The sequence below is a fragment of the Sturnus vulgaris genome, chromosome 2, assembly GCF_052056855.1.
Source record: "Sturnus vulgaris isolate bStuVul1 chromosome 2, bStuVul1.hap1, whole genome shotgun sequence".
Taxonomy (NCBI): Eukaryota; Metazoa; Chordata; class Aves; order Passeriformes; family Sturnidae; genus Sturnus; species Sturnus vulgaris.
Genome location: NC_142244.1, coordinates 44,412,382 through 44,483,970, shown reverse-complemented (window position 1 = coordinate 44,483,970; position 71,589 = coordinate 44,412,382). Strand labels below are relative to the sequence as shown.

At 40.1% G+C, this 71,589-nt stretch overlaps 3 protein-coding genes and 1 long non-coding RNA gene across 4 annotated transcripts; 2 read left to right on the top strand and 2 right to left on the bottom strand.

The window, feature by feature from the left end:
• Window positions 1-21,435: 21,435 nt before the first annotated feature.
• Window positions 21,436-25,823, top strand: MMP7 (matrix metallopeptidase 7). The gene is made up of 6 exons (XM_014886599.2): window positions 21,436-21,600; window positions 22,146-22,369; window positions 22,476-22,624; window positions 24,260-24,385; window positions 24,910-25,071; window positions 25,613-25,823. Exons 1-6 carry the CDS (start codon window positions 21,484-21,486, stop codon window positions 25,633-25,635), a joined length of 801 nt encoding a protein of 266 aa, XP_014742085.1. The 5' UTR covers window positions 21,436-21,483; the 3' UTR covers window positions 25,636-25,823.
• Window positions 25,824-32,401: 6,578 nt separating this feature from the next.
• Window positions 32,402-35,386, bottom strand: LOC148224754 (uncharacterized). The gene is made up of 2 exons (XR_015801948.1): window positions 35,238-35,386; window positions 32,402-34,705 (listed from the first exon to the last, which is right to left on the bottom strand). It is a non-coding gene; the product is annotated as an uncharacterized LOC148224754 (long non-coding RNA).
• Window positions 35,387-39,868: 4,482 nt separating this feature from the next.
• Window positions 39,869-56,192, top strand: TMEM123 (transmembrane protein 123). The gene is made up of 6 exons (XM_088159412.1): window positions 39,869-40,002; window positions 44,920-44,988; window positions 47,039-47,101; window positions 51,644-51,835; window positions 53,114-53,267; window positions 54,359-56,192. Exons 1-6 carry the CDS (start codon window positions 39,939-39,941, stop codon window positions 54,381-54,383), a joined length of 567 nt encoding a protein of 188 aa, XP_088015538.1. The 5' UTR covers window positions 39,869-39,938; the 3' UTR covers window positions 54,384-56,192.
• Window positions 56,193-60,353: 4,161 nt separating this feature from the next.
• Window positions 60,354-70,533, bottom strand: BIRC2 (baculoviral IAP repeat containing 2). Its single transcript, XM_014886595.2, has 9 exons — window positions 70,307-70,533; window positions 66,901-68,978; window positions 66,691-66,790; window positions 65,404-65,482; window positions 64,793-64,841; window positions 63,620-63,862; window positions 62,252-62,506; window positions 62,057-62,098; window positions 60,354-61,251 (listed from the first exon to the last, which is right to left on the bottom strand). Exons 2-9 carry the CDS (start codon window positions 67,769-67,771, stop codon window positions 61,058-61,060), a joined length of 1,833 nt encoding a protein of 610 aa, XP_014742081.2. The 5' UTR covers window positions 67,772-68,978; window positions 70,307-70,533; the 3' UTR covers window positions 60,354-61,057.
• Window positions 70,534-71,589: the final 1,056 nt, after the last annotated feature.

Here is a 71,589-nt window from a genome sequence, read left to right as displayed (position 1 = left end):
ACATTTGAGGAACCCATAAAGGCTGCCAAACCCAGCAAATCCCTCCTCATACACACCACTTTACACCTGCATTCTTAAGTAGGGGAGTGTTCCTTCTTAGACCTCAGTTCTGCAAACGCTGACACAGAGAGAAAATATGTTCCCTCAGAGCAATCCTGCTGTTTCCCCTGAAAACACTTTAGTGTAAAGCTAAGCAAGCACAAAGAAATGTGAAGAACACAGATCTTCTTTTAAACACTCTCTTAATTCTCCCTATGTTTATGGCACTGTAAATCTCATGGATAGCCTCTGAAGTTAAAATATAGAATAAAACAGGTGAAAGTGATCAAAAGAATAAAACCCATCATAAGAAAAAGACATAAAATGAACACAAGTGTCAAATTCAATAGATAGTTTCTTCTCAAGATCCTATGCACCACAGATCCTCTACACCTCCTCAGGGTGCAAACAAATCACAATTTAACATTAATTAGCATGACAGACACCCCCTACCCTTTCTGGCTGCTGTGTAAAGTCATCAGGAAATGTGTCATCAAGAAATCTTTTCGTTCTTAATAGATCTCATAATAAATCAAATCTATCTTGCATTGAAATCCAGGCCCCACAGAAAATCTCCAGCAAAACCGACAATGACTTTAAGATACAAGTCATGTATTTGAGTTGATGTGATTCAAGGTCTCCATGACAGCCAGCAACAGCCACTGAAAAGTAAAAGGCAAAGCAAGTAAACAATAGACTCTGCCCTGGCAAATAACTTTAGTGTTTGGCAAATATGTTCAAGATTTCATTTATTTTGCATCACTTAGAGATGATCAGTCCTCAGGTAAAGCTAACCTTAGTCCTGTTAGTAGTCTAGGAGAAAAGTGTTGTATTCTTCAGAAATGGATGTAGTAAATATTATACCATTCATTCTGTAAAGCAGGAAGAAAATAATTTCAATTCCAGCAGAAACAGGACATTCAGATTCATTTGTACCAGTAACAAAGAAGAAAAGGCAATCTCTAGCTGAACATGCTTAATAGGAGAAGTTATTTCCTTCTCCTGCTTTAACTTTCCCCTGAACACAGAATCCTACACCCAGGAGAAAGCTACAGGATGCCTCTTCAATGCTAAGTTCTGTGCATTTCTATCTGATGAAGGTTTTTAAGAAGTTTCTCTGATCTTCGTAAAGTTCTATGACTTTCATCAGCCACTGAAGGTTTTCAAATTTGTCTATGTCCAAAACAGACAAAAGGAAAAGGATGTAGTTTTATTTCTTCTTATCTGAGACTTTAAATAAACAGATATAATCTGTCTATTGTTTGAATCATAAACAACTGTCTGTTAAGAGTGACCTTCAGCATGCTATATTGAGAAACTTACAGAACATGTAGCATATTAAGGTATATTTTTTTTAAAAAAAGGATTCTGCCTCACCTTTTATAATCTTGATAGAAACTATCAAGAAATGGAAAAGTTTCCAAAATACCCTGTTAGAGGGGTAAAAAAAGTGACTGAAGCAAAATACATCATTTAAGTATTTTATGTGTGCTTTCATCCACTGGCAAAAAATCAAAACTGTAAAAATTCAAGTACTAGTTCAATTTAACATTTTGACTACTATTGTTAATTTTCATTTCCATGAAGAAATGTTTTAACTACAACAGGATATTGCATCTGAAGACGTGCCTTCTCATTTACTTCATTGCCTGTTAACAATGTCAATATTTAGGCTATCAGAACAGGCAGAAAAAGAGGATGAGGAACTCAAGGAGAACATATGTCTGTTTAAGGAGCCTGTGGCTTGTGTGGTAATTCCTAAAGAGCTTGTAGGAAGAGAAAGAGAGAAGGAATGGGTAGTAAGCTTTAAAAGAAGAAGAAAAAAAAGAAGAGATTGATGTGAGATGGAATAAGGAAGGTGAAATGACATCTGCCTGTAGCTTCTAGTGAAAGGGAATGGAATCAGAACCACCAGATGAATAGGTCTCAAGCTTCCCAAGCTAGAGACTTGGGAAAGAGTGGCTGGAAAATTTCCAGTGGAAAAGGACGTGGGGGTATTGGTTAACAGCAGCTGAACATGATGCAGGGTGTGCCCAGGTGGCCAAGAAGGCCAATGGCATCCTGGCCTGGCTCAGCAATGGTGTGGCCAGCAGGAGCAGGGCAGTGACCGTCCCCCTGTACTGGGCACTGCTGAGGCCACAGCTCCAATCCTGTGTTCAGTTCTGGGCCCCTCCCTGCAAGAAAGACATGGAGGGGCTGGAGCGTGTCCAGAGAAGGGAACGGAGCTGGGGAAGGGTCTGGAGCACAAGTGCTGTGAGGAGCAGCTGAGGGAGCTGGGGGTGTTTGGTCTGGAGAAAAGGAGGCTCAGGGGAGACCTCATCACTCTACAGCTGCCTGGTGGGCAGGTGGAGTTTGGTCTCTTCTCCCAGGGTACAAGCAATAGCATGTGAGGAAATGGCCTCAACTTGCACCAGGGGAGGTCTGGATATTGGGAAGATTATTTTTCACAGAAAGCATTGTGAATCATCAGTCTGCCCAGGGAAGTGGTGGAGTCACCAACCCTGGAGGTATTTTAAAGACATGGTCCTTGGGGTCATGGTTTAGTAGTGAACACAGCAGTGCTGAATTAATAGTTGTACTTTATGATCTTTTCCAACCTAAATGATCCTAAATAGGAAAGGAAGTCCCTTGAAAATAAGCAAATATTTTCTTTTATGAAAAAATAAGGTAGTTATTAAACACTGTTCTCTCAAAGTGTGGCTTCAGTAGGTAGAAGCTGATAGTAGAACCTGTCACAATCTTGGAAAAAGTTCTGAACTAAGGATTAGAAATAGATAATATAATACCCATTATGAAGGAAGGCAGGACCCATGATTTAATACTTTCTACAGTTTTTTTCAACTGACTGAAGCATTTTCTACTGCCTATTTTAGGACATGTGGTGCTTGTTTGTCATTCTTTTCAATAGAAAAAGCACACATGACCAGCTAATATTAGAGGGCTACCTTGCTCAGGAGCTTGTAGATACTGATGCAGCAATCAGACAGGAAGAAGCTCCCCAACCAGCTGATTCATATTTGTCTGCCCACTCATCCTCCAATGTATCCACAAAAGAAAAAAAAAAAACAAAACCCAACAACAACAACAAAACCAACAAAAAAAAACCCAAACAAAAACCAAAAACCCAAAAACCAAACCAAATCCAAACAAAAGCAAAATAAAACAAAACCAAACAACAACAAAACAAAAACCATACACAAACAAACACATGGAGGTAGGCAAATTTAACTGGCATAAAGCTGAATGCCTGGTGGAGAATGTAAAGAAGAATAAAAATGCATTTTGAAGAATAAATAGGGAGGGATACTACAATAAGCAGAGGGACCACTGGGAAAACTTAACCATTCTAGTCAATTCTGAATTTGTGTCTTGTAGGGATCTCAGACACTGCCCATGAACAACTGAATAAAAGTTCTAGGAGAAGAGAGTGAAGATGAGCAGCTAGGAATAGAGGTATAACACAAACCACACAGGACTGAGGGGTAACACTCTGTGGCTCATTTTATTGAATAGTATAAAGAGTGGGAAGAAAGACATTTCCATGTTGTTTTTTAAGTAGGTTCAACAAAACAGAGAACATGAAGATCAATGACCCTGTAGATCCCAGATGAAGTCATGGCAATTTGCCATTAATGACAAACTATGGGTTTAGAGAGAAAATGGTAATCTCCCGTTCATTGTTATAAATTTGTCAAAAGGCATAGGTTTTCATTAGTATTAGTATTTCTGATTAGTTACTTGATCCTTCCTTCCAGTAAATGCTCAAATACTAATTGCTGTCCATTGTGGAAAAGTTCACCCTACACAAACAAGGATGCACACCTGAGAAGTAAAATAATGTGCTTTTTAATGAGCTGTCCTGTGCATCAGAGAACACAAAAGTATCTCTATTCATGGCCTTTGAGTTCAGTAAAGTCCTTATCAGACACTCCACATAATTAAGCTTCTGCATCTTTGAACACAAAACTCACCATAAATGGATCTCTGTGTTGTGCAAATGTTTCAGCACCAGGAAAGAAGCCAGGAAGCAGAGCTCATGCACTGTGAGCGGCCGTGACAAATCATACTTGACAAACTCAGATTAGTCAAAGCAAACAGCTTTGAAGCAAACATAGTTTGCAACCTCATCTTCAACAAGCTGTGAAGAATGAATGTATTCATTAGCAATCTAGTGGTCAAGCCTAAGTACACTGCAGGCTTGTATAGAGATCATGTCCATAACAAGGTCATTTAGAACTCCCTAGCCTCATGTTTGTGTAACTCTTGTCAAATCTATAGTTGAGGAACTGGGCTGGAAAATTTGATTTGAGAATGTGAAGAGATTCACAGTGGGAAATGCAACCCAGAAATCTCCTCTTTCAACTACAGAAGGCTGGCATCCTCACTAGATGCTGGTTAACTTAAGAAGTCCTGGGACTTCTTAGGAGAGAACAGGGTTTTGCATGATTACATCCTAATTGGAGGAAGTGCTTGCTTCACTGTTTCATATAACACAGCTGCCCATCTATTGAATTTTCTGGACTGGATTTTAATGAATAACTCTTTGGCATGTGATTTTTTTTTTGTTTCCTTCTAGCTAAGCTTTTAGGAAGAGTAGCAGATGAAAGGATTGTTATTCTTCTTCCACTACATTTCAATTTAAACCCACTAAATTGATGTGTCCCGATTTCTGTAGATTACATTCTCCTGGCGACAACCCAGAAAGTATAAGATTGTTCTGAGTCTACTGAGTAGAAGAACATTCAAACAAAAACATTTGTTTGTCATTAAACACATTCAACCACAGTAAGCACACCCAGTACAAATGGTAAATGCAAATATTGCAAAAGAAATTGCTACTGAAGAGAAAGGGTGGCAGCGTATCCTATACACCGAACTGCAGAGACCACAAGTAAGGATCGACTGACCAAAAATCACCCTTTTGTGTGGTATTAGTCTTGCATTAACTATCCTTCCTATTGGCTTAAGACAATGCCAGAGGTACATCCTGTTAATGCACAGAGATGACCCTGTAATATCACAGGGCGTTAAGCATTCAAGCCATGTTTTGATGTAGCCTCTTGATATTTTGACATTCACCTTATCTCATTTCAAAGACAAAGAACTGGTTATACAAACCTAAATTTCCCAGTTAAAATACCAGTCAAAATGTCCCAATCAGACCCCTTTAGAAAAATTGTGTACCATCCATTTCAAAACATAAAGAACACATTTGAAGGTACATCTTTATCCCAAGACAAATATCCAAATGCCCAAGAACAAAATCCTACAAATATTTACAATCAGGGTAGCTGCATTAGTAATAAGATTACCAGATAGGGTGATCAGCACTAAGTGTTTGGAACAATATATCTCAGCTAAAGCCTCTCAGTAATGGAAATCTGCATTTGGACATCAGGTTAAAAATAAACTGGTTTGCCTCAATACTCAAAAAAACACTTCTGTAGGTCTCCTGGTGTTTTAGTTTTAGTCAAATGAAATATTTTGTTTGACCTGAAATATTTTATTTGCTTCTTTTAAAATTTCAGGTACTGTAGCTTTGAAATATCATCAGTAGCATAAAAACTATTTTATATCAAAGTTGCAAAATTACCAAATATTTGGGAAGGGTTGAAATTATTTAATGGATCGGGGCTGAGCTCACAAACTGTTCTATGCAACGTGAAAGTGCATTATTTTAGCAGATGACTCATTTCTCTGGAAAGAATTCAGTTCAGTCCATCCTGTTTCTACCATTATTGAAATGTATTGGCAAAATGCATCCCGCTCTATTTCTGCAGTGCAGGTACATTTACACAAGACGTATCCACACATCACCAGTTGTTAGTGGCAAGAGACAAAGCACAAGTTTGACTGGACAGAATCTTTGTTTGGAGTTTGTTATCACCAGTTATGTAGAAGTGATTTTTCTTCAGTCTTTGAGTATACTCACAACTACTTTCTTCCTAAAATATTTGATCCATCTATTGTCATACTTCCATCTCCATAATAGTCTTGGGCTCAGAAGTGGACTCCAGGTTATACAAATTATAAGTAGGCATAAATCACTTACAGGAAGATTGAATCATACCCATAGAGCCAGAGAAAGACAGCGGGGGAAACTGGTTGTGACAAGGAAGTTCTGTCAGAAGATAAAAAGCTAGTAGTTCAGTTTTCCTCATTTTGTTAAACTCTGGACTGTAGTTTTGATAAACTTTGCAACACAAACCTCAAGGAATAACTTAATATTACTTTTCCTCGGCAAAAGGAGGTGCAAACTCTTTCACAGCCTGGGAGGCACCAAAATAAAAAAGGTGGGATCTTTGGGTCTCACAAGTACTGTGTGAGGCTCTGAGGACTGCTGCAGACTTTGTGGGCCAGATCCTGGCTAAGCTGCAGGACTGCAAACAGTCCTAGTCAAGCCAGTGAGAAAGGGTGAAGAAAGAAGTTATTTGTTATCAGCAGGAGTTGATGATACCTATCATGCAACGCCTGTATTCCTTACTCAGACATGCCATCTCCTTCTAGATGGAAGGTGAATAGACCTACAGTAGATGAAAGGAGTTGAATTTGTTCCCAGGAATTGATTTGACTCCAAAGGGTTAATTCAGGTTGATTCACAAGACATTGGAGGCCCTCATAAGTCAAAGTCTGTGGTTGTGTCACAGAAATGAAAATGCAGAAATGTGCATCACCATCAGACTGTACTACCACAGTATTTCTGGTCATCCTCTTGGATAGCTTGATTTTGGAATAACCATTGATAAACACTATGTAATTTTATTTTCAAGAATAACCTTAGACACTATAGTATCCTCAGCTGCATTAAACGCAGAGTAGGACAAGGGACAGGATTCTTTCATTCCCCTCTGCTCTTGTAGAAAAGAGATGGAGACTGCAGACCTGGAGAGCTGCATCCAGGTCTGGGGCCTCTCAGTGTAAGAAGGATGTGAACCAGGTGGAGTGAGTCCATGAGACAGCCATGAAAATGATCAGAGGGCTGGAGCTGGCCTAAAATATCATCATTCTTAGGTTTTCTTTCAGAGGCTAGACATATTGCCTCTTGTTTTGACTATCTAGTTCCTGCCATGAACATCCTCTGAACCTGCTGTTCTCAAACAGCAATATCTGCACCAGGTTTATAGCTATTTCTTCAGGGAGAGCTAAGAGCTATGTTCAATGTGTCAGAAATATGATCAAATTAATGCAAACTTCCTTTCAGTTTCATATCCCTGGAAAGTTGGATGGTTAGAAAGCCACAAAAATAAACAGTCTCAAGGTAGAATTCCTAATGTGGAGACATAGAACCCTCTTCTTGGTTTCATGTGAATGTGATAGCTTGCTCTTTGTCATCCTTACACACTGGCTGCAGAACTAATACTGGCTGCATTGCTCTAGAGTTGTAGAATTGTAACACAGTAGAAAGGTGTCCTCTTTTGTTAATACCTGGAATTCTTTATTCTGATGAAAATTTAATTGAGTAAAAATTTTAGAAACAAAAAAATCTATTAAACAAATTGAATATGGTCTCTGTCTTCTGCACTGTCAGTGTGATTGCCAAAGTCATACTAACATAACCTCACATCTTTCAAAATTTCAAGGAAACATCAACTAATACCTGGTCAAAACATACTTGCACATTAAATAATAGAAGTGAGAAAGCAAAGAATAACCATGGCATGTGTCCAGCTGAGCACTGTGCAGTGTGTCTGTCAGCAGTTTCATGCTGTGATGTCATTGCTGTGCTGCTATACCCAGGGGAGCTCTCTGCTTGGACCTCTCCCATTGCCCAGCACATTTCTTTCTCCCTGAACTATTTTCTTGGGAATCAACCTGAGCATCACTTCCTGGACCTGCATTGCAAAAGCATATGTTCACACTTAATATTTGAATATGTGTTTTGACCCTCAAAAGTGCTGGCCAGAACAGAGATGGTGACAGTCTAACAACATCTCTGTTTACTTTGTCATTCTGAAAGCATAAGATAATGACATTATCCCAGTCATCCATAATGTGACTTAGACATTTTTCCAGAATTGTCTGAACAATAAAACACCACTGCATACAATTCGAAAGCAAGAACCCTTTTGCTCTGCTAGCTAGGGTAATGCCGTTATTATTGTCTAAAATAAATATTTGAAATAAGCCTGATTAAGAATTTTGCTTCGACAGAAAGGACAGTAGAGATGCTGAGCATTTTTAGGGGAAAAAAGCTGCCTGCTTTTTCTGAAAATCTTTTCCTGAAGCCATATAGTCAGTCAAAACTTCATTGCTCAGAGAAATTAGCTCATTAGGTCTAATTGCTGTTTTAGAACATTCCATTTTATGGTCACTACAGAACAGATGCAGGATTTCAAAGCATTGGCCAAAAGCCAATTTTTTAGATCCATTAACATTAGCATAACATTACAACCTAAACATTGTAACCTTTCCTTTATGACATGTGTAGACTTTGCCCAGTGTTCTATATCTTTGTCAATTTGATTTTAGCTTGTAATGCAGCATTATCTTCAAACTAATAAATGCATATTAAAAGAAAAGTAGAGAACACATTTTGTCATTCTCTTTAAACAATACCTAAAGGTAGATTACAGTAACTCTTCAGGATGTGATGTGCACCTGTGGCTTCCTTATGTTGGTGGACAATTTTCCCCACACAAAGGGAAATTCCAGTGCCAACACCTTTGGATGTACTTAGTGCTATTTTTATGAGGCTATAAACATCCTAGACGGGCTAATAAAATACTTGTATATCAGTATGGATATTTTTTCAATTTCCTTATATACAATGATACAGATGTATCAGGAAGAGGTGACAAATAGTCAAAAGGAACTCTAAGGAACTCAAGGGATGTGACACCTCTAAACTCCTTATGACTGCAAAGTGAGGACACCAATATCAAAAGAACAGTTTCTAAAGGTGTTTGATTTCTCTGTGTTGGAGGTTGGTTTTTGTTGTTTGGTTGTTTGGTTTTGTTTTGTTGGGGTTTTTCTTTTGTATGTCAGCTGTCAAAGAAAAGGTTTTCTTAGAGAAGTGATGAGAATCTTCCTGCTATGTTGATGCCTTAAGTTTTAGCTTTCATATTTTCCAGATCTGTACTGCATTAGTACAGAACTCTGAACTTCATATAAAGTGTTAGCAAGTTCTCCTCACAGTTTAGTTGGACAAAATAATCCTTTTCCAGCCCAAGAACCAAGGACACCATTGCAGCTTCAGGCCTAAAAAGTGTCAGCAACAGTGAACTGAAGAGAGCAATCTGGGAGGATGAGACTTCATAACCTGAAGCTGTGATTGAACAATTAACCCCAAAATGGAGCAAAACTTATAAAAGTGTGAAAGCTCATTACCGGTCATCTATCTTGGGTGGAGCCATGGCCAGGCTCTTGTGCTGCCCAAGGAGTATCCTTTGAAGGCCTTTTAAAAAATACCCACTTTGTTCCTTTTACTCTGTCCAGCATCTGGTCCAGGTAGCCTCTCCAGGCATCAATGTGACCTTGTCATGCAAGCACTGCTGAGGAAGGACAACTTGTTTTGGTCTTAGCACTTACAGGGGATCTGAAAGTTAACAGGGAAGAAAAAGACAAGGATTATTATTCTCTGGGTTCAAATTACACTTGTTTCTGGTTGAACTGAATACAAGAACTGACAGCTAAAATCCAATATGCATTTTGCTACAGCAACAAGGTAACTTTTTCTTTCCATTTGATGGATGTCCTGTTGTGCTAGCACATGTATGAAGATGTGAAGGAAACAGGAGATTATACGCACTAAGATGAAGAGGAGCTTTGGAAAACAGACTATGTCCTACAAGCTCAGTCATCTACATCCTACCAGTAAAATCTTTCTAATGATTCCCATGAGCTCTGGATCCTGTCCAGAATGATGAAGTAGCAAACCAGGAAGTTTAAAAATCCAAAGCCACTTGTTTTCAGCAGCTAACAAACCTGTCACTCAGCAGGTAGGTCCACACTGACCTTCAGTCAAAACTGGGGGTTTTCCACCACAGATCTTTTACTGCAATACATGCCAAAGGGTTGAAGAGCAACCAGTTCAAAAGAATCAGTGGGTTAAAAGAACATATGAATTTGACCAGTTCCTTGGTCATGGCTACAATACAGAAAATTTTCATCACAGGGGAAATTCTACTCTCTTCCCTCAAAACTCATGGTAGTATAATAGCACTTATTCTAATATACATATGGATGAATAATTTGCTGAGGCCTGGAGGTAATAATCATAGAAATATGTGAATGTCCTTAAAGAATATTAGTCTTTATTTAAGAAAAAAATAGTAAGAGTCCACTTGCCTAGTGAGAACACACGTGTCCTCTGGAAAATTAGCAAAAGTGTGCCTTTCACTGCATAACATTCTGGAACAAATCTAAGTATTTTGGTACATGTGTAACAGATTGAACAAAAATCCAGAATGAAGAATAATGAATAATTTATAGACATTTGTTTTTGCCCCAGCAAGAAAAAAATCCTGCTGTTATGGCTATTTGCACAGTGACCTAACTGAAAACCTTTAGATTAAGTTCACATTCCTCTTCACAGTATTATGTTTTTCTGTTTCTTCCACCTCCCCTTTAGGTGAGAATATTTCCTATATATTGCTGGGAAGGGGTAGTGCAATAAACTGTTGACAAGCTATGTGCCACCTCTACAAGCTAGATCCAAAACAACAAATCCCTATTCTGCATTTGGTCAAATTGTCTTAGGCTTACAAGAAGATGTGTGATCTCTGGCCTATTCTTTTTTATTTTGAAGGCAAATCATTGTTTTTTTAGCGGATTTTCATCCTTGCTTCAAAGTTTTTCACACCTCTGGGATCTCACTCTTCAGGTCATTTGTGAACCAACACACTCAGCGAGCCCCCAGCACTTCTTGGCTCTCTCTAACACTGCAGGAATGCTCCCAGTAATATGTGAATGAAGGATACAAATGGTTTGGAGATCCTTTGGATTATTTGCTAGTAAGTAATACCATGGGAATAGTTACAGACTGCTTATTTGAATCAGCTTTTTCCATGAGGTTTTGATCCAATTCTCTCAAGCAAAACTAGATATAGACATTTTCATTATTCTGACGAAATTCAGAAGATGCTTCAAAGATATTTAGTAAGTTTTCTCTGGGATTAGCAGAAAATTCGGGCTTTGAAAGAGGAGCTGGTTGGCAAATGTAATGTTGAGAGAAAAGTCTAAGTGTAGTACTTTTTTTAACATGTACACTTCACTTTGCAGAATACACCACTGGCTCCACCAGTCAGCTGTCAGTAGCCCCCATAAATTACTTCCATTGTGCTTGGTACAAAACCATGGTCGGTCTACGATGGCTGTAGAGTCTTCTGGGGCCACTAACATGCTGCAATCATTGCTACAGAACACAGGGAGGGAAAAGCAGATGCTCCACAGCCATTTACATTGACATCATGACAGCTTGTCATCCAGAAAATCAATGCTGGCCATGGTCCAACACACGTTATTTCCTTAACCTTAACAATGTTCATAGTCTTACATAATTGATAGGAACTATGAGCAAGTAAAAACCAGTTAAGGTTCGGTCAGTGTTTTTTCTAGATTTAATTTACCTTATTTCTCGAGTCTCAGGAACATATGTACAATTACAAAAAGGAGAAAGTCCTGCCTGGATGTTAGTGTCCAGAGGCATCAAATGGACATCAAAAGCATCAAATGCAGCTGTTGATATGAATATGGAGCACTCCTTTACCTGCACACAACTTCAAGTACTTGTGTACTTTGCACAGGTTCTTTCAGGATACTACTGCCTCTGGTACTGCAAGAAAATGAAGCATGCAAAGTACATTTGGTCAAGCAAGATAGTACCTGAGAAATCACTCATTTTTGTTTGCACCACAGATCTAAAATTCAAACACTGTAGTTCTGGTTATCTTGCTTCTGTTGGCCTTAAATCCAACTGGTCCTTAGGAACAAAGCTCCAGTTCTCCAGATGGAGTGGTAGACAGAGGAGTGGTGTCTTCTAACCCTTTTTTCTTAATAGTAGCCTCATCAAGCAATCTGCTGCAACCTCAACTATCTTGGTGTTACAGCATTTGCCCTACCTGCTAGGCTGAATCTATTCACAGCAGACACTTCCTTCTCCTTTGCCAGTATGACTCTGTAGCTGTGGGGTGATTATCACATCTTTCTTCAACCCTTTCTTCTCTAGATCTAGCAAGTCCATTGTCTTGATAATTTCCACGGAAGTTATGTTTAAAATAACATTCCTGTGGCTCAGCTCTCTGCCCCCTTCAGTTGGTTCCCACCTTTCTAGATATATGGTGCACAAACTCTCCTCAGAGATGTACCAGCACCTCTTGGGGCAGAACAATGATTTCATTTGTTTCACTTCCGGGATAATGTTTGCCTTTTTCAAAAGAGCAAAACACTTTTTACCCCCATTCAACTTGTGATCAACTATTAACCAGTTACTCATTATGCCTGGTGATGTGCAATATTTAACCATAATCACAGCACATGATTTTAATTCCTTTTGAAACTGTTTGGCTGAATCTTGGAGGTCAAATGATAGGTTTCCAACTTAAAATGTGTATCACTGTCTGATTTAAAGTGCAACAGCAAATTCTTTAAGTCTTCATTGTTCCTACCGATGATATTTGTACTTCACATGAAATGATTCATTTAAAAATTCATTATTCATTTAAAAATTCTCTACTTGATTTTAATTCAGAACTTGACAATTTATTATTGTCTTATTTTCTGTTATTATTTTCTGCTGGATTTCATACCAGCTATCTACTATTGTAGGATTCTCTTCTTTCAGTCCCACAGGGATAAATATATTCTATAATCATTAAAAGCTAATGTAGCTTCTGTTGGTCTTTCCATGCTATGTGAAAGAAATCCAGCTGTTGGGAAGATGCTGGGATCTGCAAAGTAGCTGATTAAAGTCCTAGTTCACACCAGACCACTTCTGTGTACAGTACATCAATGCAACTCTCGCCTATCTAGCCCAGCCAAGCTGTATGAATTGCTTGTCCATCCTCACCCACTCTGCAGCATAGTAAGCATGCTATAACCCTGCCTTGTTTGTAAGGTAAACATAATTTGAGAAGAAGTAATTATAAATATTCAGGCTGTTTTATTAAAAAACAAACAAACAAACCATAAAGAATCCTAGAAAAACGCATACGTTTTGCTCCTGCCTTACCACCAGGCCACAGCCGTGCTCCCTGTCAAACTAGACCAGATATGTGGTTTTGAGGTCTTTCAGATTCTGCTTCTACAAGTCCACATACTTTTCTAATTACTAAGTTATCATCTCAATGTATCAAATGTATTCATACATTTGAGAGTACCTTTGCATTTCTGAAACATGCATCTGATGTCTAGTCACTGGCCTTAGTCTAGAAGTTCTCCCATTCACAACAGTGAAATGAAAGCTGTATTTTATTCTCTTTGGTGATGTTCAAAAGATGTCAGTGGCAGGAGTGTACATTTGCCCAGCACAGATGAAATAAGTAAACCACTTCTCCCCTCACAAAGAAATTGCACTGCAAATGTCATTGTCTGATGGTGGCTAGAAAACTGCTGAAAAAGATACACACTCATGTTCAAGTGGGTTGCCTTCCCAGTTCACTGAGGAAGTGGGGATAGCTTCCTGATCTCTGCAAGGATGCTTTACATCCCATGATAGCTCAGCAAATTAAGCCTTCATACACTTCAACTGGTAAGTCAGTAAAGTTGCATGAGGTTGCATCCCTAAAGTGGAAGCTGGCAGAAATTGGTTTCAAGCAGATTCATCATTACAGAAATTTTCCTTTTCACAATTAACAAAATTTTTCCCACTAGGTATAGGCATGTGCAGGTCCTTTGTCTCCGCAATTTCTCCTATGTATCTCCAACCATAAAATCTCACTGTTCAAGTAGCATAACATCCCTTTAGCTGCTAAGTGCATTCATTTGCTGCTTGTTCACCACATGAAAAGTGTATTGCCATCCTGAGGTATATTCATGTCACACTTTCTTCCATTCATAGCATTAAAATCCACCATTTCACTTTCATTTCATTCACCCATTCACCCCTATGTATAGAGTCCTTAATGGCAGAACTTTTTTTTCTATATTTTTCTATTACACTTGGTTTGCAATTTAGGGTTGTGCCATTATAAAATTACATGGTGTGAACAGCCTGCTAGCATATATGCACTCTATAAAAATAAGTAAATAACCATATCTTCTAATTCCACATGTTTCTCCTCAGTTCAAGCTCCTATTACAGGACAAATTTGCAAAGAAATAAGGCACATATAAATTCATAAAAATATTATGTAGAAACAAAAGAATCATGGGAAATGTCTGACTGCAATAGAGCCAAATTCTGTAGAGGTAAAAAAGACATTATAAGCCGTATGTCAGGTCCAACAGAACAGGTCAGCTATACATCAGATCCAACAGACAAACCTGTCGGTCACTATAAAAGCAGTTGGTCAAACATTAAACCAAATTTGCATCCTAAAGACCTCTGGTACAAACGTGAACTTTGTTTTCATGCAACAGTGCCCACAGCTTTGGCTTGCTGGGCATTTCTAGAGTTGTTTTATGATCTGCTGCGGTTTTTGATTGAGCACAAATGGTTTAGGGGTTTTTTAAGCCTGGGGGCAGGTGTGGCAAACCATGGCAGAACTCTCCAGAGGCCCACTCCTGCTCTTGCAATTAATGTAACTGCCCTCATTGCTTTAGGTCAGAGGTCCTGAGTGAAATTAGAAGAGTAAGAAATTTTTATTTTTTCACAAGGAACAATAACAACAAGGCAAGGAATTAAGTCTCTTAATTCTACAAATACTGGTGTGACCAAGCACATGATGCAATTGATCTTTAAAGATCTGTCACTTTTGTCTATATTAAGTGGGGGAAAAGTCACCCTTGCTTGCCAAAAACATTCACATTTTTGAAGTTATTACATATTTCTTCTTGGGATTTGGGAAGGTGTCATAACCTACAGCACAACAGATACAACAGCCTATATAGTCTGGTGTCCTGCTCAGACCAGGACAGAGAGCACATTCCTAGGGCAACACTGCTGGTTTTGCTGTATACAAGAGATGAATTTCAACTAACTGTAAGCTAAAGGAAAACAGCTGTATTGAAACTGTGTAAAACATATTGGGCTTTCTTTTTCCCCTTCCTTGTCATAGTATAGCCATGGACCTGTTATTAGTGTGATGGAGTCAAACTCCTTCCACCTTCTGCAGAGCAGTAACTAACAACAGTCTCCGGAGCAAGGCAGACTTACAGCAGTCGGGGACAAATTAATTCTGCCTGCAAAGGTGCTGCTCATTTGTAGGAAAAAAGAAAAGAAAAAAACACCAAATAAACAAACACGCACTGCCCAAAAACATAGGCAAGTAGGCTAATTTTCTCCTTTCATAAAAATTCAAATTTGCATTATGTAAAAAATGCAAACTTGATTTACAGTAAACTTCTGGGACATAGAATGAGAAGTGGAGTGAATCTTCTTTAAAAGTGCAATCTCCTGTTGTTACACATTAATGTAATGGATAATTAAGGATTAACATATACAAAAGCTTATTGTTCCTGACCTGTGATCAGCCATAGTCACCTGGCAGTGAAAATTGCCTCTGGAGAAAATGTAACAATGTCAATTAGATTTTAAAGGGGCAGGGTGCTGGGTGTGCCTCCAGGAGTGTTCCACACCAGACCAGGTGTGTGTTTCCAGCCTTGTTGCACTTGAGTTCACACCAGGATCAGCTGGGCATGAGCCAACTCTGTCCCCATCAGATGGTGCTGAGCATTCCACTGAGGATGCTCAGCTTGCTGGACCAGACCTGAACTGGTCTGGGATGTTCCCCTCCCACACAGGCACCCAGGCCTCAGCATTCACTATTTCACCTTCTACAGCCCCTTAACTCCTTAGTACAGACAGACACATTGGTTTACTCAAGTGGGGTTTGGTTAAGCAACCACTTAGGCTAGCGAGCAGCTGCGGGAAAAAGTTTTCTAAAGTCAGCAAGGGTTCTTTGTGACTCACTCCTTACCATCCCAGTGCTAACAGCCCTTATTTGGTTGTGCATTTTCTAATGGTTGGATTGCATTTTAATGGTGCCAAAGTCAAAATCCACCACGTTGGAAAACTCAGCATAACTTGCTTTGTGGGACACAGGGGCTGCAACTCTGCCCAAGGAAGGAAATTTCTGGTGAAAGAGAACCTCAGTGGTATAACCAGATCTACCAACAAAGTGATGTTATTGTCTTTTTACTCAGTTACTGGAAACCAGACAGGGCAATAGAAAAAGACCCATCTCACACCTGGAGTACCTGTCTGAGCAGCAAACAGCTTCCAGACATGAATCAGTGCTGGGAATCAGGAATCTTATTTGAAGAGTGACAGTAACATGATGAAATCTGACAACTTCCAGGGAAATGGTGTACAAATTTTTTTACCTGTATTCACATACATCTGATTGTGGTCTTTTGCAATCCTCATGGCTGAATCTCAGCTCTAATACACACGAGATAAATCAAGCTTCTGCACTGATCTTACATTGACTGCATTCAAATTCCTTCTCACACCTTCTGTACTACAGCATAACACCATAGAGGTAAGCCTGTAATTCCTCTGGAATTGCTTTATTGCATGTCAATTTACAATGAAATCTTGTATCAATTCTTTGGTACTTCAGGGCCATTGAATTTTTGTATAGAAGTAGGATTTTTCAAATCAGGCTAAATGCAAAATTTCAGTTGATGTCATTTATACTTCCAGCTCTTTTTCTAAAGATTTATACAAGTTCAGAAAGCTCAGCACAGGCCAAGTCCTGCAGTGTCTATCCTGTCTTTCAAACTCTGCTCTCCATAATCACCAAAGCCCAAACTCACCATGCCATCCCAGCATGCACAGACCCTTGCAGATCATCAGGATGGGTCAGGAGGAGCTTCAGACATTGAATGCTCCTCAGTTTGGGTTACAGTCATTGTGGACAGATCAAGTCCAGCGTGCCTCCCATGCTGTCACAGCTTCTCTGCCTGTCCTTGCAGCACCACTAAATGCTCAGTCTGTTTTAGGTGGGACTCTGCAGCTCATTGACAGGGCTCTGCTGCAGGACTACAGGCAGTCTGAGGTTGCCTTAGTGCAAATGTTAAGTTAGAGGGCTCCTACATTAAGTAATATTGTTTTGCCAAGATAAGATGTATGCAGTGTTCTAGTTTACATCTTGTTCCAGTCATTTAAAGACAGTGTTGAGACAGATATACAAGTGGATGTGGACAGCCAACTACAAAAGGTGAATTCACAAATGAAAACTGACTATGGGACATTATGTAACTTTTCCTACCCAGCAAGGTTTCGAATCACATTGCAGTGAAATGCAGCTGACTGACCTCTGGCCCTCTTCCCTTCCCCATGCCGTGTGCATTGCTTCTGGAAGACAGAAAGACTGCATACAACTAAAGACTGTGACTTCTATTCAAATGGAGTAAATTCAATTATTATGTAGACATTTTTGAGAGATCCACATGTCCCTTAGCCGGAGGAAAAAGACTCTTTATCATTGACCAAAGGACGAGACAAATCAAAGAACTGAGGGTGTCTGAAGGTCACACAGGTAAGTAACATTTACAGGAAAGCCATTTCCCTTGTGATTTGTTGCTCAAGACTATTGTTGTAAAAAATTATCTCCATATTTGCAACTTTTCCCACCAGATGTCCCAATTAAACTGTTGTAAATACAAAGTAATTAGAGAAACAAAGCAAAGCAATTCTAGACACTGTGAGAAGATGGTAAATCCACAAGTTGAGATGTGTTACGTTTGATTGCTTAATTATTAGTGACATAGATGTGCTAGTTGTCATCACATTGTTTGTGCTGAATCTGAACATCTAATCCTGTCCTCGGGCCTTTCCTTCCCTAAAGCAGTGGGATCTTGCTGAGAAATGGCTCAATGCAGCTTGATCCAGCCAAACAGGAGAGAAGAACTGGCTTGTCTTTCTCCTGAGACAAGCTGACGCAATGCCGAGGGGCCCTGTCACGACCCTGGTGCCCAGGCAGGAATGACTGCAGGGTTTTACCATCACACAGCCTGCAAAAATGGCACATAGCCCTGTATCACAGCTGCCATGGTACTCCTTTGAAGAGAGCCCCATCAGGACTAAAATCTATGGAAATGGACTGCAGAAGCCAGGAAGGTCCTGAATCAGATTGTGCCTCGTAGGACTTCAGAAACTGCAATGCAAAAAACATTTCACTAGGCAAAGATATTTGTCGTGTTTGAATTTATTTTTAGTTAGTCAAATTGAATAACCAGATAACAGAACAGAACAAAACAAAACAAAAATCATGTGTCCTGCAGATCCTAAGAAAACAGGTCTGTCCTGTTTGATAGGACTTTAAATACAATATTGCATAATTCACAAGTAACCCAAACGAAATATTTCTCAGGAATTTTTGGCAATACTTTTTTACTTGGTATTCACCATAGTGGGTAGAAAACAGTCAACATCTAATCATCCATACAGCCACTTACCTGCTCCCTGCGCACAGTGGGAGAGATTAGGAAGTGCAGACAGTTTAACAAATGGAAGGATGGAGGAAACAAAAGGGTGGAGCTAGAGGGAAATGTTTCGCAGGCTCACCACCTGATGCAAACGGATGTCCAACCAGTCTCCTGGCAATAACCACCTTGGAAGACAACCCTCACTCCACCTCCTTCTTCTGCTAGCCCAGTTATACTGCTGAACATGACTTTATATCATATGGAATATTCCTTTGGAGAATTTGGGTGAATTGTCCTGGATGTGTCCCTTCCCAGCCACTTTTCCACTCAGTCTCTTCCATACAATGTGAGAGCTAAGCGTGAGCAGAGGAAGTCTTCACATTGTGGAAACACTCTTCACTAATACCCAGAGCATGGGGCTAGAGCACCATACATACTGCTATGAATAAATTTAATCTTTCCCAGATAGATCCATAAAACTCACAAAGATATTTGAGCAGTTCTTGACTTGTATGAACTCTGTTGTTTGCATTCAGATTGGGCAGAATTCAGCTGAGCCTTCTGCCCAAGTCAAATGACCAAGACAGTGATCATTCCCTACTGAATCATTCATTTCTACTTCACTTTTTCATCCTAGTCACACTCAAAAGAGACTGGTATTACTTTTTACTGAAGTATTTTTCTCTAGAACTCAAAAGGTCTGGTGTCTATCAACAAGTTCCACATAGGACATAGTTTCCAAAAGCATTATTGATCACAGTAGAGTTACTCTCCTTAAAAATGTCACAGTATAAACTTTTCCAAAGCAATGTTGTAGTTTTCTTAATGGAATTTACATCATGGAATACTTTTATCTTCACCATGTGGCTACAGCAACTTCAATTATTAAATATTAATTAAAATATAATTAAATCAATTATTTAATGTCTCTACAGTGTTACTTCTGATCTCCTCGATCTCTGTCTACACAAGTCATACTCTGTGACACAGACACAGGTTCTCTGCTGAATACAAGTCACATGACTATCATTTTTGTGCAGGAAATTATTTTTCCTAACCCATAATATTTTTTATTATTCAAGATCAAGACAAAGCAATAAAATCTGCAAAATTCACACAGTTAAATCTAAAGAAACAGAATCTGTTCCTTTTTGTTACTGATCTTATTAGAATTTTATTGATTCATGCTGATTTTGAGCCCAAAGAAATGAAAATTATTTTTATTGAATTTTTTTTTTTATTTACACTCAAGCCTAAAATTCTTCAAAATATTCTCACTTTTTCTGGGAAGGAAAAAAAAATAAGAAAGAAAGAAAGACCAGAGTTGGCACTCTTACAGCAGAAAATGAAATACAGCATAGAGCTTGTCCTTTTCCATCAGGCTCTTGTGTTTAAACTCTCCTTTTGAGTTTTGCTCACGTTTGCTCACATCCCGTTTAAAGACATATATAAGTTGCTCAACAATCCATCAGCTCTGAAGTCCTAAAGAGTCCTTTTGTGTCTATGAGGAAATAATTAGTCCCACTGGAGTCATGGAGTTCAAAGTGTTTTAGACATATCCTCATCTCCTGCAACCCGGACCTTGGTCCAGATCCAGCTTTACTACCACAGTCAGACATAAAACAGCTGTTGAGGAAAAAAGGTGAACTCATTTCTAGCAATAAAATGTTTGGATTTTTTTAAACCAAGCCTTAACATTTGGACATGGATTGATTTTCTGCAAGGTACAAAAACATACAGAAATGATGACATGTTGGTAACTAGGCTGTTTTCAATGGTAGGTGACAGCATCATTCCTTTAGCAACTCTTTCACACATTGCTGTGTACTGTAGTCTTCTCTGCATAATCCAGCTGTGTGAGGTATAGATCATCTTTCTCTGAAATGAAATTCGTTCTGATCACATCAGTCAGAAGTACATTGGATACAAGCTAATAACCAACAAACACTTCCATGCACGTTCAGCTACAGCCATAAGAACTCTACTAGCATGAGAAATATCAACCTTCTTTTCCTATTTATGCACATTTCCTTTCAGATTAGAGGTGATGTGGTCACAAAACTGCATATCCTGAAATAAAAATCATAAACCAGCCTCGTGTTTCCAGGCCTCAAAAATTATCCAGTGGAATTCAATGGAGTGAAGCTGGGACCAGTGTTGGTGTCAGGGGTCCAGGGAGGTGACAGCTGCCCTGCTCTGTCAGTGCTTCATGCAGCTCTCTCAGATTGCACTGGTACAGCAGGAGGTCTAAAATAGCTCCATATTTGCTAGGGAAAGCTCCTCTCTTTTCCTTGAGAGCTTTCACCTACTCTTGTAGGCTATATTCTATATCTAGTTCTCAAATATAAAGAGATTCTTCTGAAAGGCCACCCCATTTGATAGAAAAGGGACAAAGATACCTGATGTCCTCCTAGTTCTAGAGGGCACTTTTAAAGAGCTGTCTCCTGATCTCTGTAAAAGCTGCAGAAACCTCTGATAGGTGACTGAACTGGCAGTGCTGTTCATGCTCCCTATGCAATGCCAGTGATTTCAGTGAGACAGGGCTCCTCTCTTCCTCTACATCGACTGATACAGGCAGGCAGCCAAAGGGCCCTTGCAAAATGCCTTTGTGTATAAGGAACATGTGAAAAGAGCAGTGTGAAGTGATTACACAGTAACTGTACCGATAAAGTTACAGAAAGTGAACTTCCCTATGACCCTGTGGTTTCACTACTGGAATAATATGAAAAGAGTAAGACAAAGCTGGCTGCTACCTGTGATGTGACATCAACAGGGAAGTTACAGGAAAGATTTGTTTAACATGCTTTCATTTGCTTCTTAGAGCAGTGATGACATTACACTAACACCACCAAAAAGTGAGTCACATGTGTAATTGCTGCTTGGAGCTATCAGGATCTATATAAGGAGTTTAAGCTCTGGTCTTGGGAGACAGAAAGTCAAACCCTTTCTGCTGCAGCAAGGCTCCTCCTCAAGATGGGCACCGTGCACTACCTCCTGCTGTGTGCTGTCATCATCCTACCTGAGACTCCTGCTTTACCACTACAACTGAAAGCAGAGTCAGGGAGCAGCACGGACCTTGAGAAAGTAAAGGTATGTTACATGGAGGGAAACACAGCTACGTTATGAATAATCTGATTTTTGATTCAGTTTCTACATTGCTTTCCTACCTGTTTATATTATCCTTGTCTTACATTACAACAACAGTTTTTGCAGACATGATATACAGCAGTTTAAACTTGCTGACTAGCTTAAAATTCCTAAGAATAACTTTTAAAAGAGACCAAGTTCCAACTGGTAAATAAAAGGGAGCATGTAATTTTAAAATAAGTAAAAAAATTTTGTGTGTACTTTTTAGAAGGCTGTAGATTTGAAGATTTGTAGATTTTTTTTATGTTGGTAAATTGTGGTAACTAAAGGATTTCTTACTTAAAATGTTTCATTGCTGTTACAGTTCTTTTTATATATGCTGATCTATACTACTGAGAGCAGAATTTGGTAAATTGAAATGGAAAGACACAACTAAAACTAGACATGGATGATGCAGGATGATGAAACAATTCAATTCAATGTAAAATGGAATTACCAAAACATCACAGATATATGTATTAATTTTTATTTCCCCTCTCTTCTTCCAGGGCTATCTTGATAAATTCTTTCCAATTTTCACAAAAACACAAAACCTAAGCATAGAAGAAAGGATTAAAGAAATGCAGAAATTTTTCCACCTCACTGTAACTGGAAAATTAGACACAGAAACAGAAAAAATAATGAAACTGCCCAGGTGTGGTAGGCCCGATGTATCAAATTACCAAACATTGCCTGGAACTCCAAAATGGGGAAAGACAAATTTAACTTACAAGTAAGTGATGTTTCAGATTTTATGGGGAAGGAGATTGCTTTGTATTTAACTAGGTGGGTTTTCTTCACAGCCTAAATGATATTAACGTGCTCTTCTTTGCTGACAGGATTCTCAGTTACACAGCTGATCTACCCAGAAGGAAAGTAGATGATGCAATTAAAAGGGCCTTGATGGTATGGAGTGATGTGACTCCACTGCAGTTCCGAAGAGTCTACCTGAGGCGGGCAGACATTGAGATTAGATTTGCACGTCGTGGTGAGAATACCTGTCCTTTTTAAAATACAATGGTCCAGATTTTACTCAAAGCATGCATTTTTGTAGCCATAGCTTTAAGGAAGAAGAAGGAATTTGGAATTTAATCAAAGTCTGCATAAATTTTGTCCCCTTTATATCATGTCACCAAATTTGTATGTTATGATTCAGTTTTACTTGTATAAAACCGATAGAAAAATCCTTTCAGAGTTACAGCTGTGAAATGAAGGGAGAATTCAGCTCCAGAATGAGAAACTTAAATTTAGATGTTCAAGGCTCTTTTTGCCTTGATAAAAAGTGCAAACTACTGCGAAGAGCTCTGTAGAGCAAATCAGCAGGTTCTAAAGATCCAGCCTCCACAGGCTGGTTAAGGCAGGTTTACATAGGCCTAGATCTAGCCTGGTTCCCAGAATAAACACCATTTGGCAGCTGGGGAGCTTTATGTTTGGCCATATAAAGTGTCTTCTGGTTGATTTGCTTCCAGAAGGAATTGTATGTTGCACCCCAAGATTGCACCAAGGTGCAGCCAAAGCGTGGTAAGTGGGGCTGAGCAGAAGTCGCTTTGGAAGTTCGTTTGTGATCTGGAATAAACTATGGATGTAGCCCTACCTTGAACTTGTGCCTGGCATATAAACTGACTCAGTGTAGACAAACTAAATGCCTGCTTTAAGGTTAGCTGACTTGTTCTCTAGATCCATTGACAATATTTACCAGAGCTCCATAGATGTAAATGAAGATCAGACACCTGGCTTGCAAGCAGATAGCTGCATATGAACCCCAAAATGTCCAAAGCCTGTGTGTCACTGATGGGAAGAACATTATGGCGCCAAAAAGAGGTGACCTAATGTCCCAGTCAAAGTGAGAAATGATCTTGCAAGATGGAATGGACTTTAATCTCATGTCACACACTAGGATTAGGTGTCTTCTGCCTGTGTTAGTCGTGTCCTAGGGGCCATCCACATGGTCTGGGGGAAAGAACACAGGATGGCATCTGATTTCCCAACTACTCCTCCTCAATAAAATCAGAGACTCACAATGAGGGTGAGGGAAATTTTCAAAGTTGGTACAACTCCAATCCATCTCTTGCACTCAAGGTAGAAAACAATAATATTCCACCTGCACTATGACAGCAGTAGATAATAGCTCATGCCTCAAGGCTGGGAATAAATGAACTTATCTCTTCAGAAATATGGTTATCTATCCCAAATCACCATTTCACACTAAAATCAATGCAAGTGAAAATGTCTGCAACTAAGATTGCCCAGCACTTTTCAACATCAAAAACAGTCAGTTGTTAACAACAATGTTGTCAAGCAGTAAGTATTTATTCTGAAATAATCCCTTAGTGCTGCCTCAGAACCGCACTTCTGACAAAATCTCAGGAAAACAATATTCAGCTCTTTCTGAAACATGCATCAGACTGAACTATCAAATACAAGATTTTAACTTAAGTCATGACTTTGGAGAGTGTTTCCCTAAGCCTCACTTCTCATTTTCACAACCTTGCTACCATTGTAAGATTTTTTTTAAGGATTGGCAACCAGCAAAACTAGCACAAACCAACAGCATGCTTCAATTTGCTCAATTTAAATATGACAACTGATCTTATCCAACGATACTGATTTATTTTAAATGCAGAGCATGGTGATGGATATCCTTTTGACGGAAGTGGTGGCACACTGGCCCATGCTTTTGAACCGGGAGAAGGGATTGGTGGAGATGCTCATTTTGATGATGATGAAAAATGGTCAGAGATCAATCAAGGTAAAGCTCACATGTGTATGTGAAAGGGAAAGGCAAATATTGTCCATATTGGAAGAACACAGCCACAGGAAGTGCTTTCAATTACTCTTCATTCTTCAGTACTACTTCAGTAGTAACATTTCTATTCTTTTCAACTACCTTTTTAAGTGCTCATGCTTCGTTACCATGAACAGCTATGTAATGCCTGTTCTGTCTATATTTTAAAGGACTTTTTGCAGGATGAACAAGGACTATAAGGTCCTGTTTTCTACATAAATTGTGAAAAGGTAAATTAATTTGCTTCTAGGAATGAGGCTGATCAAAAGCAGAGTCCAAAAGAGACTCAGGGTCTCTAGATGTATATCAGTAGTCTTTTCATAAAATATTACAGTTATATAAGAAAGTTCAACAATAATGGATCAAAAGCCCGAAGTTTCATTCCAAGGTGAATTGAAACATACAAATTCTCCTGGTATTTCAATTAATTGTATTTCAAAAAGAAATGCCATACCCTTAACATACATTTATGTGCTTCTATGTTGCAGATATCAATTTGTTCCTCGTTGCTGCTCATGAATTTGGCCATTCTTTGGGACTTGATCATTCAAATGTCACTGGAGCTCTGATGTACCCTATCTACTCATATCAGAACCCAGAAACCTTTAGACTTCCAGAGGATGACAGGAGAGGAATTCAGAAGTTATACGGTAAACTCATGATGAAATTTGATTTTCAAGACAAAACCTACTAGGATTCAGGTTTCACTCTCCCTGATTGCCCTGATTGCAAGGACCTCATCATACTACCAAAAAGAAAGAAAGTGAACAAACTTGGGAAAAACAAACTCCTGCATACTCTGTCCACTCACTATAGTCCCTCTGTTCCCACTGCAACCAAGAGGTGACCAAGCAGCAGTGCATGGCCTGGTGCTCTGTCCTCCCACACACTTGCATTCTGCCAAGAAAATCCTGTGGCCCTTGCTCTGCAGATGGGCTATTTCAGTGAGGGGTGCTACTGGCAGGAAAGGAGAGGTACTGTGCCACTCACCAGGTTCAGTAAAGGCAGAAACTCCTCAGTAACAAGGGAATATAACTAGAATTGACCCCACTGGACAAAATTTGTCAGGTTTGCTTTTCTTTAGGCACTGCCTCACTCAAGGCATGCTAGAAGAACACTAGGAATAAAACATAGTTGTCTGCATTGTCAATTTTCAGTAGGGTGTCTATGTTTTATGCTTCTTTTCCACAGGGAAAAAGCCATCAAGCTCTTGAAGAAAGTGCTTAATGAAGATCAGAGAATTCACATCTCATTGTTTTGGTGTTCTAAAGCAATTTTAATCCTCTGGCTAATCAAGATAGTAAACTCCTGAGCTGCACTTTCTCTCCCTGAATTTTTATATTGATTCATTTGCACCTTACACAATTTCACCTAACAATAATAAAAGAATATTTTAAAAGTATACTCTGTTTCCTAAGGTTTTCTTTTTCCTTCGGGCATTTCACGGAGGGATTAAGTTACTCTTGCACGTATGCAGACAAGTATCTTTGTGAATAGGTTTATAGGCACCTAAAGAGCCCGTGTGCATTTACTGATGTAAGAACAAATCCTGTTCCTGGCTTGCTTTCAATTCCCATGCATGTCCTGCCACTTCACAGTATTGACTCCTCAGAATCAGTGTGCTTCCCATATGGCTCACACATACAGGAGGTTTTCACAGTGCTTCTTTCAGTATGGGCTGTGATGTTTCCCCAAAGGGAAAAGCTTTACATCATCATGTCCTCCCTGGCCTTCCAGAGAAGCAAGTTTGAGAAGTAGTGGAATTCCCATTGTGCTCTGTGATATTCAAACTCTCTTGGGTATTCTTAAATTTAAAAACAAAAACAAAACCAAAAATGAAACAGAAAAACACTACAGGGATTCTCCCAGGGATATTCAAAATCTTCAAAATTACCACGGTAGAAGGTGCATTTATTAATAGTTTCCGACAGATGGCTCCCTGCGCACAGAGATGCGGAGCACAAGCCCCAGCTCACTGTCACGGCCAGCATCTTTACCGGCTCCTAAACCCGTGTTACCCAGTACAAGGAACGACCTTAACCCAGCCCCTAGAGGTAACACAGCACAGCAGGGAACGTGCTGCTTACACAATGCCGCTCGGAGAACAACCAACAACTCTGAGAGCAAATAAATCAACATTGTGATCAGTGACTATTAAACTAATATAGTGGATACTTACATCAAATTTGGTTTAACGTGCTCTAGTCAGATCTGTTGTTATCTCAACCCTTCCTGCCTCGTGTTTGGTACCAAAAAGGAATGACACTGTTTAACCCGACAGGTAACCAAACACTACACTCACTCTGCCCCCCCACAGTGGGATATGTGAGAGAAATGCAAAAAAAAAAAAAAGGTAAAATACATGGGTAGAGACAAAGACAGTTCAATAAGACAGAAAAGGAAGGAGAAATAACAATAAATAACAAATATGTGAAGAAGAAAGTAGAACAAAGTAGAATAAAAGAAGAGGAAGGAGAAGGAGAAGGAGAAGGAGAAGGAGAAGGAGAAGGAGAAGGAGAAGGAGAAGGAGAAGGAGAAGGAGAAGGAGAAGGAGAAGGAGAAGGAGAAGGAGAAGGAGAAGGAGAAGGAGAAGGAGAAGGAGAAGGAGAAGGAGAAGGAGAAGGAGAAGGAGAAGAAGATACAAAACAAATGATGCACAATGCAACTGCTCACTACCCACAGACCAATGCCCAGGCAGCAGCCAAGCAGAAGCCTCTGGCCAGCTTTCCCTCCAGTTTATGTACCAAATATGACACCTTGTGGTATGGAATATCCCTCTGGTCAGTTTGGATCCCAGCTGTGTCCCCTTCCAACTTCTTACAGCCCCCAGCCTTCTCACTGGTTGGGTGGTGTGAGAGGCTGGAAATTACATTTACTTAATATAAAAGCTGCTGAGCAGCAACCAAATCAGTTACCAGGCACACAAAGCTCAAAGATGAAGTAGCTGCTGCTAAGTGGATGTTATTTTGAGGGCATAGGTGTCTTGAGGTGTGAGAAAAAACTTGAAGCCCCAGGATGGAGGGTCAGATCCAATCTGTATTAAAGGCTATGAAAAAAGACTCTATGGTCTATGTGGATGCTCAATCTACTTGGGGGGGTCCTGGAAAGATGCAATGTTGACAGAAAGTATCCCCTGTTACCTTGGCCAAAGTCTCCACGGGGAACAAAGCACAAAACAGAGAGAGACACACTATGCTCTTTATCAAGCTCAAGTCACTTGCTAATGCTTCATAAAGAGAAAGCAGCCATAGAAGACAGGCTTTATCAGAGGAAAGATCATGCAGAAAAAAACACTCCTAAGGCCACACAGAACAATTCATGTATAGTGCTGGAGCAGTTACTGTGATAAATGAAGCCAGAACAAATACTTGACTTAAAGTAGCAGATTTGTTTTCTAGTGTACAATTAATGTCCTTATGAACTGAGACAAATGGGATAAAATCCATATATGTATTCCTAGGAATACTGTCCTGACAATGGGACACATCTGGGAGACAGATTTCTGCAGCCACATGAGGTGACTGACCTGCAGGGGCCAGCACAGGAGGCAGTGAGACACCCTTGTGTCTTGAAGGATAGATCTCAAGAGAGGCAGCAGTGCCAAGTTAGCATCTCCACAGCAAGTGAAATAAAATAGAAGCCGGGAATTTTGTCCTCAGAGACAGCAAAGGTACCATTGATGAAGCTGCCAGCAGCATTTTACTTCTTGTTGAGTTCCTATTGCTTTTCCATTTCCATACGGGACCTCTCGTTTGGGGAAACCTGCTGCCATTGGCACACCTGACCCTGCCTAGCAGGTGTGAACCGTGCAGTATTTGCCTCCATCTAGCGGCACAGCTCGGCAAACTGCACTGTTTTTGCACCCTGTTGTAAAGTGCGTCCTGTCTGCAAACACACAGCTGGGCAGGTACTACCATACATACCATCCTTGGGGAAAGTCAGGGACAACAGCAAATTTAGCAAACGGGCTGCTGCCTCTTCCCTCTTCACTTTATCCCGCTGCATTCTGTGTCAGTTTTTACATGCTCTCTAATACACATTATGTTACTCAAATAACATCTTGTCCCTCTTTTTCCACACCGAAGAAGAAATGGGTAATCACAGCACATTTTGGGCCGTTGGGGACTTGCATTTTTACCTGCTTTTACTGCTGTTCTTTTAAATAAAAGTGTATTTAAATGTATCTTTGCTGTTATGGATAGTACAACAAGCAGTAAATGAATTCTCAAACGTGTTAACATTTCTGTTGGGTCCTTTGACCATGCACATGTAAAGGATAAGCTCTACTCCTGTACTATCTAGAAAAGCTATAATGTGGACTTACCCAGTCATTTAGGTGCCCTGAGCTCACTCCATCAACACAGAGTGATATTCTCAGAGGCCAAAATCAATACCTGCTATACCTGGTATTAACAAGGGAATAAGATCTCTGAAAAATAAAATTAATTATTTTAGCCGCCTTAGCAATGTATATTAAAGGTGTTGCACATAAAAAGCTCACAGATGTGAGATGGGAAAGACCTAATGAGCTGCAAAAGTGTAAGTATGCCCTGTCCCAGTAATGTCCTCTTGATTTTTTCTTCACAGTGTTAACTGCAAATGTAATCTCAAATCTTTGATCTTCAAATTTAAAGCATTTGAATATGTCTTTTTCTTCTTTGTTTTTATAAAATTATATCTTCAACAAAACCTGCCTCAAACAGGATGTTCTTAATGCCATCATTACGGTATTTTCAGTTTCAGCAATGCCACTATGAAGTAGCTCCATTGACATCAATGGAATTATTTTGGGTTTATCTATTAGAGTAAAAATGTTGGCAAAGGACTAGAGAAAATCTTATCTGTTTTGACTATTTTTACAGCAGGAACCACCACAAGCCAGAGAGCTACAGATAATCACTGTTTGTTGGAGAAGGCTGAGGAAAATTATTAAGGAGTGAAAATTTTTACTGTTTTCTGTCAGCCCTAAAAATAAAGTTAACAGGCAATAAAATAAGAATCATAGAGAGAGTCATCAGGCTGCTCAAGTATATAGAAAAATATGGAATTCTATCTACATCAGGAAGACAGAAAACATTAGAGGTCTTCTACTTGTCCACATGAAAGATCTGACAGAGCTGCTGTACTGTGTGCAGTTAGAGTCAGCATTTCTTGCATCTGAAAAAGCAGCACACTCCCTACTAAACATTGTGGAAGATTTTAAAGGAAGAAGAATGTACATTTCTACATAGCAAGCAATTCAGTTGTGGAATTCATTAACACAGGGTATTCAATGGCTGTGGTGACTCAAATTCATAAATGGAATTTGGAAGGTTTCTATATATTTATGTAGCCTAACAGCTACTAAGCATGAGGGTATGGTGGCAAGTGGTGGCTCACTGTTCTGCAGAATACCAAAGGAAGGATCCATCTAAATTTACAAACTTTTGCTAAAATTGCAAGACTTACTATAGGGAAAAGGAAGCACCTTGTCTACAAAGGCTGGTTAAGGATTGCATCTAACATTTCAGTGACTGCTTCACATTAGTAGATCACATGGATCTGCTTCTCTACCAAGATTTCAAGTTCTTTCCAGAATCACTGTCCCACCACCAAGACACACCACCCTGTTCTAAAGGCCATAATGAGGCTGAAAGGGATCTGTGGTACTACTGTAGGCTTTATCTAGATGAGTTATTGCCTCAAAGCAGAGATATCTAGGAGCAGAGTAAGGTGGTGCCAAAAAAACCAGTTTGCATTCAATACCAGTTGACAGTTCAGGCATGAGTTACAGAATACAGTATGAGGAAACATACTTACAGGAATGCCAAGAGCATGGGAATGCCATTCCATTAACTGCTGGTGGTGCAAAAATTCTGAAGGTAAAATTGAATCTTTAATGTTAAATATCTTTTCAATTACAGGACAGTGTCATGGTTGTGCTCCTGTTTGCATAACACTTTTGACAATTACTTCACTCCAAGTTCAACCAGTACTCTGAAACGAATGGTTCCCCAATACAAAAATAATTTATCCATTACAAAAATGAGAGTTGTAAAAGATCAAAAACAATGTTCTTTTCATTAGTGATTGGACACAGGATCAGGAACAGCCTAAGTCAGTACTGTCTCATCATTCCTTGAAGTCACTCTCATAATCATAGCATGTATGCCTAGCAGAGCCTTTATTTCTCATGATGGTTACAACAACAACTCACAGCAGTTAAGGATAAAAGGGAAAAATATTGCAAAATACGCTAAGAGACTTCCTAGTGTTACTTTAATGCTTCCAATGCTGCTCTCTTATTGAATATTTGGGGGAATATGCACTATGAACTGACATTGATTTGAAGTAGAAAAGTATATGATAATGGTGCTGTTGTTGGTAATTTGGCTTAGCAGAGACTTTTTTGCCTCAAAATTATTTTAATATTGTCTAAAGGTTCCAAATATGGATGGAAAGAGCAGCAGAAGAGGTGGGAAAGAATTATAATGAGTTGAAGCATTATTTTAACTTTTTCTCTCTGGCAATGTTTTTTTCTTTATTCCTACCTTCATTGCCAGAAATAGGAATGAGGATTGATTCTTTGCCTAAAAAGATTTAAGCTTTTACCTCCTGCGAGTGAAAATTTAGGTAATAATTTGAGCAGAAGTCAAAATGCTGGCACTACTCTAGTATAAGCACAATATTCTTTTAAGTGTGCCCTAACTTTGCAAATAAAACTAAACCACTAAGAGTTCTCCTTGAGATCATTTTCCAAACTTTTAGGTAATCATCCAGTCCTGATGCAAAAAGATACAATTTTAATTTAGGAATTAGTAGAATACTCTATGGTAATAAGAAATATGATCAAGGAAGAAATCAATTCTCTTATGCTTGCTATGGCTATGAAGCAGAATGTTTGTATCACATCCCTATTCAGGCTACTTCCATAGTTTCAATAGCTCAGAGTTCATACACATTGCAAATTATCATCAAGAGGATGGAGAATTAATTAATGGTCAGCACTATCCACTGAGCTGTTTGTTCCCACAATACAGTGTCTACAGTACAGAAATGTGGATATGGGATGTTCTGTACACACTCCCTGTATGTAAAGTGAGGAATGAGGCCACTTATTTGGTAGTGTCTGCCAGGTATGCACATCTAAGGTGCTTGACAGGTCAGCTCAATCATTTTCCCATGTTCTCTCATACAACCTTTAGAAAAGTCCATGCAAATTCGACCCTCCATAACACTGCCCATCTTCATATTCTGGTTTAACACTGGGTTTCAACAAAAAGGTGCTTAGGAATCCAGCATATCTATCACTTAAAGCACTAATCCTAACCTTTGCACACTGACACCTGAAATTTTTATTACCCTGCTATCTCTTAGCTCTAATTTCTGTTGTAAAGCTTTCATTGGTTAGCTGTGCTTTCATCATATTTATATGGTACCTAAAATGATTGGCCCTCAGTTCTGTTTGCTTGGCCTCCTTGTTATTACAGAAGAGGAAGCAGTAAAAAAATATTCACCTCTTTCCCACAAATTAATTACATGCTAGAAGTAGTACCTCGGCACTAGTTTATTTAACAATCTAAAGAATCATCTAGAAAGAACTTCAGTGTAAATACACACACACACCTGGAAATGCCTGATCAGACCAAACACATTGTTTTTAAAAAGATCCTGTGCCCAGAATATTTTTGTTAACCTGACATTCCTCCAGGCACCTGTAGCTTCTGCACGTCACATGTAAAATATTGCCACTATATCTATCTGAGTAAAATATTTTGTAGTGCAATCTACTCATCCATTCTGAGAATACCATAGTTTTTTCACATCTTCAATCCTATTTATCATTCATGAGATCAAAGTTTTCTTTTACAAGCAAACAATGCAAAGAACCTGCATAAAAGTAAAGAGAAGTTTTATAAATCAAGCCTTCAGTGCCTAAATGCATTTTTTTTTATTTCAAGCAGTAATTTAAAGAGTTGAAGATGAAACATCATCTGATAATTTGTGCTATCAGAGAGTTATAAACTCTGAAAATTATATTATTCCCTGTTGGCACTTCATTTCTAGGCTATGTATATAAAGCACAGTAAAAAGTACAATTTTTGTAATGACTCCAAATTTAATTTCAGGTATCAGATGATATAAACTGTGCATTCACAAGCTGATGTGCATCATTCACAGCCACAGATGCTTTGAAGTGCACCTGCTTGTGCCTAGGTCACAATCCCTTCCATAATCACTGCCATAGACTCTTCAGGATATGTTCTGCTGGAGGCTTGGCCATGGCCACAGGTGTTTTAGGGTGTCCTGATCTTGAATGGATTCACCCACAGGTCCCCGTCCCTTCAATTCGAGTTCCCACTGGAGTTAGAGCCTGTCCAGCACAGCAATACAGAATTACTGATGCCCAGGCCATCTGCCAGCCCAGACACATTTCCCTTGCTGTTATCAAACCATTCTCAGGCACAGCAACCAGATGATAAGCAGCACAACACTACAGCAAGCAGCAGAAGTAAAACGCAGCCATCAATGAGCACTGGGCTCTAATATAGAGTCAGGCAAGCAAGCACAGTGGCCTGTCAATGAATAACTAAATAGCAAGAACAGCTACGAATTCAATCTCGCACATACCAATTAAATCTGTTGTTATCTCAAACCCCCATGGGAGGGGGAGCCCCCCATTAAATGCCAAAAAGGACTGTTGTCATTAAACCTCAGAGGATTCCCAGGAATTTGTGTCAGCAAATGACTTAAATGAAAAATTGAGATTAAGAGAAAATAGATTTACAGGCAGAGTGAGAAGTTCAGATATTTGGAAAAGCTGTCTCAAAGTACCAAGAGTTACTGATGGAAAACAGTTTCTTCTCATACTGTTTTTTTCCTTCTTGAGTCCTGCAGCACATTTTTTAAGTTCAAGACCAAAGCCGGATATTTCACTCTCACTAGCTCAGGAGAATGTGCTTTCCAGCTACTTTGTGTCATTGTTACAGTATTGGCCCATGTGTGCCAATATCGTGGTGCTCACAATGAGCAGTGTATCACAACCCCAAACGAGTTTGAAGCTCACAAACTGTTAATTCCCTTAAAGGTGACCCAATTTGTCAAACAAAATGATGGCCTGACCAAACTAATTCCAGTATAAATATTTTGTCTTACTATTATAGTAGATTGGAGCAGAAGCACAAGCAGAAGCAGAATCCTCTGGAATCTAAAAAATTTACAAAATGAAGACTCACATTCCAGCATATTGCAGCAGTGACCTAGTTCACATGCATTTTCATAACAGCAACAGACATATCTGCAGTCTTTGCTTAAAAGACATCAGTCATAATTACTATCAGGAAAAGGGATCAGTTAAAGTGGATGAAAGCTTTTAAAGACCAGCAACAGTGAAAGCATGGAACTCTATGACAGACATAATTTACAGATTTTTCAGTTGCTAAATCACAAACAGTATTTCTTGAGTTCAGAAAGCCTTTGGTCTGTGTTTTATACATCAGGACTGATACATTTTCTTGACTGTTTTTCTTCATAGAAATAAGAACAAGAACATATATGAAACCTACTAGAAATTCCATCTAATTCAGAATACTCAAGAATTCTAAAATTAAAAAATTAGGAAAGAGAGAAATAAAACTTGGCAGCCCTGTAGTTGAAGTAGACTCCTCAATGCTGCCTTCCTTACAATGCACTGTCACAGAGTGCAAGGCTCTTAATACAGTCTAAAGTTAAGAATTCTTTGCAGCTGATCTAGAAAGCTTGGCTATTTAAAAATAAAAGCAATTACATCTTTTACTAATCAGCAAACACTTTTACAGGAAGCAAAAGGACTGCAAAGCAAGCTTATTAGGTAAGACTGTGAACAATGTATTGGTCATACAAAAAATTATATAAGGATTCTTTTCAAATAGAAAAAGAGAAGTCTGAATATTAGAGAGAGATGGTAGTGACGATCAGATAGAATAAGCCAGGCTTGGCAGAGAAAACCTCATCTTAGGAATTTTTGAGTGCTTTAACTGTGGAGTTTTAATGTAGCTGTTTTTTTAAAAGAAATTTTGTAATTTTCTGGGCCGTCTATCAGCCCTGGCTCCCCCAGTGCTGAGGTGGCTGTGCCACGGTGGGCAGAATGGTGGTGGTGGCTGTGACAAGGGCCACAAGCCATGTCTTTGGGTCAGTGGGAGGAGGCAGGAGGCAGAGTTGAACCTGTGGCACATGAGCTCCATGCAGACCTCATTACAGGGAATTTCATTTCAAGTCCACAGCTGGGATGTTTTCTTCTCTGTCTCTGTAAATTTTCACCTAAGCCTGTTAAAGGAAAACATTTCACTGTTTCACATTTTTTTTCTCATAGAAAAACACCCACTGGGCATGGAATTAATTGCAATATAAACATATAGTGCATAAAATCCAGGACAGACTTTATTAAACAGTTATATAGTTTTCCTCCAATATTTCATTTTATAGATTATAACCCTCTTCTAATTCTCAGAAACTCATAAATATAAGTCAATAACAACAAGACAATACTGGTATCTTGTAAAAATATATTGGTAACTTCCCAAAGTCATGGTACAATCTAAGTTTTGACATAGCATGTAAGACAATATTTTATGATTAACGTGTTTCTGCAGTAGATTATGTCATGAGAGCTAGCACAGCACTCTTTTAATTCCTGCTTAGTTGAATCTTATTTGCCCTCTTTCTATGATTATTTTAATTTTTATTTGAATAAAAAGAATAACAGAAATATTTGAATAAAAGAGATTGCTAATCAGATAATACCATACAACTAACGCACAGGAAGAGAATACTGTCTACAGGAGACTCACAGACTTACATTGGGAATGTAACCATCTGTTGTTTTCTTTCTTTGTCCTCTGCTACGATTTTTCAAGGCACACCTCTCCCAGAAATGTCAATGAATAGAAAAGAAGTGCATAAAAGTTCTTCAAAGTCAAGTGTGACACCATCATGTCACTCAAAATGCTGAGAAAAGAGATAAAACATAGAAGGACTGTTACCAAAAGATCTGTCAGATAAAGTCATGCCATCAATCATGTTTCCAAGCCACACTCTAAAATAGCTTTTTACCTTTTTAGTTGCAAGGGCATGCCAACCTGTGAGATGACACAGCTCCTACTAAGCTTAACAATTGCACCAGACCTAATCAGACTAGGTTCAGGATTTTTGTCATTAGGATCAGTGCAAATAGAAGCCAGAAGCAGGAAGCAGGAAGCAGGAAAACTTCATCATATTCATCCATCCCAAAGCAGAGCACTTACCTGGCCACCATATCAGTATACTGCACCTATTTGTATTATTCAGCTCCTCTGGACTCTGACAAGATCAGCAAAAGCTAATCTTGTCCCACTTCTTTTTAAATAACATCATCATTTAATATTACTTTGTTATTAGCTATTACAACAATAACCAATAAGTTTTCTTATTATATCTACTGTTTTCTCGACCTTTGTGTTTGCTCAAGAAATAAAAAGTAGACATCCTTCCCGGTATCAACACAATATTCAGCTGGGGAGAAAAGGGCAAGTATTATTTTCCAGAATATACTAGAAACAGAAATATAAAAGAAGCACAATTTTTATTTAATTATCTTCTTCAGACTCTTCTAGTCCCTATTTGAAACCATTTTCTGTCGAATTTTTGATTTTTTTTTCTCAGTAAATGGCCTTGATGTCATTAATTTTCTAGTAGGTTTGCAATGAGGTCAGCTTAGTGTCTCTGGAATATTTTTTTTCACAAAAATTGACACAGCAATATGTTCATAACAAGCATGGATGAATGAGAAATGGAAACAAGGAGAGCACTAGGATCCTCCTCCTTCCCAAGCACAAGAGAAAAAGAAACCAAAAATTGTAAAAAGTCAGTGAGCATAAGCCAGCCTCAGGTCCAGTAAAAATAAAAGAGAGTTAAATACTCCTTGCAACAGCAGCAGTCATGCATGACCTGCAAAGACCAGAATTAGGGCTCAGGCTCTTCTGAGCTGATGAAATTGTAATAATGCAAAGGCAAACCAACAGATTGGTAAGAAAGTCAGGATAGTTTTAACAATGCACACTGTAAGGTGCTGATGCTTCATGTGGGCACTGATTCTTAAAAATATATGGTTAATCCTGGTTATGTCAATATAATTTAGAACTTAATTCCTTACGTAACAAAAAAAATTGCATGAAGAAACCCAGATTTGCTAATGGTCCAGATTAAGGAGATTGACACTTTGGTCAAACTGTGTTCTTATCTCTCCTTCTACAAAGCTCTTTTGCCTTGCCAAGAAGCAAGGATTAAGGCTGTCCTTGCTAGTATTTCAGCAAAACACATTGCATGTTCCTGTCTTTTCCTGATTGAAATACTTCGCTGTAAGAAAGCAGTGTTCTAACTCAGACATCTAAGAATATAAAAATTATATGGGATGTGAAACAAGGTGTCATCTATTATGTTTGGAATAAAAACTAATCTAAAAGTGGGCTCTGTACAGAGCAGACATCAAGCTAAGTACAGGCTGGGAGTGACTTCTCTGGTTGTAACCTAAATTAATATTCCTTGAGAGAGTAAGACAGCTCATCAAGTATGTCAGCTAGGAGAGATGACAGGTTATAGAAATCAACTTCCATGGCACAACAGTGGGTTACTAGCTGATGAGATGTACAGAAAACTACAGCACTCTTAAAACTTTTACTATTCAAATACTGAGTCCACAGTTTTGAACACTGACTGGAATCAGTACTTAGGGTTTTCAGGTTTGCCTTTGTAGGTTTTTCCTGAGGACCAGGTTTCACATGTGAATAAAAACAGTTTTCTTTCTTCAAGCTGGGTGTTTCTGGTTTTTCATTGATCATCCTTGTGAGTCAACTCTATGCTGGACTTGTTTTGTTTCACCTTCACCATCTCCCCAAAGCCATTTTAACATCTCATGGATAAAATGGATCTGAGATGTTTATGTTTAGGATTTTGACAATTCTGTTGTGAGCTTTAATTTGTAATCCTTGTGTGAATGTCCTAGCAGTTACACATCTACCTCAACAACATAAGAACAACTCTTACCAATCAAGGACAATCCTCTAAGAGGTCAGATTGTACCTCTGAAAGAACTGCCTTCAGGCAGTTCCTGTCAGGGTTCTGAGTGCTCTGGCAAGCCTAAACTGGTAATAACATGCCCTGGCCAACCTCACCTGTGACTTCCATGCACATGTCTATGCTCAGTCACCCAGCAGCTCTACTTCAGCTCTTGCCTGAGCCTTCAGTCCCTGCCTAAGCTGCAGCACAGCTGTGCCTGTCCCCAGCTGCCCTGATTTGGACTCGTTTTGCTAAAAGGACTCCAGACTGACAAGGTTAGTAGCCTTATATCATGTCCTCTGGAATGATATTAGACTAATAACATAGCCTTGTTTCTAAGCCCTCCCTTGCTGTTCCTTCCCAACTGGGCTCCCAGGATCAGGCTTATCACCTTGACTGGGGCTGCTGGTGGATCCTGTCACTATCATCATCCTGCCCTGCTCAAGTCCTGTGGAACTGCACCAGGTGAGCTCCTGTGGTTATCCCCAGCACCCATTCTCACTGTTCCCTGCCACTGGATATCATACAAAATTGAGGGAGGAAAGAGTCCCCTCACAAATCTTATCTTTATGTGGGAATCTATATGGGAAATCATTATTTACACCATGTACCAAAAGTGCATGATTATGCTTACTAAGTTTTTTCAGAATGTTTCCTTCTCAGAGTAGGAACAACTTGCAGCTACCCCCAACACTTTACCAGAAAGCCACCTCCCACAGAACAACAAACACCAAAATGAAAAAAAACCAAAAGCAATCAACACAAGAACTTCCAGCACCTCTGCCTTTACACAGCAAAGAGCCTGTGCAATGGTGCAATGTGCCTCAGTGCCTGCTAATTTCTAGGTTAGCTGCACACCTATCTCCCCCAACCCCATGACTGCTCTTTGCTCCATCTATCTTAACTACTCTACTACTCTTTTCCTGCAGGTACACAAGTTAAGCAATGTTAATTAGGATGTTCTCAAATAGATTGTTTCCAGTCTGATTAAGCCTGCTGTTCACTGGAGTTGTGCAAGAGCTGAAAGACTTAGATATGTAAAAGATATGGATATATCTTATATAGAGAGATATAACCCCTAAGTTTATGTTAGTTTAATAAAATACCTTTTTTTTTTCTCACTATGAGTTTTGCCTCTGTAACCAGAGGCCTTTGTACTTAGTAACATATGATTACTAGTATTTCTAAGCTTTTCTGGAATTAGGCTAGCTGAAGATACTAGTCCCACAGTCATCTTAAAGAAAAACTTTGGAGGATCATCTCAGAAAATTCACAGTATAAAGGTGCACACTGATACTTGGGAAACTTCGTCATGAAAATCACACAGGGAGCCCTGCAGAACAAAGGTGTAAGAGAATGCTGTAAGTATAATGCATGCAGCTGTTTTCACTGAATGCAGACTGAGGGCCCTAATTAGGTTAGAATTAAAAAAGCATAAAATATTTATTCACCATTTAAATTCACCACTCGCTTGTTGAGACTTAGAGAGTAAATGCTTGTCTACCTGTAGGGAAGTTAGCTAGGTATCACACAGTACCCGAGCACAGCTTCACAACCTGCCTATGAGCTCGCAGCTGAGGCACTTTACCCTCTCTGGCTCAGATATGTGGCTTAACATGGGAACACCACTGTGCTACAGTGAACATAAATGTAGTAGTACATGCAAAATATTCTACCGTGGCTTTGCTACTGATCCTTAATTATCCACATTAAAAATAGTCCTTTCCTCTGATAAATATGTTTCAAGTTGTTTTCACTCTTAAGAACATATTAACAAATTCCCTTTGAAAAATAAATTCCCAACATCACTTTTATGTTAGAATTATTCAGAAAAATATTGAAAGAACTGAACACGGTTATTCCCCTTCACTTTTCCCTATCTCCTTTGTAGTCAGTTTCACAATTTCCAAAGTATCTCGGGAAATTTCAGGATGACTCCACGGCATTAGCGCTGGTGATTCAAGAGCTTCCACCAACCCGCGGCTGTGTGACAGCCAGCAGCACGCACACGGACTGAGCAGCGGCACCTCGGGGAGGCGTACGCCGTGAACCCAGGTGTTGCTTAGGTGGATATGATTAGCAAGGAGGATAAATCCACCAAGTTGAGGCTCTGCTGGCAGATGTTGAATGGTGTTTGGAAAACAGATACCCTGACATCGCCAGCCGTGAGCGCTGTTCGCAGGCGGCGCTCCAGGAGCTCGGCCCTGTTTCCACAGGTGCTCACAGACCGCCACTCGGGTGTCACCTCTGTAGCACCTGGTGAAGCACACACATCTCTCTGCTTGCTGGTCTCCCTTTACGGGCACCGCAGCCGGCCAGAAAATGCATGGAGAAGGGAGAGAGAGAGGAGCCCACCTCGCCGCGCCCATCCCCGGCCGGCCCCCGCTCCGCGGCCCCGCCCCGGCCCGCCCCTGGCCCGGCAGCGCGCAGACAGCGCCCGCTGAGGTCCGGCGGCCCCTCTGCGGCCATGCGGCTTCTCGGCGGCAGCTCCTACGCTCTGTGGGTGCTGCTGCTGCTCGCCCGCGGCTCCTGTAAGTAGCACCCATGGGGATACGGGACGGGCCGGGCCGGCGGAGGCGCTAGCCCTGCGCCCCTCGCAGCCGCTCTGCCTGGCGGCTGCTGCTACCGCTCCGCTGGGCCGACCCGGGCCTCGTCCCGCCGCTGGTGGCCGGAGCACGGCCGGGCTGCGCCCTGGCTGCCCCCGAGTGCCCCGGGCCGCGGCAGTGGGACGGGACGGCGGTGGCTGGCACTCTGCTCCCAAGCGGGAGCCGAGGTCGCACGGCTGGCGTGCCCGAGAGCTGTGACAGAAACGGGGAGGAGGCGTTAATGTTCGGGATGTTTGTTCAATAGAAACAATTACAGGAGAACCCCCCGAGGAGCGTTTGGGTTGGGGGTGCGCACGCCCGCAGGGATGCGCGGGCGCGGCTCGGCCGCGGCTCCGCCCCCGGGAGAGAGAGCAGACCAGGAGCGTCCCGGGACCGCAGCCAGGGCCCCCCGTGAGCGGGGACACGGCCGGAGCGTCCCGGGACCGCAGCCAGGGCCCCCCCGTGAGCGGGGACACGGCCGGAGCGTCCCGGGACCGCAGCCAGGGCCGCCCCCTCAGGCGCCCGGCGCGGGGAGCCCGGGGCGCCGCGCTGCCCCCGGGAGGGGCCGGTCCCTGCCCCCTCGGAAGCTGTTCTTGGGGCGAGGGGCTCACGGAGGCGGTGAGGATGGGACAGCCGCTGTGCTTTGTGGCGTTTCTGTCCGGCACTCTCAGCAGTTGTGCCCCTTTGTAGTGGCCGGTTCTCGCAAATGCACGGCCCTGTACCCGGGCTCAGAACACCACAGTCAGGGGATCAGCATTGACAGGGACTGAAATAGGCCGAGAAACGTACAGGTGTGAGCTGCCGGAGTTGCCTTCTTAGAAGACTGAAGTGTCTCATACGGTGCCACGTGATTTTCCAAAGTAAAGAGCCAAAAGATGATGGGTACTGGAATTAACTTGCTGTAAATTCTGCTGAGAAATCTCAGTCCGGCAGTGTTAATATGCTGTTGTTTAATCTGGGGAAGTTGTAATATAAATTGATTTTAAAAAACAGAATGAGGAATGTAAACAGCTTTGTAATTGCCCTTCCAAAGAGAAGGGCAAGTTCTTTTTTAACAGAGTTTACAGGTAACCTTTTTATTGCTTTGCTAAGATCTTATGGCCTTCATTTAACAACAGTAGCCTGTCATTTCATGTGATATAAGATCTGTCTTCTGTCATGCTGCTTTCTGAGTGCATGTGGTGATTTAACTCAGGGTACAGTCACTCCTGTCTCCTGGGGCAGGGGTGATCTCACGTAACCCCTGAAACTCAAATGTAGTCCTTCCTCTGTATGTGAATTGGTTGTCTGGAGCTCAGTTATGGTATGTTGAAGGAAGTTGTGTCCTTTTAAGGCTCAGTTTAATGTATCTCTTGAAATAGATTTTTTTTTTCCCCCTCTGTCCACTTAGAAACTTCCAGAAAGTTCTGCTGAGATTTGTGTTATTTCAGCGGAAGTTTGTGATTATCTAATCAACACTACAGGAGGAAGTGTGAACCCCATCAAATACTCTGATATGCAAAAAGTGAAAGTGGCAGTAGATGTGTCCTCACTCTGGTTAATATTTTTGTGCAGACTGGTTATTTGAATATAATGCTGCTCTTTTACTCTGCTGGACAGTTTATTTCTGTGTGTCAGTCAAGTCAGTGGAAAAAACATCACCAAAATGATACGGTTTAGAAAAAATCCTTCCCACTATTACGTAAAATCCATCTGGCTTCCTGCTACCTGAGTAAGGAGAATCCCCTCTCCCTGTCAGGAAGAGGCCCCCACCCCCTTCCTGTTGTGTTCAGAAAAGATAGCTAGCGACATCTTCCAAGAGCTTACTTGTATGCAAAACTACTCACAGTAAAAAAATCAGCAGCAGCAGCAGCCTCCAGGCCTGAAAAACAGGCATGATCTTTTGATTTTGTGTGTCATCTTCTCTTAGAAGTGTTATATTAATATTGCTCTAACATCTCTGCTTCAACCATTCCAGCACCTCAACTCTTCCTCGTGTAGATTTCTTAGAGATTGCTGAGCAAGTGGGTGATCTTTCTGATGGACTGCACATTGTCAGTGCTTCTGTACTTGTGGGGTTTTAAACCAACAACAGCAGAATGACTTGGGCATATAACTCCCCTCTGTGCCTGATACACATTAACCTTGAAAAGAAAAAACTCCCAGAGAGAATTTTATATAGACTTTTCACATGTCCCCAAAATGAATATGTAAAAATGAGAGTTTATACACCAACATTTTCTGCAGCATAACGTTTAGCTATGCTAGACATAAAGTGTGTGAGTCCTTAGAAATGAGTTTATCTTTTATGTGAAGATTGGAGTAAGCAAAATGACCTTTGTTACATGCAGGTAGTTGAATGACTATTGCCATTCATTTGTGTAGGTTTCTTCTACGGTGGTTCGGTTCAACTATAGAGAGTAGTAATTTGGTATGGGTCTAAGCTGGAGACCACAGATTCCAATCATGAATGTTATCCACTGTGTTTATTTTTGCAGGACCTGGCAAAATCAAGTCCGTTTAACATCCTGTCCTTTTCATTTTTAGCAAGAATCAGAGCTATCACTATCGCTCACCCTGTATATATTTGTTTAACACACAAGCACAAATCTTCAGTCTCTGCCGCTTCAGAAAGCCCAAGTTCAGCTAGAATAACTGGACTGATTTTGCCCTTTTGAAAGTTTGCATATCCAGATTGTTTCCAAATCATTACTTTTGACGCACTAGAGCAATAAAACCACAAGAGGCCCTGAAAGCACTCAAAATGCCAGACTCTGACAGGGGCTTTCACAGGAAGCACCCTTGCCTACAGATACAGCCCAGCCAGCCACAGTTTGTGGTTTTTTAGCTGCATCTGTGCCTAACCTTAAACAGAGCAAAACAGAGTTGTCAGACAAAAATCATGTTGATTGTGCATCTCTGTCCTTTTCCAGTATGTGGTGCTCTGGTCCAGTTTTAAGTTGGGTATATCCTTGTGTTGGTTCAGTTTAATTGTGAAAAATGAAAACAAGAGATCCTTTCTTGCCATCCCCTCTCTTCTGGGTCATAGAGAGAGTAAACCTCAGTGCAGGGTTTCTCTGCTTAAGATTCATAGGCCCAATGTTGCAGCTGATGATGTGGCCCCAAGAACTATGCTTCTGCTGCTGCACAGGATGCTGCAGCTGGCTGCCAGCTCTCTTCCCCCTTCCTTCCTGTACTAACTCCTGTGTGTCTACACCTGGGTCAGTGTGGATTTCTAACCCTTGCACTTCTGCTTCCTGGAGAAGGCCAAAACCACTCCCTGTTTTGCTTTGGGACAGTTGAACTGTGAAGCCTGTGGTCTGGGGTGAAAAGTTCTACTTGTCAGAGCTATCACTGCATAAAAGCTGTGGTGCTTTTTGCTTTGCTTAACCCAGGAGTCCTTTCTGACTCTATTTGAAGTCTCCTGCTTGCCACTGCAGTGATACACACAAATTCAAAGACACAGTCTCAGGATAAAGAACACTTTGGGAATAGTATCATTTTAAGACATTCTTTTATCTCCCTTGTCCCATTCACTGCCGTGTGTTCCAGTGTGGCATATGCTTATGCAAAACTCCATTTAATGAGTACTTGTGTTCTGGAGCCAATGCATGTTATTCCAACTAAGAAACTTACCAGTGTTTGGGTTTGATTAAGAAGGAAAAAAAATTAAGTATCTTTTAAGCTGGATAAGGTCTTTGACATCTTTCAAGGTGTGCAGTCCAAGCTGATCTCAACTAAGCTAATAAAGTCCTACCTTTACTTCCACCTCTATTTCCTGCCCCTCTCTTTCAGCTAATTATATACGGAGCCCTTTCTGCTGGTTTAAAAATTTCTCTGCAGAAAAAGGCATTGTGTGTTGTTGAAGAGGGACATAATGTCAGTTTTGTGGATTAGTGATTGTTGTTTAATGTGGGGTAACTTCTGTGACATAGAACAGTTTTTGCAGGATCGGGTCCTCTCTAGGGAAGCTTAGTTTAGCAGTGTCCCATCCTTTGTTTGTTTTCTATAAGCTCCCTAACAGTGTAACATACCTTGCAGTGCTGCCCTCAGTCTTGATATTGCAGGGATGAGGTACAAAGAGTTACTGTGCCATTTGCGTTTGCCAGCTTCACCATTTTGAGATCTTGACTAAGGTTTTGTAAGCACAGAGAAAATGCCCTATTTCTGTGATACTCACTTCAGGTTATTTGCTTGTCTTTTACACGATATTAGGTGATCAGAAGTAAACTGCTTGGCAAAGGCAGAATCCACAACTGATCTTCTTGTATGTGTGTGAATGTCAGCCTATTGATTTTCTGTGGTTTATCTGTAAATTTTACCACTTCTTGTGATCCTTCTCAGTCCCATTGGCCATCTGCCAAATGCTCAGTGGATGCATTAACGTTCCCTTAGTCCCAAACTGAATAATGTAACTTCTTAGTGGAATTTTGTTATCATGTTGTCCGTGCAGGGGCAGAGCAAGCGCCTATCTGCCTGAAAAGGCCTGGCAAACTTCACAGGAAAAGATTTAAGTGAGAAGTTCATTCTCTTCTGCTATAGGTGACACAGGTCAGGTGTTATTACTGAAGGAAAGTGCCTGATTTTTTGCCTCTTTTGGTCTCACTTCATCTCAAGAAAGATGAAAACTTGGGATGAGAATGATGGAGAAGATAAAACAGAGGATGGGAGGAGTTCATTTGGTGATTGGGTAGTATAAATGGTGTCACTTTTAATGGACTCATAGCAGGCTGTTGTGCTATTATGCTTTTATATCATCATTATGACTGACTCCTGTCCATAGTAAATTAGTCATTTATATGCCCAAGGCAAGTGGCAGATGCTCTACCTTATTTTCTTCTTCCACCTAAAACTATCTTATTATTCCTGTGTTTTTTAATGTAGGTAATGAAGACGTGAACAGCACTAAAGACCTGAACAGCACTACTCCGATTCCAGGCAATGGGTTGCCAGGTAATACTTTTGGCATTTCTGTTGCTGTTCCTCAGTAGCATTGAGAAAAGCAATATGTACTACTGTGTGCCTTAAACTGTCTTGTAATAATTTGTCCTTTATTTTATTTTATTCAATTGTAAACATCTTTAGGGTAGAAGGGAGGTACTCTGATTGTCACATCTATTCTGGGACAACTAAAGGTATTTAAGGGGAATGGTAAAACACAATTCAGTTCTCATATCCTTGGGTACCCCAGAGCAATAGAGAGAGTAGAAATAAAATGGGAAAATACTGTGTATAGAACTAGAAACACCTGGCAACATCACTTTACAATTAAAAGGAGAACCAAGAAGTCTGCTAGATTAGTGATCGTCAGATAAAGGCAAGGCACTTGAGTCATTTTTGCCCTGTACTACTTCAGTCATCTCATTTGCTGTTGGCCAAGAGCAAATCTGCTTATTAACTCACTGTCTTGTGTTAATTGCAGTACTGACTCACACCCAAATTCCAGGCAGTAGATGTGGCTTCTTTTTACCTGTATGAACGTGCAGTCCACACCCAGAGCTGTCCCAGGGTTGCAGAAGTAAGCACTTAAAACCTGGGGAAAACTCAGACATGTGTTCTGGTTACAGTATTGGGCCTGTGTGGAAAAGATTTAACCCCAAGCATATCCATGGCTTCTGGTGGGATAAAAGTCAACATGTGCAAGAAAGAATGTGTTTGTAATTGTACAGTCATAGACCCTTTCTCAAAGGCATCAAAAATCTGCAGCTTAATGTCCCAGTTATGTCAGTATAAGGGCTGAGTGTGCAGTACAATGTGGAGGGCTACTTGGCTGTAATTATACCAAATTAAAAGGAAGGTAATTCCCTCTGTAATTCCCACCCCTCCCTTACCATTTTTGGTATGAAGATGTAAATTTGGTGCATTTGTTCTTGCCCTGACCTTGCTCATAAACATGTATGCAATTGCAAAGAGTTCTAGATTAGACTTTTCCAGTGGTAAGAACAGCAGATCCATTCAAAGGAAATAGGTATAGGCCTGCTTCTGGATTGCAGTAGCTCTTTTGTTCTCCTCTTAATCTCTGAGGTTATATATTTTGTTTTTCAGCCATAATGAAAAGCAGCAGAGTTGCTGCAAGACACATAACCCTGCCAGTGTGGGAGGGTGTTGTACAAGATGACTTACTTCAGAGAAAAGAATGGTCATAGAATGGGCATTCACAACAGTGCAGAATGAAGGGAGGAAGATATGGACAGTGACACTCCCAGGAGCAGCCCAGCAGATCTTTGCCAGGAGGAAGGGATACTTAATCTATGAGAAATATAGAAGAGGCATGCAGCAATGAGGACAGAAGTGAGTGGGAGAGTTCCTGAGAAACCTGGAAGGAGGGACAGGAAAGAGAGAACTGGAAAAGGAGAAGTGAAACAAAGGAGAGAAAGGCAAAACCACTAAGACTGGGTTGTATTTTATGTCTGGAAACAAGTACATTTTTAGGACCCTTTTTGTGTAGAGGACGTAAGTATGCAGTAAGATGTTTCTCAGAGTATCTGTCTGCCCGTACTTGACTACAGTATATTCCCAGTATTATCTCAGTTTGCAAAAGAGATGCAACAAAATGAAAGAAAATATCAAGGGACAGAAAATGGAACTGAAATAGAGGAATAAAAATACAGAACTGTCATCCCATTGTCCCCACCCACCACCACAGTGCATAAGTAGGTTAAGAAAGTGACAGTATGGCAGTTTTACAAGAAATGGAATAAAACATGGCATGGAAGTGGAAGACAACAAACAGAAGATAGGTAAAGAATCAGATGCAGACCATTTGGGCTCTGCTGTGCATACAGTGGTAACTATGTTCTCGCTGCACTGAGATCTGGAAGCATTTTGCAGAGGGATGAAAACCATCTGCTTTGGGATGAGCTACTCTCTGCTGTTTTCCCAGCTGTAGTCTCCAGGCACAGACACCCTGAGGACAGTATTGTGTTGTGGGTACCTTAATTAGAGTATGTTAAAATTAAAATGAATAATACTGATTTTCTTGTTTCTTCTTTTTTCCTTGAAGACAATAGCAGTTTGCCCACTGTCACTGCATCATCCATACAATCTACAGCAACATCTACAAGAGGTATGTACCTGTTCACTCCTATGAACCCAGAAGTTAGTTCCAAACCTAACCCTATTCTAAAGAACAGGCCATCAAAAGTGGGTATTTGAGACAGGTGTTACCGTTTTAAGTCTGGGAAGCAACATGTAAAGCAACTCTGAAAAGAAGCTGTATTATTTTTCAAATACTTCTTCATCAGTAATTACATTTGTGATGCCATTTAAACACAGGAATCAAAATCAAGGAAGAATTGCGAGAAGTAGGTTTTTTTAATGTTTACTCTTCATCTTTAAGCAAACTTCTTCCATTTTCATGAAGTAAAGATGAATTGTTATGCAAACAGTTCATATCTTTAATGTTATTTCATGATAAACAGATTTAGGGTAAAATGTAATCCTGGGAGCTTGAGTTTCAAGAGTAGATTCCATTTCCTTTTACATAAGACTCACAGAATCACAAGATCATCAAGGTTGGAGGAGAAGTTCAAGATCATCTGTCCAGCCACCATAATCACCCCTAAACCATAATCCCCATGTGCCACATCCAGGCTTTTCTTGGACACTTCCAGAGATGGTGACTCCACCACCTCCCTGGGCAGCTTATTCCAATGCCTAACCACTCTTTCAGTGAATTTTTTTTTTCTAATATCCACTGGCACAACTTGAGGCCATTTCCTCTTGTCCTTTCATTTGAACATGGCAGAAGAGACCGACCTTCCCCTCACTACAACCTCATGGTGCCTAATACCATAGAAAATAATCCTTAGAGAGCTCCTAGCACAAAATAGTACCTTTTATGCCAGTATCAGTCAAGTGGAACAATTTGTCATGAGCTTATTTTCATTGTTCTAGTACTGCCATATTTCCTTCACAAACTGGCAAAACAACTGTAAGTAAGTTAAAAAGGGAGTTAAAACATTCATCTTCTGGAGGAGCTTGTACAGGCAGATTTCACTGCATTAGTTAAGGACCAGCTAAGAGTTAATGTCATGCAGTTGTTCAAGCTGTGATGCACGGATAGAATATTGAATCTGAGAGAAGCTAGTTGTAGAAACCAGGCTCCTCTTTGTGCTAAGAACCACGTTAAAGCAGAGAAGAAATGTTGTATCTACTTAAGATGTTTGTGTATTTGTGGAGTTTTAGGCTGATCATACAGTCTCAGCTATGTCATTTCATTTCCTGTACAACTCTTACATTCTGTCTCTGTAATTTCCAGATAAACACTGAGATACCACACTCAGAATTTGCTTGTTTTTTTCATTTAAGTATAAAATGGTCACTGGAAGAAAAAAAACCCACCTTTGCAAAGACCTTCTTTTGATAGCAAGCAAGTGGTGCAGTGTTTCATTCCATTGCCTGCAGTGTAGCAGTTCAAGCATGTCTAATTTGGAAAGTCCAGAAAGTTCTGTAATCTCCTTGTGGCCTTATATCCCCCAAGTGTGTGAAGCCAGTGTTTCACCCAACCTGTGCAAATTCTGATTTCTGCTCCAGCCTTTTCAGGTTTCTTGTAGAGATCTGAGTTTTACTAGTTTTGGATAATAACAGTAAAAAGAGGCCTGAGCCCTTTACTGTTAGGCATAGGATAAAACTAACAGATTGCTGTGCCTTGCTATGCAAGGTTTGGCAATTCCCATTCCCATTAGAAATATTATAGATTTTAATATAGTGTTCGTGGTTTTTGATTATCTGTCTCAACTTCTTCAGAATAAAGACTAGTGGGTATATGTACTTACTTAATTTTGCTTAAAATCTCTGCCTTTTTTTGGGGGTGGGGAGAGTGGGAGGAAGGAAGCTCTTTGTGAAGGAAGCAAAGGTCTATTTCATTCAGTCATTTTCCGTGCAAGAGAAAGTATTTATTTTGGGAAGGGCATTCCATAATAATCTTGCATGTTAGCACACTGCTTATGCAATTTGAGTTTTGTGCTCATTCTTGTTGAGTTAGAACACTAAAGGAGGAGTAGTAGCATGTGCTGCTAAGGATTCTTATCTATATGCTGTATGTATTTTTTTAAATTGATGATTATAGCATAGCTTTTTAATGTTTAAACACAGGTAGCAAACTATTAGTTTTAAAAACTTTGCTTCTAAAAGAGCAAACTCTTTTAAAAACAGAGCATCATAAACCTGAACTATATTACTGGCATGCATCCTTTTTAAATAAATAATAAAAATTAGCTCAGGCAGTCAGGGTTTATATAGTGTTCAATGAAGCCCAGCTGGTCTTTCGGCGGGGGAAAGTAATTAGGGAAATAAAAGATAAAAGGACAGATGTTGCTAGCAAATATTCTTTCATCTTCACTCTGTTTGTAAAATAGTATGGGTAAGATTTTTCAAAGATGGAGAAGAACAGATTCATGCCTGATTCATGTCAACTTCCCAAATTCTCCAGCTGCCTCTGCCTCCCAATTATATTTTGAAATGACTGATGCTAAATACATCATGAAAGATAGGTCTAGAGATTAGACAGAGATTATTGTTAAAAGTTACATCACCAAGGGCTGTAATCTTGATTAAGTTTAAAAAAACCAGTTGCTACTAGAAAAGAGAGGGAGGAAAAGTAATGTGCAAATGTTTTGAAATTTCTCATAGATGTTTGGATTTTTTTTGTCATGACTCAAGTTTTTTCAGTAGGGTAGTTCAATATCCATGGAATAAGTACCAACTTTGTCTAACATCACTTTGTAATATTACACATCTAACAGTTAGCCATTGTATTGCTCAGAAACACAAGGCTCTTTGATACTCAGAAATCTCAGTGCAAAAGCAACTCACAGAAAACTGACACATCCAGATTTGTCCTTCTTTGGTATCACTTATGTTAGGAATGTACTTAGCAGGTGTGGTTTCATGTCATGTCATATAGATGGTTTCCATGTAGATATTTCCTCGCTTACTTCCTACAGTGAAGAACCATTTGATATTCATGGATCATTGTGGCTTTGGGGAGTTTTACCTGCCAGTATTAAATATGCCCTAAATTTTATTTGATGTATTTTATGCATGCTTCATAGAGGAACTGAATTTTCGTAATTGTAACAAGGTAAGCAAACTACTATAGTGTTCCAATTGCTCCACCTCAATGAATGCTCATTTCACAGGGTTTTCTGGCTTTATGGCACAATACAGTTATAACATTGAAGAACAGGAAAACAAATAACATTTACAAAGGAGTCTGTATTTTGGTATTTCAACAGTTCTAATGCTAAATGTCTCAGAAGTGTTGTGTAGGCCAGTTCCTTTCTGCATGTTTACATTATTACATTGATGACGTTTTTTTGAGTTTTTTATGCTTATATCAGCACTGGAAACTGTGATACTTAAATCTTAGTAAAGACGCAGTTTCATATGTAGTTCCTCATGTTTTACACAACACCAGTTTTATTCTACAGAAGTATTTCAAATGCTGTATTTAAAAAAGGCAGAAATTGAGTATCAGGCTTACTCTGGAATTGAGATGAAACTATCCTTCAGTTAGTTTCATTTTAGACAATTTCAAGAAAACTTGCATATAACTAGATATTTAAAATTCTGCATTGAAAAGCTTTTGAGGTGTTTAAAATGAGCCCAGCTTGTGTGAGGCTGTAGAAACAATACAGAAGTAGACAGTTGCAAAGGAGCTATTTTTCTCTAGAATTCTTTCATACATAAAAGCTATTTGCATCCCACTGTCTGCTTAGAGAAATGTTAGTTGCATAACAGACTTATGTTTCTTGTTAGCTCCTTCTTAGAAAAATAAGTAATTGTTTTACAGTTACTCTATCTGGCTGCCTTCCATGAAAGTTCTAAGGATTTTGCTATAAATAGCAATTTCTATTATTCTTGAGTTTTGTATCATGTTATTTTTTTTCTGAACAGTTCGTAAGTGTTTTATGAGGAGGCAACGGGAAGTGTTAGGTAAAAATAAAGTAAAAGACATGATGCCAATGAAATTGAGAAAAAGCATTCCAGCCTCTGTTTTAACCTTGACAGGACTAAATAAATTACTGATGCAGTACATTTACTTCAGCTGAAATTTTATCATGTTTTACCTTTACCATATAAATACAGAATTCTCTGTGGTAAGTTTTAATGTATATGGAACCCTAGTAATGCTAGTGTTTTGTTCTAAAGAAAATGAAAGATTAAACCATTACTAAAATTGGAGGGTGGTGTTTTCATGCAAACCCTGCTCTTATCAGAAAATCTTTGTTGTCTGAAAAAGTAGGCACTTCAAATAGAAAGTAACTCTTTATCCAGAATTTTATTGCATTTTAACATATTGTAAGTTAGGCATGATTCTATGGAATTGAGTTGTTACCAAAAAAAAAGCTGTCTCACCTAAAAATCACCATATATTATCCAGGTTTTCTTTAAAGCCTTTCCTTTAAAGAATTCTTGACCTTGAGGGCCAGAAATCAGAAACTTCCCAAAGGGAAGTCTGTATGCAAGCCTGAATACTGTGCAGTGGCATTTTCATTGTTACTCTCATGTTCTATTTGGGCATGACAAATGCGGTCTTACTCAATGAATGTACAATTGTTTATTTTTATGCATTTTTCTGTGTGGTGTCACAAAAATTTCCCAGGTATGTCCACCAGTACTGCTCATCTGACCAGTACCAGCCAGCCCAACACCACCACCCCATCTGTGATCCTGACAACTCAGCCCACCAAAACCAGCCAGACAGTAACGCCCACCACAGCTTCACCAGTAACATCACCACAAGCCAATACTACAGTGATGACCACTTCTAAGACTTCCTCCACTTCTGTAACAGGTGAGTTCGCAGTTCAGGAAGCTCTGAAAGGCTTGGATGCATGTTCACATGGGTTGTAAAACAGTTTTACAGCAGTGTAAAAAAAAAGAAGAAAGAAGGTATGTGCAAGTGGTCTTACCCAGCAGCCACCAGCATGGAGATAGCAATATAAAGGAGAAAGCCTCGATTTTGAATACAACTTCTTTGTTCAGCTCTCCTTTCTGCAGTTTGTTTGAACTCATCTCTAATACTTCCTTTTTCACAGCTGACATGTATCTCAAAATGTGTCTACTGGCTTGGTAAAAAGACTGAGTTCTGTTAGCAATGTAATGAATGTTACCCTAACAGAGAATAGAGCATGACTGTCCATGAGTCACTCTGTATGTAAAAGTTGTCATATACAGTTTAACTGTACCTGGTAATACAAAAACAGTGAGTGAAGAATTCAGCATCTCCTTGCACTTGGCTATATTCCCATTACTTCATGCTTGCACTTCTAAACACATCAGGAGTGCTCACATATCAGTGAAGCATCACTGGGGAGGTGAAGGTGTCACCAGAAGAAGTTGATCATGTAACACACTGTATGTATCAAGTACAAATAGAACTGGGTACAGACTGGGTCTTTAGGTGGGAGTTTGTAGCAGATGTAACCAGTTCTAGCAGCAAAACAGCTATGGCTTATCTGAGGTCATGTTGTCTGTGTCAATGTTTGTGTCAGGCTGCAGAGCTGATCTCAGTTGGGACTGTGAGGGTACAATTCCACAAGACAAGGTAAAGCAATCCCAACATCTCATTGCCACCAAGTGTTCTGCTCCCACCATGCAAATACACCGACAGACTTGGTGGCTGTTGGACCCCTCTTGCAGGATGACTCAGTATGCTCATCTTACTAAAATCAACTTCCTTTTATGTTTGGGTTCATTTCAGGCCAGCTTAGTGGCCTGATTTGGCTCATGAAGGGTATGAAAAACACTAGAACTGACCAAGAAGGGCAGGAGCTCCTTCTGTGGAGGAGGGAAAAGCAGGGGAGAGAAAAGGCATGGGGAAAAAGGGAGGTGGAGAGAAGGAGCAGTTGATCTTTCATAGACAGCAAGGAGTTGGATCAGTGTGCCCATGTCACCAGAATATGGCACTTAAAACCAAAGCCCTAGGTTTCAGTTTGCTTGACCTGTAGCTTGTCAGTTGATCTTGGTTAAATTTGTCTAATTGAGTCTTTGAGGGCAGGATGTAGAGTAGTCCCTCAAAATACAATATTGCAAGCTCTGTAAAATGTGCCTTTTGTTTGCTTCTTTTCAGCCACATCAAAATCAGAGACTGTCGTAGTCAAAACCTCCAGATTTGATGTGGGCAGTTTTGTAGGTGGCATTGTGCTGACTCTTGGAGTCCTAATCATTCTCTACATTGGATGCAAAACTTACCACTCTAGAAGAGGCATTCGGTACAGAACCATGTAAGTTCCCAAGGGGTTGTCCCTTGGCTATTTATTACTTACTTGAGGCGGAAAAGGAAAACCAAACGTGCAGAATGAACTCGATACGTTTGTTTAATGTACATTATATTAATATCATTAAGAGATTTAACTCTGATGTTTTGTCTTTAACCACTTCTACTATTCCTCATTAGTATTATGTTTCTCTTCTGAGCATTTTTTTCTTCTGATCTATTATATAAAATTATTTTATTATTTTTAAAATAATCCTTGTCTTTTAGCTAGTCAGTGAATAGTTAATGTTTCATTGAAACTTTCTGCAGTATGCAAGATTTCTTCTTTCTCCTAGACTCTGTCTATTCATTCTTTGGTGTTTTCCTCTCCCTTGCCATTAATTTATAGTGAATTCTAATCAAAATTTCTTATCCTTACCAATTTCTTATCTTCCATCTCACTTGCTATTTATGCTCAGATCTACTCCAGGCTTCAGGACTCGTCCACATTTAGTTTAAGAACTAGGTTGGTTTTCTTTTCCTCTTCAGTGTCATCCATCTCAGTCAAGAAGCTTGTTTTAAGTGAGGTGATGTCATTAGACCTGTTGGGATACTGTGTTCAGGCCTTTTCTTCTCTCCATCTTGACTCCTCCTTACTGGTCATGGAATGAAGCCAGTCCGTGTTGCACCTTTACCCAAAGTGGTGTTTGTGAATGGGTATTGTAAAATTCACACCAACAGTATCTTCAAAAAAAAAGGGAACCTGCTGCTGAGTTTGTACAGTGGCTTTGATTAACTTTTACTGCTGGTTATAGGTAAGACAGATAGGATAAACAGGCCTGAGCAACAGCTGATGTAAGAATACATGAATGACATGTGCAAGACAAGGTGTTAATGAGGCCAGTGAAGCTGGAGGAGTGTTGACAAAACAAAACTGTTCAGCTAACTTCAGGCTTGGCTCAGAGAGGATTGTAACTCCCAGATCAATGTGTCCTTACTCATTCCTAGCAAGGCATCCTCTGTTCACAAAATAACCTTCTCAGCAGCAGCTGGGTGGCTCTTTCTCATGTTGACTGTTGCTTGCAGTGCAGAACATTAATTACTATGTTTCTGTTACAGTGATGAACACGATGCCATCATTTAAAGAAGACTTCAGAGAAGACAGTGTTGGAAATGCACTGTCATAGCTGTTCTAACTTCTGAAAGCATTTCTTTCATAAAGATGATCACAGTCTCTAAACCTATGTTGGGTGTTATCCTGCAAAATTTTGAGAAGTTTTTTTAAACATCCTGATTTTTTTACATTGGCTCTTGTCAGAGGAACTCAGCACTTCATAGAGACAGTATTTTCTTTTTCCAGTACTTGTAACCATATTTAGAGAAAATCACATATTCAGGCATTTTAAGGTACATACACAGCTCTCTGAAATAGCTAATCATTAGCACAGGCAATTGCATCAATGCAATTCTAAGTAAGTTCAGGGTTTGGGTTTTTTTAAATTTTGTATTAAATGGTATTTATTTTGCAGTTTGATGTGAACTTTAGGTTAGGAATTTCGGTTTTTGAACAACTCAGTTAATTTTAATAAGATTCAAAGAAGGTGTAGTTAGATAACTGTATAGAAGGTGATAATGAGTACTCTAAATGTCTGTCATTAGCTCACCAGTGAGCTGCAGATGCTTTCCTTAATAGGCTGTATAAGGAGAGTAGCTGCAGGAAACATGGACAGAATGGAATATCCATCCATAGCCTTTTTCTCTAAAAGCTTTTTTTTCCTGGAATTCCTAATGAAGCTTGTGCAATTGAAGATTTAATAAAAATGGAGAAAAGTAATTTTGCCATTATAAATATAAAAAAATTCTAAAATTGGCTTTTAAGTTGAAGGTAGCAATCACTTGGCTCTTGGTTTTTATTATTATGAAGCTGTCTTCAGTATTTTAGCAGCATTTGATAATCACTCAAAGTTATATGGAGAAGGGAAGAACTATAAGCATTTTAGCAGACTATAAATGGCATTTTTACAGCTGTTTTTAGAACTTGATCCTGATGCACAGATGTGCAGAGGTCTGGTCAAAAGCCCAGCTGAAGGCACTGGGGCATCTCTGAGAACACTTTTAGCTGAAGGTTCAAATGTTCTGGGGGTCCTGTGCAGGATGGCTGGTGCTGTTCCTATGTCACTTCTGCAGGTCCACTCAGGTAAATCTGCTGACTTCAGTAGAAGGGCTCCTGACTTACACCGCTGCAAGGAAAACTAGAACAAGGATCAGGAAGCACAGGCCTGCACCTCTTTAAGTCATGGAATGATTGTTTGGTCTTGCTCAGGCTTCAGTTGTAGACCTGCCCCCACTGAAGAGGATTGATGTGCTGGGGTTTGAGTGTCCTGGTCACTGCTGGCACTAGTCCCTTATGCTGTGCACAGGGGAGATGGTGACAGGTTAGGAAAATCACAGTGGGAGCTGCACATAGGTCTGTTGGGGGCTAGGGGACAACTCATCAGGGAAAATGTAACTACTCTGGAATAGATTTTCTTAAGCAATAGTTCATTCTGACATGCAATCTTGAAGTGGCCTTCTGGGGTTTTTCCCTTTTCCACGTGGAATAGTAAAACTGTTTCCAAGGCACAGCCAACTCCAGCAAACCATGGCTAATGAGTCATTTTTATTAGCTACCCACCTGAAAAGGTAGTACCAAGGTTGTTTTGTTTTTTTACTATGTTTGAGGGTCAGGGAGAGAAACAGTGATTTGAAGTAACTTTTTTATTTTTTCCTAATTGTATTGTTTGGTGGAATATTACTGGTTTTGACTTGAAGAGTTATGGAAACAATTCTTTCATAGAACTGTAATTCCTGACTTTGTAGAAATTAAGATAGTTAAGTGCAACTCAGTTACTGGGATTGTCTCACCTCTGCTGTACAGACCAATAAAATTAAATCTTTGGAGTTACTATATTAATTTCAGTTGAATTTTTAATTTATTAGCTGGTTTTGTAATTCCCTCCGTGCTTTCCACAGTCATAACCATTTGATAAGAAGCATTCACTATATATATACTTCTAAATGCTAGAATGAATACCAGACCTAGTTCAGTAATTTCTAATTTATTCTGTAATCTCATTACCACAGTAAAGCAAAAGTATATACTTAAGACTTACGAAGTGTCAGTGCAAACATAAAACCAGATCTCCTTTCAGGTGTTTGGAATCTAGACAAAGGACAGTGCAATTGATAAATTTTACCTTACTTTTGCTTTCCAACAGGAAGTGAAACCCAGCTAATTCATCCCTTCCTTAATTGAGTTTCCTAATACTTGTAAAGATGATTCAATTGTTTCTAGTCCATCCCCTCACAAGACTGTCTGTGGGTTTTTTTCAGTGGTGGTGGCTGAGCAATGCAGTTCCTAATTCCATCTGCCTTAGGAGCCCCTCTGGTGACACATAAAGGAACTGCATTTGCAGGGTCATGTTTTAAGTCCCATCATCAGCATTCGATTCATTATTACAGCTCTTTCACACAACGCCTGTGCAAACATTTTACCTTTCATATTCATGGGTTTGTGCTTAAAGTGTTTTTATTTAATACTGCAGGCTGGGAGAGTCAGTCACTGACTACAGAACATGGCCATCTTAGGTTAGCTTTCATAAATGTTACTTTTGTCTTTCAAACACATCAAGATCAACCTTACAGTCACATCTCAGGGCTGTAGTATTCTGCCTTCATCCCATAAGTCTTTCTTTTTTATGCAGCTCTCCTTTAGCCTATATTCCAGTACCAAATCGTAGCACTTCCAGCTTAATTGGTTTCATGGGACTTTGCATCAAAGGCTTCCAGGTAATCTGGAAATGCTGCAATACTATACTTGTGTTTTTATTTTAAAAAATTAAAACAACATACTTTTAAAGCAAGATCATGTTGCTGTGATAATATTCATAACTTTAATATGATCCTTTTGTAAATATTTCATACCTTTCTTCTTTGTTCAAAGCTCTTACATACTCATGCCCCTCTATTTTGGCCCTGAAAAGTTACATAGCATTCTTAACGTGTTTTGTTGAAAAAGATGCAAGCAACGACGTGACAGTATTACCAAAAGTGACGTGGAAGAGCATCAGAGACTGGAAATTGCCTAGAGAACTCAAGAGGTTGAGAATTTAGCTGTGCTACAGAAGCAGAGGGAATGAAAATGGAGCTGTGGAGAAAACAAACACATTTTCTAGACAGCACTGAAGGAGTCCCCGTTGCTGGTCCTCACAGCAGCTATGTTATTTTCAAAATATGTTGTTGCTCCAGCTGGGAATATTGCTGTGCTCCAGACACAGGACGTATGCAATTGCTTGAAGGGTCTCATGGCAGCAGTGAGGAAGCTGGGCTGGAGCATCAGTAAGCACTTTAAGGGAACATGTGAGCAGAAATAGAAATGCAAGACTGGAGATTTAGTGTTGTCTCAGGAAGTTGACTCTGTGCAACAGTAACCTCTGGAGCAAGAGTGACAACAGTTACACTTGTAGTTCAATAGAACGGAGAGTACCTTCCCTGTCCAGAATATATTTCCTGCCTGAATTCACAAACCTGAGGTAGGATATTCAGAAAACTGAATTTCAAGGTTCAGTCCATTTGCAGTACTATGCAGTATGCACATCTCAGCCTAACTAGACTACAACTGCCACAAGGCAGAATTCAAGGCAGATAAGCACACTATTTGCAATTTTCATGTGCCTCTCTTCTGGTGTCTTGTAAGGAATATAGCAAAGAATTAAGTTCTAAAAGCATGGTAGTGTGGAGATACTACACAACCACTAACTCTCTCAGGCACGAAAAGCAGCACTATAAAGATTTTTCTTCCATACCATGCTAATGGTGTTCCTAGGTATTTCCTACATAGCAATTCATTTTGGCATATAAAAGCAGTACTCTGTGATGACTGATGGCAGTCTGATCACTTGTGGGCACTAGAACTACACAATGTCTTAAATTTGAAGAACACTGGGCTTCCTGGTCAGTGCTTTAAAGCAAACAGAAGAGAGAGTTGTGCATTCAGTCAAAAAAAAAGTGCTCAAAAAAATGCAGGAAACTGCTAATTAGAATAAAGCTGCGTGGTACTGGCTTCACAGAACATGCAGCTGCTACCTGGGGAGTGTCTGTATCTTGCAATATCTCACACTACTATCAGAAACCACAACTGCTTCAGGCTAGATCCATTGCAGATATGATAAACTCCACTGCAAGGAAGAAATTACGCATTTACAGCAGCTGGGAATACAGAGCAGCTGGAAACACTGCCTTCTATCTGCATCCCACAGCAAGTCTGACCACTAAACTCCAAGGATAGTGAAGTTCACATCTTCCATACCCTCAAAACTTCGGCCAACACGCAAACACACTGTCAGCTCATGACAAGCCATGGAGCTGAATCACTGATGTCCAATAGCTTGAGCTGCTCTGTCAGCAGAGCTGCACAGGGTGCTGGGGGTAGGTAGGGGCCTATTTATTGTTTAACCCAGTCAGAACTCTGGAGCATGATTTCAAAAAAGGAAGTGGATGCAGAATGAAGTGTGAGCATGGTCAGCTGGTTCACAAGTGGCAGAAGTCACTTGACCCTCTCCCAGTGACACACTAGACTTACTCATGGTTTAACCTTTCTCCAAGGTTGTTTGCAATGTGCTACAGACAATCTTGTCTAGAGCTTTCTTGGAATAGTCCTGAGGAGAGCACAAGTGCTCACATGCACAGTATTATCAGTCAGGGCACCCAGTCATTAAAGTGGGTATAGCAGAGTCATAACATACATCAGCCTTACTGCCAAAACTAGGTCACATAGTTTTACCCACTAGTTTCTAGATCAAGTTCTTCCACTTCTCAAAGCAACTGAGGTGCCTAGTGCAAAGAGCCAGTGCTGCTTGAAGCTGCTCTTTGAAGGGATATTCAAAACATTGAGTGATGGTATGAATAGTATGCTGCAGGTCCTGAGGGAGATACACACGGGCATCCCAAATGACACTGAACACTTTTTAAAGCCCTGTCTATCCTCGCATCTGATTTATATGTAGTTAATTGCAGTGTCTGAAAAACTCTCACCCCACACCGTTCTAAAGAAAAATGCATTGCTAGAATGTTTTTTACTATCCTCTTCCCTACTCAGAAACAAGCTAGCAATTCCACACTTCAGGTGAGCTCCCCCTGCAGGTTTCATCTTGATCTGTAGAAAGTACACTTGGTTCTAATTTTACTAGTTTCTAAATTTACTAGTTTCCCACCTGGAACAAATTAATGAAATTTCAAGTCCTGAGCTTTCTTAAGAAGTTTTCACAACCTCTGACAACTTTTTAAGTTGTTACACAAGACAAAAAAGCTTCTAGAAGCATTTCAAAACCAGAAAAGGAAAAGCGCATTAATCAGACCAGTTTAAAACTACATGCTAGGTTCAAAACGTTTACATTTTTAGTAACAAAGGGAAGATATGTACATGTAATAAAGTTGGACAAAAGTCTGCATTTGAAAGAATTACAGCAAGCCAACCTACAGGTAAAGAATCCAGGTCCGGACTAAAGACTATGTTATCCACACTCAGGCTCTTAAGTGTGGGCAACTGTAGACTGAAGATGACTGACTTTTTAAATGAGTCAGACTCCACCACTGCAGGACCTGATGCCATTAACCTGGCAGTATTCTTCCAGTGACTGACATGAAATCCTTGCAAACTACCTGTGAACATCTCTTTTTGTAGGTATCCACCATGCAAGTCTAGAGATACAAAGTTGAAAAGGGCAATGAGTCAAACCAGTAAGGGAATAGGAGCTTCCAAGTTATCAGCTTACAAAACAAAATCTAAGACTTCAGAGGTGCCTGGGAGATCCTATTATTTAGCTGCACAATCCCTATAAAGTTCCAAACACAGAAAAGTAGCTTACACATCTAATCTCTAGCACAGACTGTATAGCTACCTTCTGTTTCATCTTTAAGGTCATGAGGACCAGGATTTCTGTCATTTAGAAAATCAATTCAGAAGGAAGTATCAGATGCTGTTGGGGTTTTGGGAGGCTACTGTTCGTTTTTAAATAAAGAGGAAATCACCAAACAGCAGAGAAGTTCACTTCCCTTTTCAAAAAAGAAAAAAAGACAAATGGAATGAAGTTTTATTGTACTTTTGCAGGTTAACAACCCAAACTTTCATCAGGAAAAGACAGCATTCTAATCACTGCAGTCTACAGAGAATAGTCAACAATGGCAACAGAGTAAACAAGCCCAGGTTTGAGAAGTAGAAATATTTTAATTCAGTCTTCATAAAAACTATTAATAATATATATTACACAAGTATCAAGACATGAAAAACTTTGAAAGTCCTGCTGTTCCTGCAACAGTTAGCCTCTTTTCTCTTTAAGTCGAGAAGAAAGCCAAAACGCAAGTATCTGAAGTTAATTAACATTAACTATTAATAACAGCAATCTTGGTATATTTCCTCACATCCACATGGAGGAAAATAATGAGAAGAGTTATGCCAAGCTCCTTATAGGAACTTAACAAAAAATTCATTTGAATAAAAGTGACATTAGTGAAACCACTTTCCCTACTCACAAGGGAACGCTACAAAAACCTCACCCTAATATTGAGTTAGTTTTATGAACAGAGAATCTTTGGCACCGAAGGCCTTCTATACATAATCATACACAAATCATAATGAGGATACACTTTACTATCACAAAACTTTGTTAGGTAGTTGATTAATCTCTTCTGTACCACAATTTTCCATTCTTAAGATACTGCTGTCTTAAGCTTCAGAGATGGAGGATGGCAGGAACAAAGACATTTTGTAAATTTCCTTCTTTACGAAAGAAACGTCCGGACTGTACCCTTTATTGTCCCCCTGCAAATGGGGCATTTCCTAAGGGATGGTGCACATTCTTTGCACACCACTAAGTGACCACATGGAATAAAAACAATAGAAACCTCTTTGTCCATGCAAACTTTACATGTTCTTTCCTCTTGCAGTCTTCTTAACTGTTCTTCCATAGGTAAACCTGGAAAAAATAGTTAACTTTTTGTCAGCCTGAATATATGAAAATATCTTTATTTACAGTGTAGCCATGCCCCTTTTCACCTTTTATTTCCCTACCTGTATTGACTACATATACATGACAGTGAACATTTTTCAGAGCTCAGAAAGTGGCAAGCAAGGAACTAGTCTGTACTTCCCAATTCTGAGAGATGAGGGACAGCCCAGGGGTTGGAGGCCAATCAGTGTTTACATTTTAGCAAATGCTGTCCTTTTCTTGGTTGGTTCAGAAACAGAAACATAAACACAGCCTGACTGGTGGAAGTGAGCTGTATGCAGGCTTGTAAACTTTTCTGCAGTCTATTAACAGATTAAACTGCAGGACCAGAGCAAACTCAATCTCATATCTGACAAGTTTTTACCTACACACCTATTGGTCAAGCTAGATCTCAGGACACCTATAACCCACTCTGGAAAAGCAGAGATGATACCTGTTCTGAAATGCTGGCCAACTATTCATTCCCCAGTCTTTACCAAATGCCTGAATGCTTGTATCAAGATCAAGTCCAGCATGTGCTGCTTGAATTGAGCTCCAGAAAGCTCTACATCCTGTGACATCTAAAAGCATGAGCAAGGCTTAGAGCTGACAGATTTACTTGCAAGTATGCACATGCACTTAACTTTTGGTTAACTTGTCCAGTCCATATTACTGAAGCAAAATCAGAGAGAGATTAAAGCACCAAACCTATTTCTTAACCAAAGTTTTCTTTTTTATGTTAGCTCTTTGTTCTACAATACTCTTTAAGATAAGAAGGTAGAATTTAAGGTACCTGAAACATCTTCTGTGGGAACATACTTGATCGTCTTCTCCACTAGAATAAAAGAAAAAATATCCTTATCATTTAACTAATCTATGTTCAAACAATATCTGTTTGTTTCTTTTTCTTTAGACTGCTGTGAGAGCACTGGTTAGACTTATATAAAAGGATATCCTTTAAAAACAAAAGGAAGCCAGATAGACATACCAAATAAATCTTTGTAGAGCACAGGGTCACAATCTCGTAGACAGTTCCTGAAGATGCTGGCTGCTTCATTTCCTTTCACTAAAATTGTATCTATCAGTTCCCTTGCCTGCAATGGTATCTGAGTCTTCTGCTTAATAACATCATGCTCGAGTTCTGTTATCACTTTAGCTGATAGCAAACTCCCAAGGATTGGGAGTACACATGTTAAACGTTGGAATAAAGCCATTCGATTCTTCTGGATCAAATACAAATCATCTGGAATGTAAGGGGGAATTAGGTAAGAGAATTAGAAAGACACGACTCCAAGTTGCACTTCTATTTAACAATAATTGATACATTCTTTAAGCTCTATTTGCTTAGTACGCATTATTAATAAAACCCTCAGCAAGTTTTAGTGGTATTCACGTAATGAATAGAATTAAGGAAACCACATACAAGCAGCTTCTGAGCCAAAGCCTGTTCACCAAGGCCACTTCCTGCTCCCATCTCTAGGTTCAATGATCAGAGACTATCTTGTGTAACTCTGTATTAACAAGACTTACACTCTCTGGATGACTGCAAAGAAAAAACTAACACCAATGCTAACTCATCAACATGCCAGAGGTTAACTTTTGTCAGTGCTATGCTGTAGGTAAAAGAAAGATCTTCCAAGAAGTGCCCAACACAATTATGGACAAGAAAATCAGAAGTACAGCACAACCACACTCTGGAGACTATTTTAATACTCCACCACAAACAAGAACAAGAAAATTTCCAGTAGGATTAAATGCTGAATCCATCTATGTTTTTTTGACAGAAATGTAACTAGGAAAGAAACATCCTTAATTCCATTTATAATTAAGAAGTTTTAAAATCAGAAGGATTTCTTCAAAATTTACATGGCATTGAAGCAACAGGAAATGTTAAAGACACATCAAATAAGTAAACTGCTGACATACATGGGCTGAGTCAGGCAGAATAGGAGATCTTTGGCCCTCTTACAGAATCTGAATTTGTAGCAGTTTATGGCCCCCTCTAGGAGGTGGCTTACTTATTCAAGCAGCTTAAAGAGCAGGCAAATTTGAAAAAAATTAGTAGAGTGTACCAAGTGTTTCAATAACAGCAATATAAAGGCACACACATGAAAAGAAAGTGGCTTTGGAAAGAAGAGGTGATTCTGAACCCTTGGCCTCTGCTATGAACCATTCTCCTAAAATGAATGAAACAATTCTCAGAATGCTGGTTCCATACAGATATCCTGACAATGCTTTTAGAGAAGCTGATCCTAGCAGCAATTAAACTAAATCACTTAGTGCATAAAACAAATATAAAAACTATACATACTACTAACTACTTCAGATTTTACTTTTATTTATGCCTGATGCTTACCTGATGCCAGTTCTTCCAACTGCTTTTCTTTCTCTTCTTCAATCTTCTCATCTTCAGCCGTGAGTAGATCAGACACAAGATCATTAACAGTCTTATAGTTTTCTCCAGTGGCCAAGATTTTACTTTGCACTGTTTGCTTTATTAGCCTTCTGCTGAATCCCATCTCCAAGGCAGCTTTAACCACAGGTGTGTTCATCATGATTGCATCTTCTGAATGGTTCTCTCCAGGTTCAAAACGAATAACTAATCAAAAAGGGAAATCCTCATGTATAATGTAAAGAATAAAATACTCATACAACCCCAGAAATCAGACATCAACATTACCTATACACATGAACACTGAGCAGTAAGAAGTTTCAACTGTTAAAGGAGATTTTTTTTAAAGTAATTTTAAAAATGGAAGCCAGCCAGTCAGTCATGGATTGAATCCATGGATATGAAGATAAAAATCAATCCATATCAGGCTTTTGTTAAAACCTAGGAGAAACCACGGAGAATTCCATTGTGTCCTAGCAGCTTTTTTTATACTTAATTATTTCCAACTTCAGCCATGAAAAATGGCCTGGGGATTTGCCAGGGGTGGAGGAGGGAAGTCAGAGTTTATAGTACAAACAACTGCTCTATTCCAGTTCTTGATCAGTAATTCACATTCAATTTAGTAAACACCAGACACATGGGATTCTGACTCATTGTCCTCAGTCAGCAGGGACAGCAGAAACTCCCAGAGGGTGAGCGGGTTTTTCCACCGTAACTAAAGTCCAGCCTAGAAAGACTTCACTGTATCAGCTTGTCCTTGCTGCTCAGCTCAGAGCATTTACCTAGTTATATGCCTAGAGATGGAATTGCATAACTGCATAGTCATGACACCCTCTAGCAATAGTCCCACCAAGCTCAACACTTGCCTTGCTTTAACCCAACCCTGAAAGGAAAAAAAAAACCAGCAACCAAGCGTGCAAATCAAAAATTTCAGTATGAGCTGCTAGCATGAAAATAAGGAAAATGAAAAACAAGATCTCTTAGAGGTGTTTCCTTGGAGTTTGTCAACACAACATCAAAATGATTAAACTTTTAGGAAAAAAATCTAAGAATTGGCTATCCAAAACTAACTTGCTTAGCAATCATTAAGTTTGCAAAATGCTGAGGAAGTTTAAAAACATGCTTTAAAATACATACTTGGAGGATCAAGGTTTTCATCTATAGGCGGGTCAGAGGTTGACAAGAGCTGTAGAACACAAGAGAACTATGTCAGTATTGAAGTATTGCTCTTCCCTCTGTGTGCCTTTCTAACATATTGTTTGTCACCAATCCTGCTAAGCTTTCTACCCATTAAATATTTCAGCTGCAGTTACACAAGCCTGCAAATTTGTGCCACTGTATAATCAACACAAAGCTGGTGCTGACCACTTCCATGAAGAGGAGTCTGGTTTCTCTTGCCATAAGAATTATGAATAGAAAGAATTCACAGTCCATGACTGATTTCTGAAGTAATAATTACTGATCTGTCCTATTCAGTGTATAATTAGAATTTCCCTCTGCTAACACAAAGGAGCTCCCTGCCTCATAGAACGTTCCATAAGTAATCTGTAGACGTTAAACTCCACTGGTCCAAGACTAGCCATGGTTCAGCACTAATTTCTTTTATGTGTTCATGAAGAGCTTTTATGATGTTAGAAACCCAGGAGAAACATATACAGAAATGAGGCAGAAGAATGGACTGAACTCAAAAAAGAACATAGCACTGTTCAACAAGGGAAAACCAAAGTTACAGGGCAGTAAAAGTTTACCTGTTCAAGGAGATGGGGGAATCTAGCCTGAATTTGATTTACAAACTCTCTTCCTTTTACACGAAGCAGATATTCACACCTGAAACATTGACAAAAGTGCATCAAATCATACTTTCTACTTGCCAAAAGAAAAAAAAAAACATAGAAAAACGAACAAGTTTAAACCCAGTGTAAGTTAAATATATTTCTCTTCCTTCAGAAGAGAAAGAATACTCTTAATAGGAAACTTGGTGCAGCCTAGTGTCTGGTGACACTTAGATAAAGTTTTTCCATGACATTCAGCTGTCAGTAGGCTTATACATATAAATGCAGCAGCTTTACATTCTGCTACCACTTGTAATCAAAATGGCATGTCATGAGAAACAATACTGTGTCAGAATCACTACAAAATGCAGGGACAAACTGTTCCTATCTTATATCTCACCATTCTTATCTCCTACTCAAATCATTCAAAAGAAAGAATTCAACAAAATATGACACCATTATCAAAGCCAGATCTGCTTCACTAGCACAGGTTTATCTCTTATGTACGTTTACTGACAGGCTTAACAGAGTAAAAAACAACAGTGACATTTAAACCTACATACATCATATAGTCCAGCAGTAGCTGATAAATTGCCCATGAAAGCCTAGCTGGAGATCTTCAATAAGAAGAACTATTATTAGCTTTCCTGAAATTAAGTGCAGCTATTTCTGTAATGGAGGTGGTGATTTCCATGGGCATAGATAGCAATTAGGTATGAAATTGCCATTTAATTATAGGTGACATTAAAAAGTTATTTCTGTCCTTTTTCTGGTAGAGACATACTAAAGAGCCACTGACACCTTCTTCACAAGCCCTTACACATGCAGGAAACCAAACCACACAAGCAGAAAAACTGGTTCAAGAGCATTCAGCACAGGCACAAAACCAGAACCAATGAGTTAAACATTCCTTTACTTCATTTCTCAGCAGCGTTTGCTCCCCTCGATCAGCTTACTGACTGCTTCTCTTATAGAGCAAAGTAAGCTCATTAACAATGTGGTCTCGCTGTTAGTGAGGATCTGGGGATGCACATAGCTTTTAATAAGGAAGGGGAAAGCATTATATGCCATGGGTAATTAAGAAATGTTTTCATTACGTCCACCTACACACCTCAGAGCTTTTAGACATACATGCAATACATCCAAATGAATGAGTGAATCTGTACAGCATATAAAGTTAAAACTATTAAGTGCAGTACTTATCTGTGGAAATTAGAACACTTAGGAATATGAACAAATTATGATAAAGATTTTGCAAGTTACCTTGGAAACCACTTTGCATGCTCAATCCATGGATCATCTCCAGATTCCCAGCACCTTAACCCACCATCACAGCAAAAACACTTCACATCATCGTTGCGACCTTAAAAAAAAAAAAAAGGCAAAATATCTAGCAAACATTGACACAACTAACTTAAAGGTAAATGTTGACATAGCAGTATGAATAAAACGAGAGAACTCTCGGTTTCTTACCTACATAGTAAAAGCCAGCATCTGCAAGCTGTTCAGGCTGAACTGGAATTCTGGTGGGCCAATTTATGAATGTTTTAACACGTGCTTCATGGGTTTGCATGCTCACATTTGAAACATTGAAACTCTGCTGGTCACGGATAAGGTTCTCCACAAAAGGGCAGTTGGGATAGTGTCTCCGATGCTCTGACACAGCATTATCTTTTGGTTCCCAATTACACAGCTGACCACCACAGGTAAAACAAGCAACTTTGTCTGCTGTCCCCAAGTAATAAAGTCCAGCCTTTGCCAGATCAGTGGGTGAAAGAAACGTCAGTGGCCATGAGTGAAAGGTGCGTAGCCTAGCATCTTCTGTCCTCATAAGAGGATTGTGAAGCTTAGGGCTCAAGAATGAAAGGTCTTCAACTGCCCTAGTAGTTACTGGGTCTTGAGGAAAACTGGAAAACGAACCACTGATATATCCAACCTGTTCTAAACTTGGAGAAAGTGCTATGGAATGTAGAGATGGTGAGAGACTGTTCACAACTGAGGGTGAAAAGGCAGAACGAGATGACAGTCCAAGGTTGTTAACTGAAATTCTTTGAACAAAACTGCAGCTAGGATACAGCTGCTTATGTTTTTCCATAGCATTATCTCCTGGCTGCCAGTTATCCAATGTTAAGCCACAACTGAAGCACTTAACTTTATCTTGCACACCCGTGTAATAAAACCCAGCCCGGGCAAGGCTCCGCTCTGACACCGGCGTGTTCATGGGGAAAGTAGAGAATGTCGACATTCTGTAGAGTTCACAGGACAGGTCATACTTCAGTTCATTACACAGAGCTCTCTGCCTCATGATGCTAGCCAAGAAAGGGCTATCTTCCACTATGTTCATAATGGACTGTTTTGGGAAAAATGGGACAAGTCTTCCTCTGGGAGGTAGTTGTGTGCATTAAAGGCAATTTGGAAAACCTCCTGCCTGTACAAAAGCAATAAATACTTTAAAGTGTAACTTCAAATGTGCATACAAATAGAACTGACCTCATGATTTAACAGCCTTTAAACATTTGGGAAGTTCTTGTACCTTAGTTTAGCAACTGCTTTCACCGAAAAAGCTTCCCCATCCCATTTTAACAACTGAAGATGGCATGTTGAAAAGCAATTTCCATTGAATCATATAAACATCACATGCTTTACTTATTCTGTATAACTGGGAGAGCAGTAACAATTTGTCAGGCTTGTGGAGGTGGGATCAAAAGAGGTAAAATCTCAAATGGGTTTATTAAAATCCTTTGTCAATAAAGAAACTAAACTGGGGGGCAACTAAAACAACATTGTTCTTATCCAGAACATATGTTAAGTGATTTAAGGACAAGATTTCACCCTAGACAGCTGATAAATATGTAGCTTATACACACACAAATATTTTAGTTTGTAAAACCTCACTAGGAGGCTGAAAAGAAGAGTTTATTAAGTTTAAAAGGCACACAAATAGAGACCCCAAACTGATGTTACTAAACTGATCTTGTATATTTGCTACTACTGGACTCCAAAAAAAAACCACAAAAACTCTCAAGTTCTGCCTTTTGTTGTAACAAGTTGTTAAGACTAAAGAACTTAGCTTATACTCAACTTCACATGTATAGAATATTCAGCTATTAGAGAAACAAATCCTATACACTGTCTCAGACAAGGATGAACTCTCTTTATTAACAAACCTGGGATAGCCCCAGACTTGTCTAGAAGTCGGCAATGAATTAACAGAGCACTTCAGTTTTAACCTGGTGCTTTAGTTACAAGTACAGAGTTATCAAATTTAACACAAATTAATTGCATTGTGTTGAGACATTCTGATGCTTTATACTGTTGAAATAAGTTTTTTCTGTATGCCATGTTTATGGCAAACAGAACTCTCAGATTTAAAAAAAAAAAAGTATTTGATGCCTTAGTTTCTTTATTTCTGCACAGAACTACCTCCCAGAGGTAAGACTGAAGTCCCCTCTAAGGTGTCTACGCCTCCATATTGGTACTGACTGTCCTCAAGAAGAAATTGTAAGTATCTATAGTTTCAATCATTCAATTTTCTTGTAGCAGAACAAAACCTGTAAGGAAGAAAAAGAATATTTTAAAATACACGAGATGGGTGCAATGTCTATAGAAAATGCAGTTACACAAACTGGAACAGCATAAGCTTTTTGTAATTATAGAATGTTAAGGGTTGGAAGAGACCTTAAATATCATCTAGTCCCAATCCCCCCCTTGCCATGGGCAGGGAGACCTTTCAGTGGACCAGGTTGCTTAGAACCACATCCAACCTGGCTGCAAACATTGCTACTGTTGGGGTGGCCACAACCTCTCTGGGCAACCTGTTCCAGTGTCTCTCACCACCCTTGCAGTAAAGAATTCCTTCCTAATATCTAACATCAATTTCCTCTCTTTCAGTTTGTACCCATTACTGCTTGTCCTGTCAGTAGAGTTCCTGACAAAGAGTCCCTCTTTGGCTTTCCAGCACACCCCCTTCAGATACTGGCAGGCTGCTATGATGTCTCCATACAAACCTTCCCTTCTCCAGGCTGAACAGCCCCATGTTCCTCTGCCTGTCTAATGCCAGCTAGAAAGTTTCAGGAAGTCAACGTCACACACTCTGATATGGAGTGGATTTCACATAGTTCATTTCCCTGCTATTGACGCATATGCAAAACTGTTTGGCAAGCAAAATTTTTTGGCAGATGGATTAATCAGGCTACTTAATCACAAGCTGCATAACTAAAAGTAAAATCCCGTACTAAAGAAGTTGCATCCATTTAGATTGGTTTAAGCTTGCAGATTCCCAAACAATGAAAACACAGTTTTATAACATTGACTTAAAGAATACTGGATTTTCTTATTTATGTAAATCCAATTATATTTGAAGCAAGGACATCGGCAAAATTGAACTTCCCCAAAAATTCAGGTAAGGGCAAACACAAAGTTCAAAGGGCTTTTATAAATGTAGCTATGAATAAATATAAATTATGTATTTAGTAGTCTGGTCTGAAAGATCGGTTTTCAAAAAGTTTTTCTAGGAAAGACTCAGTCATGATGACACAGCACTGCAAAAACAACCCCCTGTGCTAAGGCACCAGATCCTGAGCACCAGACCCCGCATGGCTCCCAAGCCTGGCAGTGACAGCCCCACGTCCCCCCGGGCCTCGCTCTCCGCTCCCCCTCCTCCCGCCGGCCACAGCCCCGCTCCCCGCGCGGGTTCCAGGGGCAGCCGCTTTCCCCTCCGGCGCCAGGGCCACAGAGCTCCTTCAGTCCCCGCCGGCCCGGGCACCGAGAACCCAGCACAGAGAGCACAGCACCGGCGCCCTCCCGCCCCCTGATGGCCGCGCCCTCCCGGCAGGGCCCAGCCCTGTCCTACCCGCCGCAGCAACCCCCCCGTACTCACGGCCTCCGAACGAGCGCCCGCAGCGGCCCCCAGCAAGGCCCAGCCTATATGCGGTGCCTGGCAGGGCGTGGGGGGGGAGCAGCCCCGCCGGCACCGCCCCGCCTCGGGAACTCCGGCTGGGTTCGCCCGGAGCTCCCGGCGAGCGCCGGCCGCAGGCACCGCCCCTGCCCGGGCCGGCCAGCGCCCTCGTGCGGCGATGCGTAGGCGTGGACCGGGCCCTCAGCACCGGGGCTGGCCGGGCGGACGCTCCGCCCTGCGTGGGGGACGGCCCTGCCGTCAGCGGGAACCTTGGGTACTTTCCTCTACCCTCGGGGAAACCCACTGTGGTTCCCGAGCGGGGATTTCCAGCCCGCGGTCAGCCGGGAAGGGCCGGAGGGGCGGCGGCCCGGGCCCGTGGGCCCCGTGGGCCCCGTTGGCCCCGTTCTGCCTTTGCGGACCCCGCGCTCCAGCGCCGCACACGCAGCGCCGCTGCCTCCCCTGGGCTCGCCGCAATCCCGCATTTTCACCCTTCATCCCCGACACCAGCGCCAAACACAGTTGCTCGGCCGCATCTCCTAATATAGGCAGCTCTGCTGCCTGCAAGAGGGGAACAACATGACCCGTGAAAAGACTTTGGTCACTTGAAAGCACCGGGGAAGAACAAGAGACCATAAATTTCCACTGGAGGGGTTTAAGACGGTATTCTCTGCGTGTAGAAATCTGAAAAACTTCCACAGCACTTACCGGAACGCTGGCCAAAAGCTCAAAATGTCCCAGCACAGTCATGGTCTGGCATTTCCTATGAGCAAACAGCAGATAAGAGATTTTAAAAAGCCCCTTTTGGTGATGACAGATTGGCAGTAGGGTGTTTACACAACTGAGAACTGAAGAGTTAAAAATTAGGAAGTGTAACAGCATTACGACACTAGTGGGTAATTTTCTGTATCAGAGTTCCAGTAAGATGAGTTTGCAAGAGACTCATTTATATATTTTCTAAAGCTCTTTCAAATTTCCTGCCATTATGTGATGACATCATATATAACAATACTGTAAAACTTGAACTGCAGCAGCAACATCTAGTACAGCACAGCTTCTACTGTAAAACTACTTAACATAGTATAATGATAGCGAAACATTTGCTTTGCAGCAGTTGTAGAAAAAAAAGAAAGTTTAAAACTTCATTTTAAAGTTTAAAATGGTTGTCAGATCCCTGATACATTGTTTTAAGGAAGCTGCTGACACGAGGAAGAGAAGGTTCAAAAATGGAGCCAGCTGAGGTGTGGTTTTGTTTGATATAAGGAACT

Excerpts from the sequence above, each read along its gene's own strand:
- MMP7 (XM_014886599.2), top strand. The coding sequence starts at position 21,484 with ATGGGCACCGTGCACTACCTCCTGCTGTGTGCTGTCATCATCCTACCT. Across the intron at positions 22,370-22,475 it reads AAGACAAATTTAACTTACAA|GATTCTCAGTTACACAGCTG; the intron begins GTAAGTGATGTT and ends CTTTGCTGACAG. Across the intron at positions 24,386-24,909 it reads ATGGTCAGAGATCAATCAAG|ATATCAATTTGTTCCTCGTT; the intron begins GTAAAGCTCACA and ends TCTATGTTGCAG.
- BIRC2 (XM_014886595.2), bottom strand. The coding sequence starts at position 67,771 with ATGAACATAGTGGAAGATAGCCCTTTCTTGGCTAGCATCATGAGGCAG. Across the intron at positions 62,507-63,619 it reads GTTGGAAGAACTGGCATCAG|ATGATTTGTATTTGATCCAG; the intron begins GTAAGCATCAGG and ends CTTACATTCCAG. Across the intron at positions 61,252-62,056 it reads TCCCACAGAAGATGTTTCAG|GTTTACCTATGGAAGAACAG; the intron begins GTACCTTAAATT and ends TATTTTTTCCAG.
- TMEM123 (XM_088159412.1), top strand. The coding sequence starts at position 39,939 with ATGCGGCTTCTCGGCGGCAGCTCCTACGCTCTGTGGGTGCTGCTGCTG. Across the intron at positions 44,989-47,038 it reads TCCAGGCAATGGGTTGCCAG|ACAATAGCAGTTTGCCCACT; the intron begins GTAATACTTTTG and ends TTTTCCTTGAAG. Across the intron at positions 47,102-51,643 it reads TACAGCAACATCTACAAGAG|GTATGTCCACCAGTACTGCT; the intron begins GTATGTACCTGT and ends AAAATTTCCCAG.